This window comes from Colletotrichum abscissum (assembly GCF_030869225.1).
Source record: "Colletotrichum abscissum strain IMI 504890 chromosome Unknown Scaffold_76.1, whole genome shotgun sequence".
Classification (NCBI taxonomy): domain Eukaryota; kingdom Fungi; phylum Ascomycota; class Sordariomycetes; order Glomerellales; family Glomerellaceae; genus Colletotrichum; species Colletotrichum abscissum.
The window spans coordinates 5,758-73,448 of NW_026850521.1; the positions used below are offsets into that span (position 1 = coordinate 5,758).

The window sequence follows — 67,691 nt, forward strand, 5'->3', positions numbered from 1 at the left end:
GGAAGAGAGCATTCGTGCCCCTGAGGATCTCACTGGAAGGTGACGGAAGCGTATGCGTGTCGCTGGGACGAGTGTCCACTACCCGACAAGGCCAACCCCTGGTCAAAGGGACCGACCCAAAGAACGGACAATGATTGGCTTTCAAACTCGGTAGGCGGCACCTACTGGGGCGAGGTGTGTCTCTTCGTCTCATTTGGGGCCCGTCTCTCTTCTCACTCTCAGTCGCCAGTTTCTTTTTTTCTGCCCAGCAAAGACGGTGGCTTGAGATTACCACCGGGCCTTGGAGGAAGCCGTTCTTTGGCTCATTCGGGTGGCAGTCCAGCCCGTGGCGAAAAAGAACCACTTGACAGCAAACTGCAAACGATTGCCAGCTGATAATCGAATGTGTATACAGGAAGAGACGGGGTGTGAAGGTCGGATGTCAGGTCAGCGCATCTTGTGTTGGGCGATGTGCGATGTAGGTGTCTTCCATGCCTTCGCGACTGATGAGGATACCGGGTCAGGCACAGGAATTGACTGCCACTTGTTTTTTCTTCAGATCCCGACGCCCTTCCAGAAGGCGTGAAGAATATAGATAAGCGGTAAACACTACTGCGGTACGGATAGATGCCTTGAGTGCGGCTCTCTCCTTTGCACCAAATTCGCGACATCGGCATGCGTGCCGACGTACGATAACCACGGGGCACCGGTAGTTTGGCCGGGTGTTTTTGATCAGCCTCCATCAAACTCGGGAAACGCGATGTATAGCTGGCCGCCGGCCGCTTTTCTGACAAAGGATTGCACTTTGAGAAACATGATGGGTATTCCCAGAGCCCATAGGTACTCCGTACACGGTACTCATAAGGCCGCCCAGTCTCCGAACAGAGTTGTCTGATGGCCACACATCGTTCGCTGACTGACCACCTGCTCGATACTCTGCCTGATCCGAAGGGACCTGGCATCTGCTCCGTGCAAAAGAAAGGGCAGCTTGTCAAACCCGGGTCCGCGTTGGTCATGGAGTACCCCTGCTCGTTAGTTTTGACCTTGACAGGGGTCTGGGGCGGGTTGCGGGCCAAGCAGAGCGCGGTGGTGGTCGACCGTCGACGTTACTGCAGGACTTTCGGACCTTTGGACTCTGGTAAGGACAGACTGACAGACCAGCCGACTGCAGGTCTCGTGGCTGCGACTTACTCTACAGATAGACTACCGGTACGGCTACGCGACCTATGCCTTGTTGTCTGGGCCTTGGACGGGGACCGAAGGCGTCCTCACAACTCTGCATGAAGAGGGTACTGACACCAAGTTCGCCATACCAACGAAACCACCTAGCAGGCAGCGAAAACTCAGGGTTGCAAGAAGCTGGCTTCGTGCTCTCGTTGGCAGCCAAAGAGGCTAGAGATCTTTGTCTTCATTTTGGTGAGATGAAGATTGAACAAACCCTGGGAGCCCGCACTCTACAACACATGGGTACTGCAATGTGTATCCATACGGATACCAGAGCAGCACCTCTCATATAGACCTAGTACGCCTGGCTTAGGAATGGAGAGGTGGGGATGAGCACAGACAAGCGCCTGCAGGGCATCCCAAAAGGGGACCACGCCAATGAGCTTGGCTCTCCCGACCGGTACGGAGCTCAGAGTGGCCCAAGTCTTTTTGCTCGTAAGTGCTGTGTGTGTGTGGCAGCGTTGGGAAATGGGAGGAAGTGGAGAGAGGGCCGGTGACAGTTTCACCATGTGCTATGAGCCATCTGGTGTTTGCCTGGCAGTGGCAGCCCTCTCTGCCGTCTTCTCGTTGCTGGCCGGCTGTGCTTCTTCTTGAGTGGCAGGGTGGCTTGATCGATTCCTTGTTTCTTCTTGTTTGGAGAAACAGCACCACCACCAGGAGGCACTGAGACATATGGAGAGACGGGGAGAGCGTGTGAGAGATGGACGGGAAGCATAATGGCTTGTTTGATGGATGTCAACTTTGGTGTCCCATCATCCCGTCCATGGTCCTGCGAGGCGCTGCTGGGACAGTCAGTCAGTCTGGCAGTCTGGCTGGCTGTGGCTTGTGTTCAAGGAAATCCCTGGGATCTGCAGAGCCGGGGGGGTAAGGAGGGAGGGGGGTCCAATTCCGTATCTGTCGTGCTGCAACGCCAGGTATCGACATGGTGCATGGGTTTTACAGTCATCGACTTTGCCGCCACTTTGCGCGGGTTCGGGTGCCTTGCCTTGCCTTGCCTTGTCCTTCTTCTTCTTTTTCCCCTTGACCCTGGACTTGGGTGCTTCTGTTTTTTCTTTCCTGCCCTCCCGCCCTTTCTCTTTCTTCTTTCTGCTTCTTGTTACCGAGTATGGAGTAGCGTGCTGCGTACCTAGGCAGAGTCTCCAGCAGTTCTCCCACTTTCCCCCCTCTGTTCCTCGGTGCCCAGGCCAGGGGGCCAAGAACCTTTGGCCTAGGTACGGTTGTTGCTGTAGCCAACCCATTTCATTCTACTGCGTAGTGAAGGGGAGACAGACTGGGGTCCCCATTGTGGGCAGCGGCCCATTGGGGATTCTTTGGTCAAGAGTAGACGAGATAGTGCAGTCTGTCTCCCAGCCGAGCCGAGGTTGGCAGGTAACACACTGCGGATTTTGCGATGGGAGGTGTTTATGCTCAAGAATTATGCTTGTGTATATGTGTGTGTGTGTGTGTGTGTGTGCGTAGGGATACGTGTGTAAGAGGAAAAGATGGAAGACGAGGACATGAGTGAGAAAGAGTAAAGAGAGGGCGCGCGTCGAGTCGCGCACAGAGACCACCACCGAAGCCCTCTGCTCTCTCTCTCCGGCGACGACGCATCGTTTTTGATCCGAATGAAGTACTTACCTACACCAACTTATATCACGGGAGGTTTTTCCTCCTTGGTGGCGTATGCAATCACCACGGAGGCTGTCTGAATAGTTGCTGACATGACCCGACCCGACCGACCCTTTGGCTTTGGCTTTGCCTCTCTCTGCCTTAGCCCAGCCGCGCCAGTACATTAGGTAGACTCGCCTTGCCTTACATATCTACCTACACTACAGACTCACGGGATGGACGGGTAGGTAGTAGGGCGAGATGGGATATGTACAGATACATGATGTCCGCAGTGCGCGAAGCGTGTTGGAGAGCGTCAGTACGTACTTTTGCGTTGCCGGTCTGCGACGGATCATTCCAATCCAAGCAAATGTCTTTGGGGGACCACCACCACTACCACGGCCACCACCCACCGATCTCCCATCAACTGGACCTAACGCTCAGAAGCCGGTGGTGCACATGCTCCACTCTACTGCGTACATGCCTACCTGCCTACGGAGTACCTACCAAACCTAACGCACCTGGGCTGGGTCCCCCCCATTCCTTTTCGGCAGGTGCTGGTGAAGCAGAATAATCCCAGCTTTCGGCGCCGGATCAACGTCGGGTTACCTTTTTGACGACATGCGACCCCCTCGTGACCTATCCTAACAAACTGAACGATTCCACGGAACAGACACTGAGAGAGAAGCACCGTCTATGACATTGTCCTAGTTGTAACTGGACAAGCACTTCCTACCTTTGCTTATCTAGCAACCCCTAAATGCTACCGGCCACGACCTTCTTGTGCCGAGCATCTGCCAGATCAATCAGGAACCCCGCCATCGCAGCCGTCACCGTCACCGTCCTTCGACGACCCCTCCAGACCCGAGCTCGATTCTCAACGTCCACCGGCACAATGGCTCCCCCTGCTGCCGCCCTCGACTTTGTCGACTTTGTCAACGCATCTCCTACTCGTAAGCACCCATTGACATGTTGTTTGCGGCCGTGGACGGTTTCTTTGTCTTCTACCTTTACCCCAGCAACAGCAGCAGCAGCAGCAGCAGAAGCAGCAGCAGAAGCCAGCTAACCGTGCCCCTCGCCCGCAGCCTACCACGCCTGCGCGACCGCCGCCATCCGCCTCGAAAAGGCCGGCTTCACAAAGATCAAGGAGCGCGACTCGTGGAACTCGGCGCTGCGACCGGGAGGGAAATACTACCTCACCCGCAATGGCTCGTCCATCGTCGCCTTCGCCATCGGCAAGAAGTGGAAGCCGGGCAACCCCGTCGCCATGATTGGCGCCCACACCGACTCGCCGACCCTGCGCATCAAGCCCGTCTCCAAGAAGAGCAACGTCGGCTTCATGCAGGTCGGCGTCGAGACCTACGGCGGCGGCATCTGGCACAGCTGGTTTGACCGCGACCTCAGCATCGCGGGGCGCGTCCTCGTCAAGGACGCCGAGGGCAACTTTGTCCAGAAGCTCATCAAGGTCGATAAGCCGCTGCTGCGAATCCCGACGCTCGCTATCCACCTCGACCGGAGTTCTACCTTTGACCCGAACAAGGAGAACGAGCTGTTCCCCATTGCCGGACTGGCTACGGCGGAGCTGAACAAGGGCAGCGCCAAGCCTGAGGGCGACGAGGCCGAGGAGGACTTCAAGCCACTCAAGGCCATGACGGAGCGTCACCACCCTCACATTCTCGACGTCATTGCCTCCCACGCCGAGGTCGAGCCCGAGGCCGTCATCGACTTCGAGCTCGTCCTCTACGACGTGCAAAAGTCCTGCCTCGGTGGCCTCAACGACGAGTTCATCTTCTCGGCCCGCCTCGACAACCTCAACATGACGTACTGCTCCATCGAGGGCCTCATCGCCTCGGTCCGCGCCGCCGACGTGCTCGAAAACGACTCCACCATCCGCCTCGTGACCTGCTTCGACCACGAGGAAATCGGCTCCACCTCGGCCCACGGCGCCAACTCGAACCTCCTCCCCGCGGTCCTGCGCCGCCTCGCCTCCCTCCCGGGCAGCCGCGACACGGCCTCGGACGGGTCGTACGTGGCCGTATCCTCCCACGATGGCGGGGACTACGAGTCAACGGCCTACGAGCAGACGCTCTCGCGGTCCTTCCTGGTGTCGGCCGACATGGCGCACTCGGTGCACCCCAACTACGCGGGCAAGTACGAGTCCTCGCACCAGCCGGCCATGAACGGCGGCACGGTGATCAAGGTCAACGCCAACCAGCGCTACGCGACCAACTCGCCCGGCATCGTGCTGCTGCAGGAGTGCGCGCGCCTCGCGGGCGTTCCTCTGCAGCTGTTCGTCGTGCGCAACGACTCGCCGTGCGGGAGCACCATCGGCCCCATGCTCAGCGCCAAGCTCGGCGTGAGGACGCTGGATCTGGGTAACCCGCAGTTGAGTATGCACTCTATTCGCGAGACGGGCGGTAGCGCGGACGTGGAGCACGCTATTAAGCTGTTTGAGAGCTTTTATGAGCGGTTTGGGGAGTTGGAGGAGAAGATTCTTGTTGATTAAGCAGTCTCCGTTTGGGGGGGACGCCAACTGAGGTCATTTCGGTCATTAGCTTGGCTTTGACGAGGCGGGCGTGGTTGTAGTCGGTTTGTAGTTGTAGTAGCGAGTTGTCTTGGAGTTGTTTGGGTGATTGGAACGAAATACAAATGTTAATTGAGTAAAGATGATCTCATCTCACCGGTGCTACCTTGGGGATTGTGCTCCTTCAAGAGATATGAGAGTGAACATGATGAGTGAAAAATAAGAGATTTCGTATAGTATGGCGTTCTTGCTTTTCGAAAAGGGTGGTTGAGATGAAAGGAGGAAAGAGGTACTTGACTGGCTGGATGACTGGTCGTTCCTTCCTACTCCCATCTTATCTACGGATGGGATCTCTGATGGGATCTCTAATGGGACCCTGACGGCTCCGCTGGCTTTTTTGCTCGCAGCCTCCCTATATTTTTCTCGTCTACTACTTTGTCTTCTCTGCGAGGTCATGCAAGCGTTCACCTTTCAAAATCGCGACCAACCTCGACCTGAATCTTACTCAACAAACCCGACTTCGCCTCGAACGCAGCATATGCTCAACATATGCTCACCCGACTACATCGAACCCAGGCCATCGACTTGAAGTCCTGATTTGAGTTCCAGGGCACCAGAGCATTGTCTTTCTTGGAACAATTCTGGAACGCCTGCTCGCGATTTCGAGATTTCAACTGCGGCAGCGTTGAAGCTCTCACGATACAGTTGAGTTCTCACGAAAGGTTCGTTGGTACTTTTTTTTTTGTGTCTTCTTCTCAGCCCTTCGTTCATCTTCGCTTTCGTCTCTACCTTTCACGATTCGAGATTGAGGCATATTCTCCGCTGGCGACTGTACTGGAAGAATGTCTTCTTCGCACTCTGACGATTTTCCTCGCTCCTAACTCGACTAAACATACCTCATACCTCTCAGAGGACTACAAATACTTTCCTCTTCCTCCTCTCACACCTCCTAACTTTCACCTTCCTCACTCTCACCATCACCACTATATCCTTCCACTGCCTGGTACGATATCCCATAAACTTGACAGAGGACTAGAAATATCTTCCTCTGCCTTCGGGCCTCTTTCTCCAATCCTCTCACCAACCACACCGATTCATTTCGCTGTCTGGTATTACATCTCGTACCTTTCACCTACCTAGACCATCGCCAGGTCATCCCGGACTGCGAATCACTTTCTAGACGCTGACCTCACTCTTATATCAGACCTTCTGGCGACAAAATCAAACATCTTCTCAGGGAAGAGCGTCTGAATCGATTTCTTCAACCGACACCTCTCCTTCGGTGAGCATCAAAACCGCTTTTATTTTCAAGACTTCTGCCACACCTGCCCTAGAACAACACCACTCTACAGAATTTGAGATCCTGGCAGAACTGTCCCTCGCAATACTGAACTTCTTCATGCGATCGACCAGTTCATAGCTGACTTTGATATACCTAGAAAGACAAGCAAAGCTCGAGTTACCCTGCACTGTGGTGAGTTTTTGCTCCGTACTCGCACTTTCCCCGTTCCCTCCCTGAGGTTCCACCTTCACCTTCACTTTCTATATTCCAAGCACCCTCCAAATCCAATCCCGTTTCCCTTCATGTTCACCAACATTTCGTTGATAAGGTGTCCTTTCTTCTCGGCAAAGACTCCTAGCTCCTGACCTATCAGCCTTGCTAAGCACTGCAGTCACGGTCGTCCAAAAGATTCGTCCTCCCCAACACGTGGCTTACAGAACCTTAATATCCAGCTCCAGCTTACCCTACAAAACACCTCACTCACGAGAGCCTGAACAACCCACATTCTAACAGAATCTGAAACGGCAGCTTCCGAAAGGAAATATCGATCTCGCCTTCCATCGATCAGAACTAGAAGCGGAAGAAATCCCGGCACCTTTCTTGACCTTCAACCTCTTCTTGTACACCCACTCCAAGTCAAAGGACAGCTACAATACCTTCGAAATCGCCCTTGGCCTCTTGAAGATAATCACCGGCCCCTCTTAATTCAATACCCTCACTCCTACGGTTGACTGTCTTTTCAAAGGTCCTTTTAAGCTATTCACAGAAGTCGATCTTACGGACCTCACGATACAACCCCCGCTTCCTATCAAAGTCGTAAATTCGATCTTTGACCTAGACAAAGACGATCGCCAATACATCATCACGCATATACCACCATACAACCAAGACTACATTGAAGAAGATCAGGTATGATCCCACATTCGCCCTTGTGCTTTGGAGACAACCACTAACAAGTCATTTGAACCAGTCGTCGCAGCCAAGATGTGCCAGAAGGTCTTCTATACCTATGCGTGCCAGCACGTTGAGTGCGTCACCTATGACTGCAGCAAGAGTCGTGGTACCACAAGGTCTGGCTGCATGAAGCGTGAACCATCCGAGCACACCAATCTCAAGGATCAGATCTGCCACGACTGCAACGAGATAATCCGAAGCATAAGGCAGAATCGCCATGACAATCACCCCGACGGCAGAGGTCGATCGAGACACTGGGAGCATCGGATTCGCCATTACGAGCACCTCATGGACCGTGCTCAGACAATCTTGGATCAACAGCAGGCTTCCCAGGCTGAACAGAGGCAACAGTCGCAGCAGCCACAAACCCGCCCAGACCAGCAGTCTATCTCGCCCAGTGGCAAGACCATTCGCCCTCTGGAATCGAACAAGTTGTCCAACATAAAGCGCGATGAAACCTTTGGCCTTGTCCCCAACACGCTATACCAGCTCCATGTGGCCCAGGACGCCTGGTTTGCGATTCAGCGCAACCGAGATGACCTTTGAGAGAGGCTTGAACTCTCGACAGGATGGGCGTTGGTTTTTTGGAGGGGGCAGAATGGTGCCGCCAACGCGTTGTGCCAGCAAGGATCATTTGCACTTTCATTTGGAGATGAGAAAGGCACGTCTTGCTCAGCGCATCGAGTGATTTATAGAGAAGCTACCAGCGAATGCTTCCATTCATAGACCTATAGATAGAATTACCGACTTTATGGCGATCATAGCAACACAAGAATACGATGGTTGTTGTTCATTTTAAGCTTGAATAAGACATCCTCAATATGAAGGTAGACTGAAAGCTGCGGCAACAAAAGACGGCAGAAAGACATGATTAGGACAAAGTGGTTGATGAAATGAAGTTGTCCATCTTGGCGGCTCCGAGGAGCTGGTTCTGGAGAAAAGATGGGTAGAACTGATCAACACAGCCAATTAAGAAGAAGAAGAAGAAGAGCAGGGGTCTTTGGACCAGCCAACGAACCTCCCCAGTGCTCCCCCAGCTGACGAGAGCTGTGAGGTGACAGCTTTAGGTTGCCTGCCCCGTGCTCCAGCTGAGCTTACTTGCACTAAAACACACGTGGGGAGGTTCCATAGCAGAACCAGAGCTGAGGCAAACTGACGTTGCCCCCCCTAAACTAACTCGGCAAGGCCATCTGGCCAACTCTTTTTTTTCCGCATTCGTTCCGGCGTCATCATTCTCCAACATCACAGCTTCTCCTCCTCCAGCAGACGTTGTGCACCTGAATCTCAGTCGGCCATGGTTCTTTGACGATTGGAACGTGCACTCACCATATTCGAAGCCTCTTCCCTCACATCTCAGACCCATTTTCCAGCCATTTTGCAGGGAACGTCTCCCCACCAAGACCGCCGTCAGATTCGCCAGCCATGGCCTCCCCCTTCGAGACCGCGAAGCTCACCCTCGACTACCTCCCCTACGCCTGCGAATTCGACCCTCAAGATCCGAATCGGCTTCTCATCGGTGGAGGAGGTGGTGCCAACCGCAGCGGTGTCGCCAATAAGATTGTTCGTCAACCCCCAATCGCTCTTTCTCTCCCCCACATTCATCTGCCTTCTCATGCGACTGACCTTTTGCGCCGCAGACAGTAATCGACACCTCAGCCAAAGAAGAACTGCAAATCAGCGGCGAAGCCGACCTCAGCCGCAATGAGGACAGCGTCATGACCCTCGCCGCCGGGCCCAAGAAGGGCAGAACGAGCTACCTCTACGCCGGCATCAACTCGAGCCCCGAAGAAGTCGAAAAGGGCAAGAACGAGCACTTCCGCGCCTTTGGCATCGAGCAGAGCAAGGCGCGCGTCTCGGCTGGCGCAAACGCTCCTAGTGTGAGCCTGGCTGAGCTATCGCGCACCTCCATCTTTGCCCATAACGAGGTCGACAAGGATGCGTACCAGCGCGTCCTCCGGCTGTCTGCGCCGTACGGCGAGAAGCAGCTCGGTGTCGTGGCCACAGGACTGGCTAAGCAGTCACAGATTGCGATTTTTGAGATTGCAGCTGGGAATGCTACCAAGCCTAAGATCCTCGGACAGTTGGACGTCTCCAAGGAGCCCGTGGACGTGGATGTCATTCAGACTGGAGAGGACTCGTACCAAGTCGCGTACTGCGACGAGCGCGAGTTGTTCATCATCAATGTCGTCAAGTCTGAAATTGACGGGCCTCACCACGCCTATGAGATCAAAGAGGACGGTTCTGGCACCTGGCCCAACTTCCGGTCAATCCGGTACCTGTCGAAGGACTTCGTCTTGGCGGGCACTAACATTCCCAAGCGGGCTGGTGCAATCCTTTTGGGAATCAGACTGCCGCTCAAGGAGGACGAACCTGGACGCTTGGCGGCGACGGTCAAGCTGCCCAAGGCAGTGAACCAAATCACAACCATTGCTGCGCGGAACCTCACTCCTCCCTCGGCTCCTGGCGACAAGATTGGCAATGCGCAGTTCCTCGTCGCCGCGGTTGGCCAGGATCGGTCGATATCGCTCTTCACGCTCGAGCATAAGGCGCATTCGAGCATTGACTTGCTCGTCGACTTTGATCTGCTTACGACGTTGAAGGAAGTGCACCCTCTGCAGATCACAAACGTCGCCCTCTCCCACTACGTCCCGCCCAAGACTACCGCCCGCCCTCAGTATATCAAGCTGGCGAGTATCTCGATGAAGAACACCGTCATCGTGCACTCTATCCTTTTGAAGAAGTTCACCGACAGGGACGCCCCTATCCGCAAGGGCGGTCCGCCGCGCCCCCAGCGCTACGCCGTTGCCCTGCAGCCCCGCAAGTGGTCCAAGACCTGGCTCGCAGCGACGACGGTCCTCGTCCTCGTACTCGCTATCCTCTTCCAACTCGGCCTCGAAACCATGGGTGCAGTCCAACCGCGCATCCTTCCCGGCGGCGGCTCCGTCGCGAACATGCCCAACGAGTTCCTCACGTCTCTCATCGGCGACGTCCACGCTCTGCAGGGAGACCCCATCGTCATCCGCGAGGACGTCGTCAGCCCCACGCATATCGAAGAAGACCCCGTCCCTCGGTTCCAGGCCGCCGTGCACGACGAGGAGGTGTACGGTCCCGCCGTGAGCTGGGAGGACCTGGCGCCGCAGCAGAAGAAGCTTTGGAAGGAGAAGCTTTCCAAAGCGGGTCACTGGACGCAGAATATGGGCGAGAGCGTGTTCAAGGGTATCTTGTTTGGGGAGATTGCGGGGGCCGTGGGACGCGCTGTGGGAGGTCAATAAGGTACCCCGGGGCGTATGTCTGATGGGGAGGAGCCTAGGAGGGGCAATGAGGTATATTATAAGATGTGTTTACGGAAATGTCGTTGATATAACTTGTCCGGGAGGGCATGTACGATTTAATCACGAACTTGTACGATTTTATTGGAGAATGATCTTTTGGCAGACGAGAGGTTCCCTGTGTGAGGTTGATCATTTCTCTGAATGTGAGCTGACGTGATGACTCTTATTTAACCTCCCGCCATCAGAGTTTCTAGGGGTGTGTGTATTACCAGCATGACGAATGTTCCGGCTTGCAATGCTTCACTGGCCGTAGAAGATGCCTCGTCGGCGATGGCACGGCTAGATATCGGGTATTCTGCAAGATCCGACAGCTCCGTTCTGTCTATGGAGTTTCGGCTGCTTCTTGAGAGTGGTACTCTTCATGACGCCAACACGCTCTTTTGGACGAGAAGGATGAAAAGCCTCGAGTCCCTCAACTGTGTGCGCTCAGGGTCCGGTCCAGCGTCCATATCGGTAGGTTGCATACCGTTGGAAGATGAGGGTTTGTTAAACGTAGACATCGAATCTGTCTTTCTACTCGATTGATTTACGTTGGTAGTTGCGCTCTTGCAACTCCAACCTCCCTCACTTACCCTGACAAAATACGGGGTCCTTAATAACCTTACAAATGGATGAGTGGGTAAGCAACTATGAAAAGAGGTCATCATAGAATTTTTAGTCCTCTTTTGAGCGAACTAGGAAGAGTCCAAGGAAGCTGTTGATTGTTCCCACTTTAAGATCAGCCGCCTCAACTGCCTCGTTCTATCCAAGGACAATCTTCTGGTCCGATTGAAGCTGTCTACATGCGTTGGAACCCATCCACTCCCCCGGCATGTAATGAATATAAATAGACGTCTGTACATGAGGGCACACCCTCTCGAAAGGCAACCGCGAGTGAAATAAACAGGCGCCCGGCATCATCTTGGTCCTGCACAAACTCGTTCACGTTACTCTCACATGAATAGGAAAAGATCTCTAGCCAAAATTTCTTTCAGGGTTGGCCTGGTGGCTATGTTTCCGAACGAAGCAGCCGCGCGTTAGAGGTGAGAGCAGCAGGGACCGGCACGGCGGGCCTCGGCCCGGGCGCGGGTGCGGGCGCGGTCGCGGCGTTATCAAAAAACTGGTCGGGTTCTACTTTCCATCGCGCCTGCCGTCTCCCGGTCTTGTGTGTGGTTGTGTTCCTGGCTGTATACCCCCGAGAAAGGTTTTGCGAGTTCTTGGGTGGAAGATGGTTGGAAGGTAGGTTCCTTTTTCCCCCCTGAGGTGGTGATTGTAAAGAGATTGGGACACCGCGCCGATGACGTGGTCAGTTGCCTGAGTGCCCCGTGATGATGTACACAAGCATGGCGAACCACCTAATCTGGCTGGCCGGCTTCTGCTGCCGCCTCTGAGGAAAGGATTTCAACTTGCAGGGTAACTGATATCTTTATATACCTATTTCTATTCGAAATCCGGGTTGGTGTAGACTTGGATCTAGTTTAGCAGTGTGAGCTGGAGGAGAGATGGACATACTGCTGGCTGCCGAGACGTCGTGATGTCGGAATTGTGGTGAAGAAGTGAAGAACATGGGACTATGAGGCAGGGATGAGAGATTTCAAAATGGAAGAGACTAAGTTAAAGTAGTAAGAAAGAAAGTCAGTCATAGCAAAGAGCACTGTGCTGTTCAGACCGTCTATCTCGATTGTCGAACAGACTCTGGGTAGGAGCACATCAATTAGTCAAGAATGGTGCCGGAGAGCGCTCATGGTCATCTTTAGCACTCAGCCCCTTCATCGATCATTTGTGAGCTCCCACTACACTAATCTGCCCTCCTCAGAATCAGGCGATGGAATATCAGAAAGACGGCGAGTAAACCTCATACCTCGAATCGGATATGGAAAAATACACTCATCATCAAATGTCAAAGATGTATGGGGCGATGAAGAAGCGCAAGAGCACAAGACAGGACGAGGCTTTTTGGAAGACAGTACAGAAGAACGTATCAAACAAATTGATCGGTAGTCTTGCCGTCCTCTCAAACTCGCCATACTCGCTTTTTGGCTAGATAGGTGAGTGGGTAGATGGTATGTTTTTGGACAATCTTGCTTTGGCTGTACAATTGGATGCTCTGATACTCGAGCCACTTCATCACCATCCACTGTCATTCAATCACGCATGATCTAGAAGGTAGTGGAAGGCACATGGGAAGAGTATTTCATCTACTTTATCCGGTGTACTCAACATCCAGCCTGGCCTGCGAGGACATCATCACCGCCTTTCTTTCGATCGCTTGATGCGCATGACTGAGAGGAGTCTTGTGTTGCAGGACCGTGGCAGCGTCTGAATGGTTCCCATGAGGCCTGGGCGTCTCTCGTCATCCGTTCGGCATGTTAGACGTCGCAGCAACCACAGGTCCTCGTCTTAATCATGTAAACTCCCTCACATTCAAACAACAGCTACTCAGCGAGGCAAAAGGCCAGCAATGCAGTCTGATCTCAGCCATAGACCGAGGCGCGTCGTCGAAAACTTGATATCGAACACACACAAAGATTCGCCCTCAACTTTTCGGCGTCTGGGTTTACCTTTAGTCGGGTAGCAATCGCCAGGCGATAAAGAGACAGACACGGAGATTCTCGGCCGTTTTCCGGGTGGGGTTCCACAAGTCGGGTCACCCCGGCCAAACCCGCATCCCAGGGAACGGGGTCCCAGCTGGCGGACCAAGCCGGGACCAGTAGGGAACCTCGGCAGGTACCGTAGAAAAGGTGGGATCGCATGGAACAACCCTTCCCGAGAACGAGAGGGGGAAAGGTGGGAAGAAGGCGACGACGGGACGGGGGTTGATTGTGAGGTCATCCATCCATTCATACAGCCTCAAGCCTGCGGCCAAGCCTGGGGACAAGGTTGGCCGCCGGTACAGCGCCGGCCGGGCTGTTAGATGACGTGACACGGGTGGGTGCGGGGTAAATCCGGCCATCAGCGAGGACTCCAGTTTTGCCCGATCGTACCTGGTTGAAGTGGTTCAAGGGTGGTGGGGTTTTTCTTTTCTTTTCCCTTTCTCCCGTCTTTCCTGTAATGTAAGGTAGGCTGTCAGGTCAGGTTCTTCCCCGCCCGCGGTCCCGGGGCTTACCGGCATTGGGTCGCCTTGCAGGTACGTCCAGGTGGTGGATCCCGGGTGCCGAGACTGCTGCGATTTTCGGAGAAAATGCAAAGTCATAAACTAAGGCAGCCCCGTAGCTTATCGGGGGTTGGAGGAGGAGGAGGAGGAGGACTGTACTGCGTATACGTTACTGTAGTAGACAGCTTTGGAGGTGCGGGTTGGGTGTCAAAGGTGTGCCCACCTATCATCCTTCTTCCCCCTCCCTCCCCTTGCCTCTCTCCATTGACCAAAAAGCAAAAATCGTGTGCAAGAATTGGGTAAAAGGAAGAAAAAGGGACGGGCCAGAAACAGACAGTTTTGAACCAGTACATGGCGGGGGACGTGCCCCAGTCGGGACGATGTACCTCTACATCGGACCCCTCGAGAGCAAAAAGGGAAGAAGCTGGGAGAAAACCAAGAGTCAGTCGACTAAGACGACCGGGTCCGTGGTTCTCGTCCGAGCAAAGGGGAAAAGTGGAAAGATTGGGGGGAAAGAGAGGGAAGAAGCAAAAAGAAGATGGGAATCAGCAAGGAAAGCATCAGCTCGAATTCTTCAATACACCCTCCCCTCTCTTCCTTCACTCCCCTTTTCCCCTCCTCCCTCTATACCCAAGGTTGCTTGATAGCTGGCTCGTAAGCGTCCCAGGCCTGAGAGGAGGGTAGAGAGAGTGAGATCATGGCTAGTAGGGTAATGGTCTGCCGGTGGCCCAACACTACCCTTCCCACCCAGAGATAGGCTAAAACTTGACGCAATCACTTTGCGTTGACGGCCCGACGAGGGCTGCAACGTCGGCTCCCGCATTGCGCCGGGTCGGTCTATGCAGTTGCTATGTTTTGCCGCCGCCCAGGGGGTATGTTCGTGTGTGCGTATGTATGTATTGCTGGACACATCGTATTCTGGGTTCAACCCGGGTTCTGCCTCGTTCATCGCTTTCGTCAATGATGTCTCGCAGGGCGACCTCGGTCTCGCAGATTCCTCTATTTGCCCTCTTTTTGCCCAGACGGCATCGTGAACAGCCTCTCCCAATCGCATCTTGCCAAAGTGGCCAGCTACTTGCCGGCTGCTTCATCCCTCGTTCCCTGGATATGTGTAAAGGAACGAACTGCCGGTTAATGCTATTTCGTCTGTCCGACAGCTAAGGAAAAACTGGTGACAAGGCCAAGGAAAGTAAATGAAAGCAAATACCCAGGAATAGAAGCGTAGGTAGACGGCAGGAGGGAGATACAAGGCACCAAAACTCAATTAATTGCAAATCATCAGTCTTGAACAAAGTTGTGGTGTCGGCGGCTGATGGCCGGCTCAGCTTTGTGCCCAAAGTCCGTCCGTTCGTCTGGCTTCCATTCGCAAGTTGCGAGCGAGCGCCAGATAAGATACGAAGGTACGAAGGCACGATACGAACGAGGCGTGTGTGTGCAGTACGGCACGGTGCAACAACACTTGGACGAGCCAAGGAAGCAAGTCAAGCCCCAAAAGCTAGGACCTCCTCGATGATGGGCAGAAAAAAGCTTCCAGAACTGCCGTCCAAGTGATGATGGAAGACGGAACGGTGTGGAAGAGAATGGGAAGAGGACAAGCTACAGAAAGTTTGACCTGGGAAGGCAGAGACGAGGGGAAGGGGGTCGCGGGCAACAAACAGAGTTGGCAGGAAACGAACACATGCGTGACATGGGAAAGATGTTTAAGGGGGAAAAAAAAAGGATAGACGAAAATGTCAACGTCGCCGGGGACGCAAGACGATGCAGGGGAGATGCCCGGGGCTGTGAACTTTGTACAGCCGGTCGTCGGGGAATATTGTCTGCTCGGCTGCTCTGTCTCTTCTCAGCTCAAGCTGTGATGCCCAATTTAGGTTCCATTGTGCGCTCGGAGCAGAGCATGGGAGGGAGGGGGCAACTAGTACTTTGATGGCATCTTTGCCCAGAAAAGACAAGACAACAAGATGCAACTGCAGCTGAGAAGCGTCTGCCTGAGAGAGGCTGAGATACCTACTTCGTACATGGCCTGCCCGATTCAGCGAGACACTTGTGCATCGAGGGGGTCTCGATGCGGTAGACCAAGCCATCTTGGGAGACCGATGCCGTGCGCTGTGGTTAGCGGGATGCAAGGTGCACGAAACCCCGAGAGAAGCATGCATCTCGCGCATCATTCATCACTCACATACGCAGCTCGTGCGGCTGGCTGTCCGGTATATGTGTCGAGCTGTCGTCGTGATGCCGTGATTCAAGGTGTATGTATCCGTATGTAGGTGAAAGATGCAAGTCAGCGTCAGCATCGGCATCAGCACCAGCATCAGGGAAACATCAGCATCATCCACACACACATGCACACAGACACACACGCACACAGCCGAAAGTAAGAGTGCCTGCTTTACCCAAATGGAAATGCCAAAGTACCGTACCTAGGTACCTGACCTTACGTACATGACGGGGACGCAAGGCAGGTGTCGTTGTCAAACGTGGCTGCCGTGAAGCCCAAGTACGGCAAGAACGGGGACATGGGACCTGGGACGTGACCCACGGGAAGTGGGGGCCAAAACCCCTCCCCAAAGCTGGGAAGGCACTTACTACGTACACAGCTCAGCGCCAATGGGAAGTGGAAACGCGGCCCCAAAGAAGAAGTCGTGCTTGCCCTTTGCTGTGCCGCTGCCCGCTGCCCGCGTCCGCCCGCCGTTTCCCCGTAACCCGTAACCCCGTTCCCCGTTTCCCGTCTCCCGTCTTCGCAACCACCAACCATCCACCCTACTTTACCCCCTCCATCCTTCCTTCCTCCACTTACTCCCATAAGCGTCCTTCCTTTCCGTCCGTTTGTTCCGACCCTGAACCGTGTCCGAGCTACCACCACCACCGCCAGGGCAGCCCAAGGGCCGGCTCACCTCGCCTCGGTACGTACCTTTGGCTCGGTGAGCTCATTGCCTGATTGGGCAAGAAGCTCTTTTGCCTTTTCGTCTACCTGTCCACCGTCCACACCGTCTGTTATTTTCCTTTTTTTTCCTTTACCCTTTTCTTCAAGCGCACCAACGGGAGGGAAGCAGATAGCTTTGATCGATATATTACATTAGCGTCGTTGACAAGTTTGCTCAACGGCACCGGCGTCGATCAATCTTCTTGAAAGGAATGGAAAAGAAAATACTAGAGGAGGGAAAAGGGGACGAGGAGGGGAGGGGTGTGTGTGAGGGGTTAAAGTCAAGAACACTTAGCCCAAAGTCCAAAAGCTGGCGTCTTGGCTGAACCGAGAAAAGCATTTCCTCTCTTGTATTATTCTTCTCAAATACGCCCCTATGCACGGTAACATTTGTCGGCTAGCGCGACAGATCCCATGAGAAAGGGGGGGCCTTCTGCGCTGGCGCGGACCGAGTATGTCTACAACACTCTTTCGCCATCGCTCCGAGGAAACAAGGGGGGGGGGGGGGTTGTGTGACGTGGCGAGACGACGCTGCCAACGAATTGCTTCCATCTGCGTTCTTTGTCTCTTTCTTTGGCTCTATCTTTGGCTCTATATCTGTCTAGCTTTCTTGGGTATCTTGTCCACCAAGGCGCGCATGAGACATTTCTGTCCTGTCAAGACGGACGTTGGCACATTGAAAAGAGGTGACGACGACGACAACGGCGGCAGCGACGGCGGCCTGGGTTTGTAGTCATTGGCATGGGCCCCTTGGCCTCCCAACCCTCATTCCCAGTCTGAACAAATCGCGCGCCGTTCATGTGGGATGGATGGATGGGATCTGACCTACCGGGTCGATCATAAGCAAGGAGGACGTGGGTGAGTGAGTGAGTGGCAGAAAAAAAAAAGTCCATGTACGAAACGGATTGGGATGACTCGCATCTATGGCATAAGCTGACTTTTTGCCCGGTCAGTGGTCCAGTCAACCGGCCACCTGGAGCCCGGGGCTGCCAAACCACCCTCCGTTTCTCTCGATCATCTTGCGGCTTGTCGCAAATCATCCAGTAAAACTGCTTGGGATCCTTTCTTCTTTTTCCCCCTGACGGTCAAGCTACACACACACACACACACACACACTTTTTACTCGCCTCACTTCGAGTTCTTTTGGGACCACCCCCACCCCCCTAGCCTATCCCCCACGCCCGTGAGTTTCTTCTCGTCATCGGGATTCTGACCAAATCGGCGTTTATTTATCAGATTCAATACGTAACTCAAGGTTGTGGGTTGGGTAGAGGACACAATCTTGCCGAGCCAAAATATCAACACACAATCGATCGTCTATTGTTTGAATTTCTATAGATACCAAATGTTCGGTATGAAAGGATCTCATAATCCGGCCCAAACCCGGTCTCCGTCTCAAACATACGACGCCATCACTGACTAGTCCGGCGTCTAATAAATGAAATATCGAAAGCAAAAATCACACGCAGTCGGCTGTAATGGTGAACAGCCGATGCTCTATCAAATATCCGCTTTGAAAACCCAACTTGATGAACAAGTCCCAGTCCCCTCCGTCCCTTTCACGCCAAAGCTAAAGGAATAAAAGTGCAAAATAAAACAAAACATAAAACCCAGCGCTGTGGAAAAGTTGATTTTGGTCGGACCAAACCATCCCTCGGTAGAGGCAAACATGGCTTTCCTTTCTGTTGTAATGATGACTTTGACTCTTCTTGCTGACACACAACCCTTTTCTTCTCTCTTGCTTCCTTCTCCTTATTCCCATGCAGCCAACTCCCATGTTTACAGCCCATAAGAAATGTTCTGCGTCGGTCGCCCAACTATGCGATTCTCTGAGAGATAAACCCAAAGTATAATAACCCAAATCAAGCAGTCCTCTTTGGGAAACCCCGCAACCTCCCTCCCTCCTATTATAATCTGTATTCGTAGTATAGAGCGAACGAGTTCGAAACAGTGAAACGAAGTGGGTATAAACTTGGTAGCGAGTGTCGATGTAGAGAAATGCGGTCGGTCGATAAAATCCCAAAAGGCCTAAGTAAGAGATGAACACTTTTCTGTCGTACGTTGTTATAGTTCCGTCCTTCTCGGCTTTACCGCGGGCCACCCTCATGGACATGATGGTGATGCCCGTGGTGACCCGGTGGTGGCGGTCCAGCAGATCTGCTCGCGAATCCCGTCTCATGAGGGACACGCGTGTAGCTGGGATACAAGGGACCAGCGGCAGACACGCCTGGCCCCGATTCCTGGCCAGCGTAAGGGCCCTCCATGCCCCGAAGAGGTGGTAGTCGCTCTCCGCCCGGCGCCGTAGACGGGGGTCTCTGCGGCATCATGCCATACGCCGGAGCCTGCATGGGCGGCAGGTTTCCAGCCTGGGGGATCGGAGTGCCATATGAAGGCATCGAGAACTCTGGGGGCGGGGCCGAGTCGGTCCTACGTCTACGCGTCGGTCGTTCCACTGAAGACGCCTCGCTCGATGCGTAGCCCTGAGACTGATGTGGCAGCATCGGAGCTTGCACCATGGGGCTGGTCTCCGCCATAGATCCTCCGCTTCTCGACGACGTTGGGCTCGGAGGTCCGTTTGCCATGTCGCTGAGAGGCGTTCGAAGAACCACATCCCGAAGACGGTTGCGCTCGTCCCGGTAAAAGTCCCTCTCCCGGGTCAACTCCCGCACTCTCACCTCCAGGTCACGTCCACGCTGTTCCAACTTTTGCAGACTGGCAGTCTGTTCCTGGTCTCTCTCCTTCTTCCTCTGTCTGAAGCGTGCCGAAGCCCCGGCATTCCGTTGGCGCTTCTCGTCTGCCTGCTTTGACGCCTGATGTACGTCTACGGGTATGAGAATGCCTCCCTCGTCTCCCGGTAGCCTGACTACCATGCCACCCTCCGCCTTTGTCACATCTGACCGCAGACTTTGGTATAAGGACGTTCCAGCACCAGGTGTGGACCAAACAGGGACGCCTGGTGACTGTGGTGGAGGATAGTTCTGACCCGGAGGTAGCATTGGTTGACCATGGAACTCTGTTGGTCTACCATGAGGATCTCGTGCCATAGGGGGCAGTTGAGGCCGTTCGGGGTTGCCAGGCTGCATGTGTCCAACCATGGGCTGGGACATGGAACGCGGCGGCGTTGTGAGCGGACCCATTCCTGCTGAAGGAGGGCCTAGGGAAGGTGGTCCAGAGAAGGGTAGACCGGATGCTGAACGAACGGGCTCTTGGGGACCCTCCTCGCCAGGGTAAGGGCGCTTCAGTCGCGAAGCGTTGGGCGGTAAAAAGGGAGTTTGTTGTGGTTCGTGGCCTCGCATACCCGTCTGGCTCACGCTGGCTGCGCGTACTTCTCGAGGACTGAGAATCTGCCTTGGAGCACCCATGGGAGGGAAGGGAAACCCACTCTTGGGCGAGTGTTCCGATGGTGTGTGGCCCAAGGGCGTGGTTGTCGGGTGGCCAGCTGGAGTACCGGGCTGAGAACTAGGATGTCCTCGACCTTGGAATGCATACTGGCGATCACTAGATGTGGTATATTGCCCCGGAGGCATGCCATATGGCGAGGTCTGACTGTCAGTTGGCCGAGGCTGTGATGACTCGCCAGTGGAGCTTTCCTGTTGCGCTTCAGACGGGTTAATCAACCCTCTGATGCCCAAGGACCGTGGAGCATTGGAGTGTCTCTCGCCGGCTGCCGAAGGGGTTGTGACAACATCTTGGAACGCTTGACTGTCTCGAGATAGAGTACTCTGCTGGGAAGTAAAGGGAGCTCGAGATGGTGATTGCGTCGTAGAGTGAGGTGCAAGCCCCCTCTGTGACATCGAGACCTTTTCCCCTTCACTCTCCCGGCCGTTTTGGCCCGAACATTGACCGTTCTGGCCAGTACTTGAAGCCGAGGAATAGTCCGAATCTGGCCCGGGAGAAGAAGGTTGCTTGGTAGTGTGTGTGTTGTTTTGTCCAGTATACCGGTCAGTTGTATGCAGACAAGTTGTCTGTGCGTTTTCGCCCTCCTTAGCCTCGCGGCTACGTTGGGGTTGGTGATGTCCAGAGAATCGGACAACCGCTGAGATCGCCAGATTGTCGGCTTTGGTGGGACTAACTGGGTCGAAGCCAATAGTCCCAAGGTCTAGATATCACGAATAGGTCAGGAGGTAAGAAAGACTTGTTCAACGGCCGCAACGGAAGCAGCCCAGTCAAGTCAATCTTCTGATCAAAGAGCTGGCTAAAGCACGATGTGGTAGATGCAGGTCTATCGAGATTGGCGTCGGTGGTCGTAATGATGACTTCCCTATGTGATGGCAGGCTGCTTTGCTTTTATCGACTGAGAGAAGGAGATTTCCAGATGAGACGCAAGTTTCAGTGGACAAAGTACTTGGGTGACCGCAAAAGGCCGTGGAAGAGGTTGGAAAGCTGGCTGAAGGTTGGCAGTGCCGATGGTCAGGATTAAATGTGTTGATGGCGTGGTAAGAGTGCAGGCCGAACGGGCCACTCATGACTCTGGATTCGATCCCGGGCAATGAGTGGCCGAGGAGAACCTCAGGCACTAGGTGATGGCTGGATCGACTCACTGTGAGTAGCCAACGCGTCCTTATTCCTTGCTAGAGCTAGTTGTCTTTCTTGCTGGTCTTTTCATAAACCCAGGGATGATCCAACAGTTTGACGTATTGCAGGTCTGTCCTCTTGAGAAGAAAGAATCGTTGCAGAACGTGAACCACAAGTGATAGTTGTTGCTAGGCTGGATATTCGAAGCAGTGTAGTGCGGTGAGCCGTGTTCCTCGTGTGAACTGAATGTTATTTCGATAACCGGGCAGGGTGGCTTGGTGACCAAGGTCGTATTCGATTTAGATGAGCAAGTGTGATCGAAAGGAGTGGTTAGGATTCTCTTGCAAAGCTGCTATGGTTCCAATGTAACCGCGGGTCATTACACGACAGAGACTATTAGGCAAGGTCGGGAGGACCAGGTCTATTTGATTCTTTTTCTGAATTGCCCTAGCGTACTGTAGTTCTCTTATGGGCGGCATAGCCTTCTTATCGACCGAACCCTAGCAACTTGCTGGGGAACCAACGAGCTTAACGTGCATGGGGGTGTACACGGTGGTGGAGGAGAAGGAGGAGAAGAGGAGGATGAACGGCGACATGGATTTGGATACAAGTTGAAGCTGTTGGGTTGTGGACAGCAAATGTGCTGGCCGGGGTACATGGCATGGGATCAAGGGAAACACCAGGGGGTAGACCCAGTCTCGGCGCCATAGGGTGCTCAGACACTGACAGGGCTTAGTCGACCGGTTGCTCTCGTTCGGGTCGAGAGGTAAGTAACGGTACAAGTCCCCTGCTGACATGACGGTACCGACTTTTCCCTCTCTCTCTGCGCACTTGTCTTGCTTGCGGGCCTTGGCTTTGGCTGGGACCTTGACCTAGGGAACTTTGCCTCTTGTTTTTGCTTCTTGTGACATGCCATGCAGAAATACTTTTTTCCAGGAGGGTTAGCCATGCTTGACGCACGGGGCCAAAATGTTCTCGACTGAAGAGCCATTCCGGAAGGGCAGCGAGAAACTGGGATGGTGCTTGCTTCTGCTGCCTCGGTCTTCCTAGCAATGACGGGCAGCAGTTAGTGATGCTTCGCAGCTAGCTAGCTTGAGCTAGCTGTCCGTACCAATTCACAATGCTCAGCTCAGGCGGCGTCAACTTTCAAGTACGCGAGGAATGACTGCTCGGCCGAGACGTAGCGGGCAGCTTGTCATGAACCCAAGGTGCCGCGAGATGACGATGCGCTGCGCAGCCTTTATTGTGTCGAGGGCAGCTCCGTGACCTGCAAGGATGGTGGCACGTCTACCACTCCACGATGCTCATTGCGTATCTTGCTGTCCCCCTCTCGCACAGATGTGTTCGCGTCTGAGGTGTGTGTGCAGGTAAGGCACTGGGGTCTGTTGTCAGCAGCAGTCAGATATGTCTGGAAGGAGAAGAGGAATACTCTTACGCCCCAGGAACGGCTTCCGCTGCATGATGCAAGAATCGGGGAGCTTCCCCTCTCATCACCGCCCTTCTGACCGACTTTGGCAGGCCGAGGGAGAAGCGCGGGATGTTGGACCTTTCTCTCATCTCAGCCAGTGCAGCGTGGGAGGGAGAAAAATCCAAATCGGCCGGGATTTCGGGGGTCCCTGCGTAGGTCTCCGGGGGGGGGGGAGGGGAGAGAAGCGAGAGAAGTAGAACTGGGGAGTGAAGACGACGTCCTTGGACCAGGCTCATGGAAGCTACTTAGACGCTAGGTAACTAGCCGGCTAGCGTAGTTCGTCGAGCATGGCAAGGTACAGAGGGGAGGTAGACGGTAGCGTGCGGTGTCCCGTAACTGTTCAGAGAATAGTGCGGTGGTAGTGTCCAACGTTCGAGTCCATGGATCCCCGTCGAAGACTTTTCATCCCAAAGTGCCCGCCTGCCCGGTGCGGGTAGGATCCAGCGCGGCGTGGGCGATGCTGGGCAGATCGCCATTGTTGTTGCACATCCATTCGGCTCGGCGTCAGTCTCTTGAATAATATTTCATATCTGTATATCCGTACGGAGTACGAATATTGAGCGGAGTATAGGGTATCCAGGTGATGTATAGTATCCGCAGGCAATGGAGCACCTGGTCACATCCATATCTTGTCAGGACCCGGAGCGTCCGTCGGTTCTGGTTCGCTTTAGTGTATACCCAGATGCGCAGATTGTAGCCCCCGGAATCCAGGTAGTTAGCTAAATCCGCACTCCGTGTGTGGCGGTTTAGCCTTTAGGAAAGTCGATTTGCAAGCCCTTGGGCTAATATCAAATCGGCAAGCCGGATAGTGAAGAATGGGGGCCAGTTGGGTTAGCGCAACGGCGGGCCAAATGAATGTCTATGATTGGAATCCATCTGATCAACGGTGACGTTTGGAATGCCCGTCTAGGGCGGGAATAAAGCTGTACTATTTCGCATGAGTGGCCAAGAAAGGAAGACAGGGAAACTTTGAGCTACAACTCAGCGCCGTTATCTCTTGCAGCAGCGGTTCTGACATCTGTACACCTGACGAGAAGGAGAGCACTCGAGCGCGTGATTGCAGTTCAGGAAAGGTGGGCCTGGGGTTCGAGATGAGATACCCAACCCAGATGTTTGTTTGTGTGGGTGTATGTGTCTGCGTGTTCGAGGTGAACTAGAGGCTGGTCAGTCGATGACTCGTAGTGCAGGTTCTCCCACCGGCGGGATCCGATGGAACACCTGTCGGTGACGGATGCGCGATATTCTACTATTCCGTTGCTTCACAGCGGTGTCCAGGGTGAATCAAGGTTGGGCTGAGAAGAAGAGAAAGAAGCGATCTGTACGGAGTACGTAGGGTCGGTCCATGGCAGCCCACGACGATGTTTGAGTTATCTAGACGTGACTAAGGTACCAACTCATTTTGACAGTACGTATACGGAATACTGAGTAATTACTGCCGCGACTTGGGTTGGACGACATTAAACCACAAGGGGAAAGGACGACGAAACCAGAGCTAGGCAAGATTCAAGAAGAAACAATAGCGGAGCTGGACCAGGAGATGGGTAGCAGCCGGTACGGCAGATGCGGAATGATGTAAGTCACGGCCCTCTTCTTTTGGGCGTACCGGTACATGAGCCGTGGTTCCTGACCAAGTTCCTCCGCCTAGCGCACCCTGAGGCTTGCGCACCCATCGGCATGTTTCTGCGAGTTGCAGGGGAGACACGAACGGTGCCAGGCACTTGGAGTGCACATTCCAAGGGCATGGTGCTCAATTTACTCTAGGCTCTGGCAATCTACGCAGTAGTGTGCCAGTAGCTACTCTCAGGTCTGGACGGATACGGTTCATCGTGACCCAACTCACCTGAATGTCCTGAACAGAAGTGGGCTGCTTTAGACCTCGTTGTCGAGACATGTCTCCTTCCCCCGGACATGTCTCTACCTTATCCATACAGATACTTCAAAGCATTAGCACGGTAGGTAGCGTAGTGCCCACCGGCAGCACGATGCTACTTCCGAGGCGAGATCCGGCTTGCTGCCGATGGCGACAACCCTCCGGTGCTTTAGAGTTCGGTAGGCAGCGTATCGTTCGGAATCTGGGGCAAGCCGCAACGCGGGAAAGGGGAGGCTGGAGCTTGGAAGAACGGTGTGTATCTGGAACTTGTGTGCCAGACTCTCAGCAGAGTCTAATTGCAAGGAACTCAACTTGTGTATCGTACTTGATTGACCTCGCTCTCGATTGGATGTCATGCGTTCTTGGACCCTGACCTTCCGACGGCTTGGGCAGACAGGCGACATACTCCGCTCCTGGGCCGAGCTTTAGGAGGGGAGGGGACGGCTCAGGTGGTGTCGACGAGTGTTTGTGTCCTTTCTTGCGCAAGATGGATAATGAGGAGCTGCTAGCCGTGGGTAAGGAAGTCTATTTGATGACGGAATTTCCTTGCGAGGGACCACTAGGCAAACATGCAAGCATCACGGCATAGGACAAGCTGGGATGAAGGTGGTAATTGGAATTGGGGGCGGGAGGTAAGGGAACGGACGACATTCATCGCTTCATTGTGCAAAGCACGAATCGAATCGCAGCAGCGTGATAGTAATGAGATAATCGAGACTCGAGATTGAGCCAAAGCCTGAGCATGAGCCTGGCTGTTGAGTCTTGACAGTCGGTCAAGTGCCGCACCGTTTACTCATCGTCGATGCCAACCAAAATTGGCTTTTCATCTTTTCATTTCGTTTCTTCCTCTGGTTCTCTCCCTTTCGTTCTCTGTCTAGTTCCCTTCTTCCCCGCTCATTAATCACATCACTCTCATCTCTTTTTTCCACCCCGCCCGCTTGTGTTGCAACTAGCTCCCAGGTCTCGACTCCTCTCATGTCTCCCCAAAAGGCATTCACACCCACTCTGAGTTTCTCCGAGTATCTGAGCCCTAGACAAAAGAAGCTGCGAGTCTATCGTTGAATGTCTCAAGCTTCACTCGTCTTGTCTCAAAACGGCATCCGATGCTTGCCTACTCAACTGACTGCTGACAATTGCCCTACGGTGATTATGAGTCTAAGAGTCTAAGAGTCTAAGAGTCCGACCATCTGAGACGATTCTGAGTTGTTCAACACCACCTTTGACAACCCTTCATTGCAAGACGACCCAAGCCAGCCCAGTCATGCACTGCGTGATGTGACGCGATGCACAGCACAGCACAATAAAGCAAGCAAGCAAACCACATCGCACTTGCACTTGAACCATCTGGATATTGGGCACCCATGACGCATCCACATTCCTCCTTATCCCCTGTTCCCTGACACATCACGCCTGTACAACCACAACCATCCTCACCCTGGGGCTTTCCTGGTCCGCGCTTGCTAAAGGTATCCTCAACGGAACCACTTCCTCGCCATCGTTCTTGTCTGCCTTTCCTCTCCACCGCTGGAGTAGGTTTTCCTAGGCCCTGGGCAGCTGGGCTGGCATGCCTACCGCTTATCCCTGCCCTCCCAGCCCACGCCATCCCAGCTGCACCTTGGACACGTTTTGGCTCCTCATTTTCTCTCGCGGAAGACGGAATCTAGCCCTGGCTTGCTCTAACGTCACCGTCACCGTCTTTTCGAGAAGACGACAAGGACTCATCAAAAACGATCTCGTCTCATCCATTCCTCCCGCAGCCAGCGGACGGACACAACTCCCAGACGCTATGGATACTTGTTCTCTCCGGCCCACTGCGGCGATCTTGATCCGGAAGGCCCTTCTGTCTCACGCTCATCGAATTTCGACCTGTCATATTCACGTCCAGGCCGGCTCTACGATTCGAGCACTATGGAAACATACGTGTACGAACTACAGAGTACGGTGTATGTCTGTCTATGCCATACACAATCCGTCAAAGAAACCATGACCGCTTTCTGTCTCATGCACCGACAGCTCTTCCATGACAGCACAGCAATGCAGTCGGCGCTTGAACGGATACAAACACGCTTCTGCCTCTGCTTCGCTCTCACTTATCCAACTTGTCGTTCACTGCTGCCCGACACGCCCGCAGCGTCTTATTCCCGCCGTGTCTCATTGAAACATTGCGCAGACTGCAAGAAGACGACCAATGGTCCGTCCCGAAGGCTGGTAGTACCTACAGAGTTCCATAGTCACTGGACTTTTGTCTGGCTTCTGGAGCTTCTCAAAGCAGGGACCTGAGTCGCACATCTCGTGTATCTGCCCCTCTCGAGGTGAATCCGGCAAGCTCCAGAGACCTCCCCAACTGATGATTGCATGCTAGCCCTACAGATACAGGCAAATCCATTCCACGCTCGTAGAAGGCGGTCAGTTGACGTGCAAAGTTTAACCCCCATAACATGCAAGCTAGCAGACCGATGGTCTGTTTAGATCCACACTAGGACGCATGGTGCATCCGCTTCGTGGAAACATATTGCGCGCATCACATCGAGTGTCGGGTGGGTTGAATAGATGAACTTCCTGGCACTCCTGGCACTCCTGGCAGGTTGACCGTGGCCATGGATGCGATGCTCACCACCTTCTTCTGATCCCGCCCGCTGCATCTTAGGATCCTCGTCCAGGCCATGCCGTGCCATGCCATGCAAGCCCTGCCTCCCGGCCTCCTGGAACACCATTCACGGGCGGCCACGGTCGCTGCTTCTGGATCGATGCCGGACAAAAAACCTCGTTGGGACATGGCAGCGAACATACGCCACAGGAGCGGGTCGCCAGCAGACATGGCCACATCTTGCGTGCATCTCAGCCCACTGTGAACGGGATGCTTCCATTGGTAACGTATCACCGGCGACCTCATCATGGCTAAACAAATCTGCAACGAGTCCGAAGGGGGGTGGCCGGTGATCCAACTTCAGCAGCTGGCCTGTTCCGTTGTTTAATGTTGGAGGATGGACGACACATGCATAGTTCCAAAGAGGCTACAATCATCGCTCCAGAATCTGATCCTATCTCTCCCTCGCACTCTTTCTCAGCATTCCATTGAGCATTCATTGTCAAACCTGCCTCCATTGTTTCGTTTGCTTCTTCGCTGCAAGAAAAAGCTTCCCCACACCACTATCGATTTCGATGTAATATCCCCTGCAGGCAACCCTACGAACTGAAATAACCAACCATCCTTGACGGCAAGGCTCCCCCCCTCGCATGCTCCCACGCTCCCAAGATGGCCCCAGTGAGCCGACACCGACTATGACCGGCCACCGGGCACAGGCTTCTGCTTCTGCTCCAGCTGCCCGTCACACGGTCACTTGCGGCGACATGGGGAGCGGAGGACTATGTAGGGAAGAGGATCCTAGCTGGGGAATTGAGATTCTCTGGGAAGACCCTCCATCTCACCCTCCATTTGTTCTCTCTCCACACTTAATGGTCTCCCACCCACGCCCTTCCACCGTGTCTCATTTCTTCTTCGTATTATCGTTTAATTTTCTCTCTGGGGAGGAACTCATTCTTCACGTCGGCTTTTCTTTTTGGTTTCTTCTGAGCGGCCCACTGCCAGGCTTTCTCCTCTGGCAGCCAGGCCAAATGCGCCTTAGGTGCCGAGTTCATAGACACTGAGAGGATCCAGCAGCTTTCGAAGCTGAACGGAGACTGTTATTGGTTGTCTTCCAGCGTGGTCGGCGCAAGTCAGTCATTATATCACGCCCGCGGCTGCCAACCCTACCAACGCGACGTGTGATATCAGATCCTTGGCCCCCAGCGACGCACAGCACCACCCGCGGGACGTGTCGTTGTACATGCACCGTGGCCACCTGCATAAGCTCTATGTAAGGCCCCAGAAGGAAGGAAGTGCGACCTGCGGCCCAATATGCGGCCCCTGACACCTCTGTCTATCGCCTACGGTAAGGTGTTCAGGGACAGGCCGAGTACAGAGGTACCTTGGTCTCGTTCCAGATGAGACGAGACGACACTCACATAGCGTCACGAATACTTGACCTAACGGTTCACAGCCTACGAATACCTCAGAGGCTTAGACACCAGGATAGACTAGCAGAGCGACGTAGCTGACGAGCAAGAGCCCAGCCAGCCCGCGACAAGAGTACCATGGTGCTTGGTGCGAATCATCGCAGAGAGGCGGTTGCCTCCCGCCGCCAGCAAAGTCACTAACCCGCCTCACCAAATGAGTCGTTCCAAACGAGTGGATAGCCGCAATAATACCACACTGTCTTAGCCCTTCCGGGATATTTCGCGCTTCCGCGAAAAACAACGATGCTGTGCTGGTACGCAATCCGGCATGTTCGTTCGGCTCTGCCCTTCTGATCCCAGCTTCTGGAATCTGGCACGCGATGCACCCCTACCAGCCTACCAGTAACCTAGTCGTGGAACACGGGTGTGTGTGCGCGCGCGCGCGAGATCACCTCGCCAGACGAAATCACGTTCGCGAGGGACCTGACTTATGCAGACTGAGTGTACGGAGTACGGAGTACAGATAGTTGGTTTGAGTTACAGAAGTTGCAGCACACGTCCGATGAACTGGGGTTATTGCGACAACGAGACCAGCTCAAACCTGTTTCCGGTCTTACCGCGAGCTACGCGCGCGTATCTTACCGCGAAGCTCCCCGAGCTTTCCGTGACGAGAGTGAGTATCGAATGTCCAGAGCCAACCACGACCTGTGTGATGCGTCACACCAAACTTACATCGGTGATTTGGCGACAGCGGCTTCTGTGACTGGAATGAGATGATGAATGAGAGGCAGTGCAGTACTTCGTACAGTGCAATATGGAGACAGCGCAGGCGCATATCAGGGCTAAAGAGGAACCCTACCCTGTCTCGCCGCAAGATTGGCTTCACACCCCGTTGCGAGGCTCAAATTTGATCAACTTCGGAAATGTTACGTCTCGAGACCGCGGGCATGGATATCCCTTCAAAGAGCTTTCAGCCCGCAATGTGCCAGAGCCAAGGGAAGCAACGTCGGGACTGGAATAGCGTACCTCCTTGATTCGAGACGAACGGGCAACGCTCATCTCATCGGACCTTGTTCGCGACATTCGCAGGGAGTATGAACTCGACCGGATGTAACGTCGAGCTGGGAACATGGCCATGCTATCTGGAGGCATTCCCCTGGTTTTCAAGCTTTCATTTACTCGTCGCTTCCAGAGCCGACGCGCGAAACAAGCACCGTGCTGGGCAGGTAGGTTGCGGCATAGTTGCAGGCTCTGGGCAAAAAAGAGGGGATAGAGTCTATTGTTATGCCCTTGATAAGATGGCATCGCCAGCACGCCTTTACGAATACTACTAATGTACATCACCGACCCAAAGCTCCGTTATTCGGAGTGGATGCGATGATGATGATGGTGTTTGACGGCAAGCAAATCTATCCAATTGGTACCAAGACACTTGCCCCCCAGCAGACCTCCAAGGTTTATCAAGGCCCCTCTGTACCAACCAACCGCTTTGGAATAGCTAAGACAGAAAAGTTTGGCGGTCTTTGACGGCGCTACGTTTCGTTCCGTGTTAGTCGTCACAAAGTTTCGACCAATTCGGGGTCCTGGGCTAAAAGAGCCTAAGAGAGGGGCCGGCGAATGTGGGAGACGCAATAATATCAATCACGCGCCCAAATTCTAACATTGCGTCGTGGGAAGTTGCGAGATGAACCCCCACCGAAGGGCCGAAGTTCACGGTTGATAATGATGAGACAAGTGAGACATCTGCAACGACGACAGGAATGGGGGTATCGTTAATTACGATGATCAACTGCCGTCAACGCCTGAACCCAGCCAGGCCAGAGCGCATGTAAGGTGGGATATTGTTTGGGTTGCTGGGCAGATATTACACTGGCATGCTGTTGGTAGCCGAAAGCTGCATTCCGCCACCATTCAGAGTTTCCAAGCGGCATGTAAGTGTGTTGCTGAATGCTTCAGAACACGAACAAGTTCGGTGCTCTACAAGACCAACTCCAGAGCTTGGTAGCCCTCGTCGCTTTGCCAGGTTTTACCCCTTCGTCCAAGCCACCAAAAGCATATATGATGGTAAGATTTCGTTCGACATCGACAGGTCACATCTAATAACACACAGCGCGCGTTCAGAGAGAGAGACAGAGAGGATTGAATGCCTGTTCCCTGCCCGTCTTCACTGTCCGGCCCGTCCCTAGTAATTTGGCTTCCAAACTAGTCAGCAGCAGCGCACATCCAATAGAACCGAACCGCCCACTGGCATGAATTGGCGCGGTATCGTTAGTGCTGTGACGGCTCTACTTCTTCTTTGGTTCCCTGACAGGCCGCAGACGCACGCACGAAAAGAAGGAAGAAGAAATTTGAAAGGTGATACTTTTGGAGTGCGCCGACGATCGTGTGGATGGTGCTTCCCTGGCCAAAGACGATCGATGTCGTCTCAAATCTCGCCAACTGGCAAATGAGTTGAGGGGACAGCTACACACGCATCTAATCCTCTTTCTCTTCAGTCATTCTTTCATCCACCCCCTTAGCAAACAAGGGTAGAGGGCCAAAAAGAGAGAGAATGCTACCCTGACGAAGCAGGTTAGGTATGTGATGGCACAAGGCAGGGCGGGTAGGCACGGCGAAGTAAGGTAGGGGAGGGAGGGGGAGCGGAAGCGGATAGCGGATAATACGTGATGTGAGGATGGCATGCATCTTGCAGCTGCAACTAATAAACGGTTGCTTCACACGGGCCGTGGTTCATGCGCCCAACCCTCTCTCTCACAGAGTCTCAACCGACTTCGACCTCTTCCTGCCCCGTACTCCGTTACCCCCTGCCTGGCTGGCTTTGCTGGACAGACCAGACCAAGCTCGGAAACGAAGTTGTCGATAGGTAACGGGAGAGAGAAAGAGGAGAGGCACAGACGCGCGTGATGATCAATGACACGGGCTTTTTTTTTGGCCAGCGGGTGACCCGTGTGCCCGCCTCGTGCAGGTTGCTGCTCGTTATGCAGCAAGCCGTTTGGGGAGAGAAAAGAGGCAAGGTGCTTGCTTGGGTTTGCTTGAAGCCTACCTGGTTTGGGGGCTGCCTGGCTGGATGAGTGATGCGCGCCTAATAAGAGCTTCGCCATTTCATTAACATTGGCAGCTCCAACGCCAACGTTACTGTCACTGGTGAGTAGCTTGCGACGTCAGGGCGACGGAGCTCTTAACCGATACGACTCTGGAGGCATTCGTGACGAGGAACACCCTTTCTCTCGCACGATGCTCATCACTCCCGGAGCCAGCGCGCCAATCAACCTCTCACTCCAAGGTCAGGCGATTGTATGGACAGCAAACAAAGTATCTTGACAACAAGATGCGCGCAGTTACTGTTTTCGTAAGGCTACATATACATGTCATCGATGGTTCTTTTTTGGTTACTCCCGCCTGAACCCGCATCCGCACCCGAATGAACAGCTGCACGATTCATGAGAGCGCGAAATCCCTCCCCATGAACCGTGAACGAGCCCTCGTTACAACCCCACCCCTCGTTCGGGAAATTTGCAAGAAGGAGACGCTGCTAACTCCCCCCGGGTTGCGGGCGATCATTGATGTCTGATCACCCCCTAAAAAGCCCTTGATGATGATGAAAACATTTCAATCGGGGAGGGGGCCGCACTGCATAGCATACTTACCTACATGAACGGCTACCCCATGAATGATGGAAACTTGTTGGCCTGGACTGGCCCATGAACTACTCACCTCAAGGCTCAAGGTCCCTCCTCGGCCCTCCTGGGTGCGGTACCATTGGATTGATACGAAAACCTGGACAATGTCCATCCATTCCCCTCCCGTTTCTTCGTATTCAAATACATCTAGAGCGGGTCATCCTTTTTTGTTTCGGTCCCTCTCGCGTTGGTCATCTTCCATTTGTTCCTCCAATCTTCGATGAGCGTAGCGGGTTTCGCTTGACAGACGTGACAGCTACAAGCTGCTTTGACCCCCTTCTGGAGGGGTTCGCAACGGAGCCAAGGTGAGGTTAGAGGCTCGTAGCCAAGCCCGAGGAAGTAAAGAATAAGGGGAAACCGTTACGCGCAGGCCAGTTTCGGCACGTGAATTGAACGGCTTGTTTGCAAACACTTCTTGGGACCAACGTTCGGATGAAAAAAAAAATGGCGAGAGACATCACTTGCACAAGTGACGAAACCGCGTTTGGGGGCGCGGCCAGACAGGCGGCCCTCGGCTCACTTACTCACTCACAGGCACACAGCTCACTCACTCATTCGCACAAGGTCTCATTCACTCACTCACTCACTCAACTTTCGGCCGCGACGGGCCAGGGTCACGGGGGCGCGGACGATCTGGCACATCTCACTCACCACAAGTTTGTTTCCGCGGCACCGCCGTCCCGGAACATGCACCCAATGCTTCCCCGGGCCCCCGGAACTGGGTGTTGGGGGGCCTGCAAGCAAACATTTCGTCTTGCATCAACAACAACCTCTTAGCCTTGCGAATTCAACACCAGTCACAACTCTGTTGGTGCAAGGGTTTCTTCTTCTTTTTTTTTTGCTAATGAATCTCATTGTGTTGGTCGATCATGAACTTACGCTATGTACGAAATCACAAAGTTACAACGACATGATACAAAGTTTCCAAACCAACGAGATCGCCCTCGGCGGGCAACGATCATCCATCCGGAACCGAACAAACTACAGATACAGGGTTGACAAGCGTCGCTCGCTCCTTGGCTTTTTTGTGTTTGTTTTCTGCCCACTTGGCAATGATGAGCTGCATCAGGAGATTTTCTGCTGAGATCTGCCGGTCAAATTTTCTTTGAAGTTTTATTGAAACATCTTCTTACCCTTGTCCGCTTTTTGCATCTTATTTCTTTTGGCCTGTTTTCTCTCCTTACGGAAATTTCCTAGGTCACTTTAGGCTACCAATTTCTTCCACACGGGATATTCCGTCTCCCATTTTCAGTTATCATGGGAGGCCTCGAGATGGGCAAGTCTGTCGACCTGTGTGGTTTTCCATTCTTCGATGCAAATGTGTGCGTGTGTTGTATGCGTGTGCACTTGTGGACTTTGATCAATCTTGTGTTCGTTCCTCAAGACACAAAATCGCGGGACTGAGGCTAAGCGGCCCGTCTTCCGCGTATTTACTCGACTATTCGGGTAATACGAACGCCTGGCTCCGTGGTTCTTCTCGGGGTGGGCAAGATGCTTCATCCCAGGGGAAAAGGCCAGATAACAAAATTCCAAGCGGAACGGCGGGATATCCCCAGCGAGTTGTCATTGATAAAAGCTGGCTCTTTACAGAGTTGGTAATAGAATGACTCCGCTGACGCTGTCGTGACGTCTGCCTCTCTTATTACTTCTCCAAAAAGACGCTTTCTTCTCACCCGGGCGGAGTGTCTGCGGAGTGACGAACCGAACCGAGAAAAAAACGTGGTGCGGTCGGGTTTCCTTCGGGTAAATGTTGAGCGAAACGACTCGTTTACGCAGACAGCATTCCCGGGTTTACTATCTGTACAAGGATATAGCTAAACCTCCCCATCGCGAAATCCCTCACTCTTGAATCTCCAGTAGTATCAAGTATAGGACAGAGTGACAATCCGACCAAAACAACGTTTCTTTGGATCGAGTTTGCCGGGCGATATTACACAAAAGTTCACTCTGTACAACCAAACAGAATGGCACCTCTTCAGACATGGACGGTCGATAAGCCGTACCTCAACATCCACTGCGGCCTGGGCGAAGGACCATACTACGAAAGGGCGGCCAACATCCTCCGCTTCGTCGACATCAAGAAGAAGAGGGTCCACTTTGTCAACCTCGAGCAAGGGCCCGAGTCCCTGCGGACGGTGCAGCTCGACGTGCCCGTCGGCGTGACGGCCGACGTCGAGGGGGTCGACCCGGCCGACAAGATCCTGGTCGGCCTCAAGTACGGCATCGCCGTGCTCGACGTCCGGTCGGGCGAGTACGAGTACGTCGCCAAGCTGCACGACCGGCACAATGAGAGGCTGCGGTCCAACGACGGCGCCGTCGACCCGAACGGACGGTTTTGGCTTGGTACCATGACGGATTTCGGGCTGGGTGATTTCCAGGTTGAAGGTATGTTACGAATACTCTCTCATTCGGCGGGGGACGTGACATGAACCCTTGTCACACCGCATCTCTCACTCACCTCACAGCCCCCGTCGTCATGACAACACAAACCTCTTCACCGCAAGCACACTCCCGAAAAAACCAACATGCACCAGAAGAAACCTTGTAAGAAGAACATGAACTCACTCATCGGGGTCACCGACCCCCTCCCCCCTTAGGCGCACTGCACCGCTTCGACGGAAAGTCGGGCAACGAGCAAGTCCTCCAGGATATCCTGATCCCCAACTCGGTGGGATGGTCCCCGGACAACAAGACAATGTACTTTACGCACTCCACCGACCGTAAAGTCTACGCGTGGGACTACTCTGTCGCCGACGGCGGCGCGCTCTCCAACAAGCGCGTCTTCTACAGCCACGACGGTAAAGGCGAGCCCGACGGCTTCCGCGTCGACACGGAGGGCAACCTGTGGCACGCCGTCTACGGCGAGGGTCGCGTGCTCAAGATCTCGCCCCAGGGTCGGCTCCTTGGCGAGGTGCGCGTGCCGACGCTGGCGACGAGCTGCGTGCAGTTTGTCGGGACCGAGCTCTTCATCACGACGGCGCAGCTTGGCGAGGACGAGGGGACCGAGGAGCAGAGGGAGCTTGGGGGCGCGTTGTTCCGCGTCGATGTTGGCGCCAGGGGTCTGGAGCCGTTTGAGTTTAAGCTCTGATGGAGGGGGTTCCCGGGGAGGGGGAGATGGATCCGGGCTTTGGATTGAGGGTTCAACGTGAGTTTGGGGTAAAGTAGCGCGTATCGTGGTTGAGGTCGTGGTCTCGTTTCATGGGTTCATGGCCGCGATTCCCACGGATGGGGTCTGATGAGCATGGGGGCATGTGTCACGTAGCTGCATCAGATACGAAGCGCGTCCTTCACGATACCCTCACAATGGAACACGAGCTATGGTACTTCGGGGGGGCCTGGAAAAATGAATGGCTAGGGTTTCTGAGTCCAGACTCCAAAGGAAACTAGGTAGGCAAGAGGGTGATAGTGGGATGCGTTGATGACGGCAATGAAGCATACGACACCGCTCTTTCTCTCCCGGCCTCCCTCTCTTCGTCGCCGTGCTTACCCGCGTCTCGCTATCGATTGCTAAAGACTCATGCTACCTTGATATCGTGACATTTCAATGGCCAGGTTTCTCACGGACGTGGACGACGATAGCTTGCTTCATTAGGACTGGAAGCAGAATGCGTTGTCGATGGCACCGGGTCCGAGGCCTAAACACCCTGTCTAACCTGCGCTTCTTGCGCTTCACGATAATATCTTTTGGCGGTTTGCCTAGGAAAGAGCCCTTTGACTCATGTTTGTTGCCAATTGAGTTGGTGATATGCACTCCGTATTGTATATAGAACTGCAGCATGCAGCAGGTTCGCCTCACTTTTACACCGTTCAGGTCCATTCATATACGGAGGGTGGGAAGAAGCAGGGGAGATGCAACTGGCTTTTTTCTTTTTGCTTTTGGGCACCAATGCTTCTCGCAAAGTCTCAGCTCCTTGCTGCGTTTGCACTGCATGCCCAACTGGTCATACCCCATTGCATTCCATCGCGGGACGTATGGCAGCGGCGAAGGGAAGAGGTGCAGCTAGTGACGTCCGACATCGCTAGTGTATATGCAGAAAGGCAAAGGCCATGTATGTAGCCCGCGGAGGGGGAACATGGCCCAGCCTAACCCAACGAACCTGGCGGTCTTGTATACGCCCACCACACCCACACCTGTCGTCCGTCGTCGCCTATCTGCTGCATCTGCAACATCGACGTGGCAGGCTGGTCGCGGGTCATGTACACATACATACAAGACCCGTGCGGACCAGGTACCGCCGTCCGGCCGGGTGTTTCTCCCTCTCTTACGCTCTTGCTTTCTCGCAGTCCCGGTTTTCTGAGATCGGAGAATTAAAGTGGCTCCCCAAAGGAACGAACGACCGGGGGCTGCCGCATCGTGCAGTAGATCGGAGCCCGAGCCGCCATGTCATCCCATTCCCATGCTAGACTGCCAGGGGAAGGGAAAAATCGAATTGCGGGATTGTGTCTCTTGGGTTTAACCTGGGCCTAGTCTAGCCCTTCCAGCCGGCCCCCAGGACCCCTGGTCTCCCGGCGATGAGCCCCGGATCCATGGTTTGCCGCCGCCGCCGCCGCCGCCGTCGCCGTGCCGTCCCACCGCTGGTTTTTCCAGCCCGCTACTTGAGTGCATACATGCGTACCGGGAATAGATCCTTGGGAAAGCCGTTCTGCAGCTCCGTCTTGACAAGGCGCAGACCCGCTTGCTGAAAGAGGGCGCGGAACTTGTCATCCACCCTGTTTTGCGTTTGCCATGCGTCAGTGTCCTGTGTATGTATGTGTATGTACATGTATTATGCAGGTGTCTTGCATGCGCCGCAGACCATCCAGTTACGTGGGCCATTGAGAGTAAACTGATGACCGCTACTGAGGCAAGGTTTCCAACAACATGACGGGCTGTGGTGGGAGAGCTTGGCGACAATAGACCAGGGTAGGAAGTCGGGGAGGAAGATGATAGGTTTGAAGGCGAACTCACCTCGTCACACTGCTGTCAACATCGTCGAATAGATCGACACCGCTAGTGCTCAAGTTTTCCTTGACGACGATGAGACCATCATTGGGGGCAACAACGGCCTTACAACGGCGCATGTAGACTACAAGCTGGTCGTCGGTGAGGTGGCCGAGACACCACTGGTTCCAAATGAGGTCGTAGGCGGTGCCATCAAGTGGCTTCCACTCCTCGAGACCAATGTTGAAGACGGATCCCACGCCAGACTTTTCCTGTAGAGCGGCGGTGAACTTCGCAATGGGTTCGACGATGTCAACTTGTTCAGCTACATCGAGAAGGAAACCCTCTGTGATGCGGCCGATGCTGGGGGTTGGGGGTTAGCAAGGGTCTGCATGACACGGAGACTTGAACCGGGGAGACAGGGATGTTGCAGCAAGTATCCGTACACCACGGTGAGAGGTTCCGACATGAGATGCAAAAAGTAAGACAAGGGTTGAAGAAACGGGTCAGGAGAGGCAAATCATTAGCTCGGCCCGCTCGTGCAGTGTTGCGGTTGCGGTGGGTAAGGGTAGACAGAGAGTGAAAGTGAGACAGAGTATGGAGTAAATTGAGCATGAGCAACTGCAGAAGGAGGCAAAGAAAGAAAGAAAAAAAAAAGGTTGGGAGGCGGTGAGTTGAGATAGCGGTGAGGGACGCCAGGGGGCGTGTACGGATATGAAGTTTGCGAGGTCGACTTTTGAAAATCAAACGCAAGCCATGTCCAATGTACGGGTACACCGGACGGAAGAGAAGAAAGTCGCAAGAAAAACTCACCCGGCCCCGCCTTCCAGAGCGCGGCTCACCGTCCGCAGACCGCTCTTCGAGCCAATGCCCAGTTTGGCGAGAAAGTTGCGCGAGCCCTGCAGGTCGACCTTGCTGATGTAGGGGAAACCGCCCAGCATACCGTTCACGTCGGCATCGATGCCCTGCCAGTAAGAACGGCCATCGGCGGCGCTGATCTTGGCGTCTGGCGGCGGTGTGGCTGTATGTTCTGCTGTTCCTGTTCCTGCTGGTGCTGAAGCTGCGGCAGCTTCTTCGTCACCGGGCATTGTGATGCAACGCGGGCAGCGACACGCAACCTCACTTGCTCGTCTTCAGCAGGTGTGTGTATGTGTGGTTGATGATGTGTGTGGCTCGTTGGCAGACAGCGTGGTAGTGAAGAAACGATCGGAGGTTGCTTGGCTGTGTCACATTGTTGAAGAATATGTGCACTGCATCACAGCAACAATGGTTGACGTGGATGCGAAGATGGAGATGACTCGGGTTTGTGCATCTTTACTGGATTAGAAAGAGTGACGTGCGTCTAGATGCATATAGACAGCTAATAGTACGCTAAAGCACAAGTATTGTTTAAACACACTTGAGAAAGCTCCTACCATGTGAGATAAGATAAGAGAGCACCGATAAGCCGATTAGATTGGGAGAGACATGGAAGTCTGGGCAGGCAGATAAGGAACCTAGAAAGTCGTCATCAATCACGCGAAAAGAAGCTCTCCAATCTAAGGTTAACCTCCCAACTCTATCATGACGGACTGCACCGGGCCCTTCGTTGCCCACTGCGCGCAATTAAGTTGCCATGAGAATGCTTGCCGGAATTTCTGCACTAGAAGAGTTTCTTTTGCCTTATGGTTCTTATATCCATCTGAACCTCCAGCCAACTTAAGTTAATCTCAGCTCCTGCAGCTGTCAGCCTCTCCCGGAACCCTACGGAACACCAGCGCGGAGCATAATCTCACTTCGATATCACGACGTGCCAAAATGACGACCTCGTCTGATGGCCCGTCGATTGCCAGGTCAGCCAGTGCTGTCTGGAAGACTCACTTCCCTTTCATATTCAGTCTGCATTGTGGCACCGCCTGCGCCCGAACGCACACCTCTATGTGAACGACACTTTGCAGGATCGTTCGGCCGTTATGCGCATCAATTTCCAGGCAGCGGGACGTTGGAGGATTCGAAGGGACGATTTCGACTACATATTCCAGACGGTCTCTGTCTTCTCAACTCCTGGAACCAGTCAGGTGACTGTGCTTTTCCATTCGGAAATAATTGCGACGAAGCGGGAACTGTTTTGCCTATTAGCCGGCCACCGACAGCAAAAGTCGCCGTACTCAGCCACACAAGTCCATGCCGTCCTCGTTCTCAATTGCCTCATGGGCGTTGTCAAACTGACTGGCTTCATCAACGGACGAGGTGGTTTTCCTGAAATGGACTCTCGAATGAAAATAGTTTGTCGTCCCGGTGGGATCGATGGGATTTCCTGTTGGGATTCGGCTGCGACGATGCTCACCTCGTCTCCCAGAGTCCCCACGACTCCGGCAAAACTTGTCTCTGAAGTGAGCGGCTCATGTCTAAAACTTCCAAAATCGGAACCCGAGGGACCGCAGTGTGGCCTGTGTCTCGAGTTGCAAACGATTATTTCCAAATACCTACCAACTGATCTGCGATGGAACCAGGAATCCGGGGATGCCAAGAGTTGTAACCAATATGCAACCGATATCAGGCGCGAGAAAGATTATGGAACAAAGGATCTGCAGATTCCTTGGAGGACATCGTTTCCTCAACCTCCAAGGCCTCACCCTGGACGCCTCGGCCATGGCCGGTGCCTTTGTCGACCTCTCTTGACCTGTCGACATTGACATCATGTGATACTCCAAGAAAACACAGCCCAGTCGAGGTTGTGCGTGGTGCGGTCCAGGCTTTTTTGAGGCAAGGGGCCTTTCTGGGCTGAACGCAAAGCCCAGCCGTAACCAGGCACGCCAGGTTTCTCCTACACACTACCACGCTTCTGATACTAGCCCGGGGCCCGAACGTCCAAGATTGGATCCCCTTTTCTTCCCCGCGGGGGCGGAACCTGCGGATCGCGTGAGGCGACGTTCGATTGCCTGTCTAGATCACTGGTTCGGTATTTCGGCAGCCTTGTGGCTGCATCTACTCGTTGAAGCTGTACGGCTCTTCGGCTTTTAAGCGCCGTGTCAAAAAGCTTGACTGACAACGGCCACCGACGACGGCATACTGCACCCGCGCCGCGTAAGTCTATTCCCTCGCATCACGGGTTTCCTTGAATTTTTCCTCGGTGAACACGATATCCGGAGCTGAACCAAAGTTCAAGGACAAGGGGCTGTCAGATTTACAGTTCTATGCTTCTTTCTTATTCCGTCACCAGGCCCTAGTCATTTGTCAATTGCGCATATCAGCAGTTCTCGAGAACGTCAAGAAATGCGCGCAATCCCCCCCTGGGACGTTTAATCCGCCAGCCTATCGAATCTTGTCGTTTTCGGATTGAGTCGTGGGCAACCATGCAACGAATGGTGTCGAGAAGACGACGAGCAGGGTGGGACGAAGCGAAGCGGTTTGAGGCGGTTTGACCTTGCTGTGTTCTGCAGCGACGGCCCAACCACAGCATCTTTCAACCACCAAAAGGGGATCAGGGGGATTGAACAAAGTTTGCTGCCTTCAAACATGAAAAAACGCGAAGAGAGGATCAGAAGAGGGGCACGAGCCAGGCAGATCACCCGTGGTCGTGGTTAATCGTGTGGATGTCTCTCCGGATCCCCAATGCTTATTCCTGAGACTGGCCAGGGGCGACCTTTGAGTTCCGAATCAAGCATGAATAACCTTACAAAGTCTGTGGGTGGCCCTGGTTCGCGCTGCATGATACGAAAAGGGTGTGGGACTGAAGACTTCGGACGAGGGAACAGAGTTTCGGTTGCCTCGAGCACCTTACCCTTTCTGAAGGTCTGGATGTAAAGGACTTGGGACGACGATGGACCGAGTCCCGAAACGACTCTCTGCGGTTGGCCTGACTCAACGGCTGTTGCTATTCTCATTACGATGCAGATGAGGATATCGACAAATCGTCTCTTGATCCATGAGTGGTGGCTCAGCGCCCAGCACATTGACATCTGTCCTGCTAGAGTGGTTTCAGGCACCCTCGGTCACAATGTCTCGACATGTTCCGCCTCACGCCACTCACAGTCGTATTGGGGCCACCTGATTTGGGACGAAGGACGAGTGAGTACATAAAGATCTGACCAGTTCCGCGTCGTTTGAATTTTCTTTTGATTTGGTTCGACGGCAGGCCTCACAGTATCAAATTTAATACAGACATTCCCTTGGAAACAGTTGCTTCGGTTCAACATTCATCACAGAATCATCTAATATTTCATCAACTTCGGTTCACTTCAGTCCATCAAAATGAAGTTCCTTACATTCGGATTCCTTCTCGCCTCGACGATCGTTAGCGTCAGCAGTGCTCCCACAGATATCGATAGCAGGGCTGTCAGGTAGGTCCAGGAGCATCACTCGTGTTGTATCGAGAAAGCCGACTAACAACACTTTCAGTTATCAAAACAACTATGACCAACACTTGGAGGACCGCGAGGAGCGCAAGGAGGCTCGCGACATCTCCATTCCCTCGTTCGCCGGCGTCGAGACCACCAGCGGTGTGGTCGCCGACATCGAGGTTGAGGAGAACGCCGTCCCTCTGAGGGCCCGCCAGCTTCTCAAGAAGAAGAAGGGCAAGAAGGGCAAGAAGGCTAAGAAGGCCAAGAAGGCGAAGAAGGCCGCGAAGAAGGCAAAGGCTGCTGCCCCCGCGAAGGCCAAGGGCAAGGCCGCGACCCCCGCCGCCGGTGCTGCGAAGAAGAAGGCCGCTACTCCTGCTGCTCCCGCCGCCGGTGGTGCTGCTGCCAAGGGCAAAGGCGCTGCTGCTCCTGCTGCTCCCGCCGGTGGTGCTGCTGCTAAGGGCAAGGGCAACGCTCCCCCCGCGGCTGCTCCTCCTGCTGCTGCTCCTCCTGCCGCTGCTCCTCCTGCCGCTGCTCCCAAGGCTCCCGCGGCTGCACCTCCCGCCGCTGCCCCCAAGCCTCCTGCTGCCGCGCCCGCCGCCAACCCTCCGGCCGCTGCTCCCAACGGCGCCGCGAAGCCCATCACTCCCGCTCAGCCGGCTGCCGTTGCACCTGCCCCTGTCGCTCCTGCGATCCCCGCGGGCAAGAACAACGGCAACTGAGTTACGTCTCAGCAGATGGTTGTGGAGGTTGGAGGTTAATGGATAGAGAAAATCAGCACTGGTGCTGGTTGCTTGATTCGGTTCACGAGGTTTACGACAATGCGCAGTTATGGCGATTTCACAAGGCCAAACAGATGTGGTGACAAAAGAGTTTAGCCGCATAGGACGTGGGCAAATCTCCTTCCCTTTGGAACCCTTCCTCCATCTCAGTGGTGGTCGAGTCCGTGGGCTTTCGTCCCTGACGGCCTCAAGAAGGCAGCCTAGGAGCTGTCATTGAGACGTCTGGATGAGTTAGGGGTTTGAGACCGGAGTGCGGAAGTACATACATAGCCACAACGAGCAATCCAAGCGTCAGACGTTTATTCCCATCTTCGTGTTTGTCTCTGTCCCTTAGTCGCAGTGAGTTGCGAGTGTTCGCCGCTCTCTACACAGTGATCTCGGATAGGTCGATGCGTATACATTTGTGAGACGAGATAACTTGGCGCTATGATGTCCGCGGCCTCCTCTTCACCAAGGAATCCCTTTTCTCGTTTCATGAATTGGACCCATGGAAACATGTTTCACTCTGGTCCCTGCCAACCACCACACCAACTTCTTCAAACCCACAGACATGCAGGTCATGTTATACCCATGTGCACGCTGTGGCCGTCTCAACTTCTCTCCTGCTTGCTTCCCCCTCCTCCCCCCTCCCCCCCTTCGGTTCGTTACATCTTTACTTACCAGTGTCACCATCCAAGGCCAAGTTTACGAGCGACGGGACCCGATCTCTCCGGCGACCTGATCAACAGATTGAATGCAACCCTCTCTCATGAGATTTTCCGAGTGGCTGAACCGAGATGTGTTAATGTAGCTCTGCACGATTCTTTACCCTCCTTTGGCAGCTACCTCGCCATCTGTGTAGAATTAGTCGAATATCTTAGCCAACACTCCCGACTCAAGTCCGAGAGCTCCGGCCGCTCCATCCGGTCGCACCGGACACCGACGACCAATAAAGATCTCACTCCCACGATTCGGGCTTTACGTCAAATGAAGCTTTCCCTGTCTGAGTCCACAGCCCCTCGAGGCAAGCCCACTTTTTCCTTCCTTTGTTGCGCTCTTCTCTCTTTCGTTCTTTTTTCCCCCTATCCCCACCGAATTAGCTATTTGCGTCCCCGTTTTGCCGCACGCACATTGAGGAAAATTTCAACGACCTAATCCACCATAAAGCCCACAACAACCCTCGCATGAAAGGAATAAGAGCAGATTCTGCTTGTGACCCTCCCATCAACGGGTATCCATCCCTTCGACTCCATCGAGTCGTTAAATGGCCGGTTGGCCCAATGGCAAGGCGTCTGACTACGATTCTGTAACAAGAACGTGTAATCAGGAGATTCTGGGTTCGACCCCCAGGCTGGTCAAATCTTTTGCCTCTGGGCGTATTCTACACATCAGCAGCCTAGTTGGTGATTTTTCCTTTTGTTTCCCTTCCATTTTGGCCGAATATGCCGAGTGTGTCTCTTCTTGCACACTCGAACGCCACCTACTTAGTCAGGTGAGCGGCAACTGAGCTCCGGTTGGGTGGCCGTGTAACGTGAAACAAGTCCCGAGTCTGTCGTAGGCAAGCAGAAACCCGGTCGCACTTACTGGCAACCTGTCTCTCCGTCGAGGGATTCGTTGACAGTGGAAAGGTGATCAATTTGATGATTGCAATCATTCGCAACGAACCGTAGGACGTTGACGAAAAACTCTCTGCCCACGAATGCAAAGATTTAGGGATAAGCTTAAACTGGGTGACAGAACTCAAGCGTGACGCGAACGAGAAGTTTGTTGTGGCGATGCTTTTAGCTACTGAGGGCCCTCGTCCCCTGTAGAAGCTCAGGCTTTTGCTCTGCAGTTTGTCAATCTGAGCTTGTTCAGAGAGGAAGACGTCATGATCATGAGTCGTCACCGGATCACGCGATAGAGTCGTTTTGAGTTTGTGCTTTTTGAGTTCGTTGTCGTCATCAGTAGGGACTTGGCTTCGTCGAAGATTGCTCAGGAGGCGAGAGAGTCTCTCAGAATCGCGGTCAACGATGTATTCTCAAAAGAATATGGTCTGCTTTCAACTCCATCCCTTCAATCGTATCATGCACACCTCTTGCCGTAAGGCATCGCCGCTCTCCTAAAGATTCCATGAACCTATGGCTCTTGGGCCATGTCGGAAGACTTCTCTTGCTTCTCCCCTCTATCAGGGATCCCTCGACGACTTGCAAAAGCTTATTCGCAACGGGCGTTGTGGCAAATTCTCCCTCCCCAATTACAGAGTCACACTTGGAATACAATCTGGCTCATGTGTCTGTTTGTTCATTAATCATGACTTGCGTTCGAAGTCTTGTAGAACAGACGAGCCGTCATCGAATAGCCTTTCCATTAGCCCAACTGTCAAGTTTCTCGAGGTTAGGTTTTCTCTGCTTCTTCTGCACACTGTCAGTCAATATGTCTTTTAGGATTAGTTGAGCACGTATTGTCTTGAGATCACAAACCCCGAAGGACCATGGCCCCCTTCTATGCAATTTAGTCAGCCCTTTGCCCGTGTAGTCGGTGGAGGAAGGAGAGCCTCATTATTCGACATTACATATCGATGCCTCTCCTTTGCATGATTTGTTAAACTCAAGATATCAGAAGAGATTAGCCAGGTGGAGAAAAATCGACTAATCAATCGATCCCATCCACATCAATCAACTCTAGGCTTCATTTACACACCAACGATCAAGCAAACACACTGTATGTAATAAGGCGTGATGCACCAAGACATACTATTGGATCGCCCCACTGGGTTCCGACTAGGCTTGGAAATGCATGTGTAGTCGGCATGTATGCAATCAGTGGCACATACATTAAGAAGGAAGTTATCCGTCAGGTGTTGATGGATTCATTGTTAAGCTGATGGGTCAAATGCTTCGGAGCAAAAAGGTTGCTCCTGGTGAGGATCGAACTCACGACCTCCGCATTTCTCACATTGATGATGTAATTATAAGAACGGCGCCTTCACCACTTGGCTACAGGGGCTTTCTTAACTTCCGACAAAATCTGGCTTATGTACTCTTGCTCAACCCCCGAAGCTCGGTCCGGCACCACGCGACGGTGCGGCGCAGCAACTGCCCATACATCCACATACACAAAGCACAGCCCGCAAAAGCATCCAATGCAACTCCGATTTTCATCACAAAGAGCGCTGTCCTCGAATTCGTCGATATGCTCTGTTCCAACGCGGCAATGTGCACTGTTAGTGCAGTACATTGCTGCAGTGCACCACATCTATTAGAGACTTTGATTGGGTGATGTGGTCTTTTGGTGGGGTCCGGATGACAGGTTGCTGGTGAGGGGGAGAACAGATCGGAGATTGGGAGTCAGATACCTTTAAAGTGCCCTGCAGTCGTTCCGCCCTCTTCTCAATGGGACACAAAATATGTCCGCGGCGCCAGGCTCAAATGCTCCAGCAAGTGCAAGACGAGTTGAGCGCGAGACGACCGGCAAAATTCGAAGCGGATGCATGTATTGAGATGGATATTTACTCTGAGCCTCTCCCTCAATTATTTGGCTTTCTTCTGAGAACATGTTCCATTGCACCTCTGCATTCTGACTGGCATACATATAGAAAGGATCAAACAAGGCGAAAGGCAGCTGTGAGGCACCTTGGTCCTTCAATACTGCTACCGTCGCCGCGAGCGCCGTCCCGGCAAGTGGGGCGCCCGGAGTCCGGAGGACGCTAAGTATTACCGGAGGCGAGCGATCCCGATGACTCTGGCCGGGACATCAGCACGTACCCGCTGGAGAGTCTAAGGGTAGATAACTCAGCGCCGTAATGTTTCTCCCGTCTTCCTATTTGGATGCATCGTCATATAGCTGATTTTCTCAACCTTTGAACGCCTGCGACTGCGAGCAAATTTCCCCGTTCACCTAGTACCTCATCCTCGTCAGCAAGCTTCTTCTATGAGACCCATCCTTCTTCCTATCCTCCGCTCTGTGCCCGCCTAGAACAGATACTTTCAAACACCCTCTTTTATTCTCCTAGACCTGCTTCTGATTAGCAGCTGACTCCATGATCTTGATGATTAGGCCCAAATCATCGCCAGCAGTTCGGACATAGATTGGACTAAATAAGAACGACTTCTGAGAGATCTCAGGCACAAGGCGACAGAGTAAAGACAAATTGTGGAACGGAATCTTTCAATCGTATCAGCAGATAACTAGGAAAATTCTTGAGAAATAATAAATCCAGAATTCCATCAAGCCAGACATCAGCCAGACAAAACCAGGAAACATGGGAACCCAGCAACAGGAATGCTTACATACATCGAGAGGCGTGAGTTGAGCCTTTATACGTTCAAACACGACACCGCATATGATTGTGCGATTGAATTCATCAGAGGTCGCCTGTGAATATAATCTAGGTCTTTCTACCTTACCGTACATGCCGCTAGAGATATCCCACCTTGAATCCAGTCTTCATCCGCTTACTCCGAATCAGACGAAAGGAGACGAGGAAATGGTCGATACCACAAAATTTAAGTCGTTTTTGGACCCCAAATTGCAGAGAAAGATTGAATTTTCAACGTACCGTCTCTGGGAATCGCCCACTGGACCTTTCGAACATATCAACTGCAGCTTTATATAGGTACACAGGGCAATACAACATGAAGCAAGAAAAAAGCAAGAAAAAAGCAAGAAAAAAGCAAAGGCTACCAAGATCGAGGGGCAAAAGGGGGCAGGCTGAGATGAAGAAAATTAAAGCCAAGTGCCTACTGGAAGCATAAGCCAGTCTAGTAAAATTGCCGATTGCCTTGTTCGAAATCACTTTCACCTCGTCTCCCCCAACGTCACACTCCAGCCTCACACGCTTCGTCCTCACTACTTCACATCTCGTACCCACCTTTTCACGTTTATCAACAGCCTCACTTCATACCTCAACACGTGACTTGGGATCATTAAGCCTAATCGTGTATATTCCGACTCACCTCTTCACAATAGCTGTTGACCATGATTTGTTCTTATAGAAATTCAACCTCTGGCTGTGTTCACCAGCCCTAACCTACCCATCGCTCCTTCCTCAGAAGAGATTGACAGACTCACGGCAGGTTCGACCTTTCCCCCCCACTGTCCCCCGAGCAACCTCTCTTCTTCCTCTTGACAACTTTCCCCAGAGCGGTCGATGATCTTTTCCACACGCTTACCTCTCTCTCCCCTCGCCATTCACTAGGCAATATCGTCAAAAGAAGCCATTGGCTTCACGTCTTGGCCTCTGAATCAGGTATATATACTCACTCATGCAAGTCAGTGAAGAGCCGTACATCTAACTCAGCACCAGGCTTACAATAGAATCTCATTGTTCATGACCTAGCTTCAGCAATCTTCTTTGACAGTCTTTGCTCATTTTCACTGAGCAGACTCGCCTACCCTTCGCAAGCACAATACCAGCAGCAGACAAAGCAGTCACAATGGATCACTTCGCCGAAGAGGAGAAGTTTGTTGATATCATCGACTACAAGAAGATGATAGTCAATCGCATTCCCGCGACCGTCTCGGACACTTACCGCAGCACACTCATCAAGACTATCGATTATTTCATCGACACTCCCGACCCTTCCAACTGCACTCTCTTTTGGAAGGTCAATGCGGAATATGTCTCTAATGTTGAGCCTCCCTCGCACTTCGTCATTGCACTCTGTCTCGCTTCGCCCTCGCTTGCTCTCGAGGGTCAAGCTCTTGAGTTCCAGAAGGACTTCTACGCCAAAAACCCCGATGTGGCTCACCACTTGAATGATTGGACCGTCCAAGGCCTCATCAATCACCACAACAAGAAGATCCTCTCTGGAGACATCACTGGCGATTATGTCCACAACATTGACGGCACCCCTTGGAACCCCGAGGCTATTGTCGTCAGCCACCCTAGCCACAAGCGCCCAGCCTCTGCCGTCGAGGATATGGTGCCTGGTCCATCGTCCAAGAGAAGACACTTGGCTCAGGAGGCGACCACGTCGCTCCCCTTCTTTGAGAACAAGGACACTCCCCGTCTCAACTTCCTTGCCCAGGCACAAGAGGTCCCTAAGGACTTGCGTCCCATCCTCCCTCCCATGCCCGAAGCCCCCAGAAGCCCGTCCATCGGTGATCTTTTGGAACTCCCCCTTCCGGATCGCCCTATCTCGCCCAATATCTTCCTCAACCCTATCCCGGGTATGAAGGGGGATGAGGAGCGCCTCGACAACGGCTCTCTCTTCAATAATCCTGCCAGAGTCACTGATATGCCCATGCCAGGCATGAGTGAGGACAACGAGCACCTTGGCAACGTCTCTCTCTATGGCAACCCAGCCAACTTCCCTATTGTGAACTATCGCAACCCTTTCAGTCCTACTCGCGAGCCTTCCACCTTCCTCGCCAACGACGACTATGGTTACGGAGACTATGGCATGGCCTCAGCTGGCTACAACCCCGGCGGCCCTGCTGGCTTCTGCAACGACCAGGAGGCTTCCTTGCCTGTCGGCTTATCTGATGGCCCCTCTGACAACGACAACAATCCTGTCGCCTATGGCGCTCCTGAGGCTCCCATGACCATCTACAGTACTCCCTCCGCCGCCAACCTGCCGACCGATGCGCCCATCCCCGCGCCCCTGGCTGACATTCAGGAATCCACTGTTCATGAGAACGGTGATCAGGCCTCTGCTGTTCAGGATTCCGCCGCTCAAGCTTCCACAGCTCAAGCCCCTCCCATCAACCCCTGGATCGCAGCAGAGCAAGCCTCCGCCTCGCGCATCGCCCGCCTCACCACCCTCATCGCCCAGAAGCAAGCCGAGGCCCAGGACAAGATGAAGCACGCCGACGCCCTCCGCGCCGAGCACGCCGGCCTGGTCAGTCCCTTGCCCCTCATCACCGACGCGCCCCGCGGCGCCTACGTCACCTCCGCCGAAGGCGACGCCCTCCGCAAGTTCGTCATGGAGGCCCACGACTTTGAGGCCCGCGCCCAAAAGTTCTATAGCGAGGCCATTTCGGCCATGTTTGAGGCTTCCCGTCTCGAGAAGGAGCGCTACGAGGAGAGCGTCAACGCCGGCAACAAGCGTGTTGAGCGCATGCAGACGCTTGTCTACAAGATGGCTGGCTTCGCTAGAGATGCGCAGGGCCTGGCGCTTGGTGCCCGTCCCGGCGAGGCACCTCAACTTCCGGGTGGAGTCAAGGACGTTGGCGATATCGTCAGTCGGATGGCGCAGCTGAAGCAGGCCTCGGAGTATCTCGTTCAGCAGATTCATCTCGTCGAGAAGGATTTCCGGCAGTACCAGGAGTACCGCCAGTTCATGCGACAGATGCAGTAATCGTACATGCTTCCAGGGTATCGGGTTCTGGGGGTTTGCTATACCCGTTGAACCGGGACATATTGGTGGCCACTTCTTTCTTCTTTGCTGACCGACCGCATTTCTCATACTGAGTGCATCCACGATGAACGACAATGAGAGATGAAGAAGGTTTTGGCTTTCAGGAGTTAACGGAGGGTTTTGGGTGATGGAACCCTTGAGATGCCCCCTATGCTTTGGCTTCTTTGCTCTGGCTTGTTTGTAACCAAGATACCCATCAGGAAATGCCCAAGAATCTCGGAGGAATGAGCAAGGATGCAAATCCATGTGAACAATGGCTTTGAGTTTGAGCTCACGAGAACAAGGACATCAAAATACACATTGAGAACAATAAAACCATGAATCAAACTGAAGAACCCCCAAAGTGAATGAAGGTGGCCACCCAGAACAATCAGGATCACTAATTAAGATGAAATGACTCTCTAAGTGACGGTAGAAGTCATAATAACAGGAGTTGGTCAAAGCAATGGGAGACTTCAGGTGATGGTCAATTGCCATTCTGTATTATGGTATAATCAATGATGGTAGGTAGTAAGTACCTCAGGGTGAGTAGTATCGATCGCTCTATCAATATCGATGGTGTAAGCTCCCAGTAATCCTCAACGCCTCTTTGGTGAAAAAGTCCAAATAAATGAGAGACCATGTTTAAAAAACAAAAGTCAAACCAGAAACGAGTAATTCCAACTTTTAAATCTCCCCCCTCCTCTCAGTAAACGCTTCGCTCCCCATTGTATTATGCATTACACACGTTGTTTAAGCACAACTGCTACTCCAACTCGTCTGGCAACCCACAGCGGCATAACAAGCCGGGTTCGTGACAAACAGGAGCTTACTGCTAGCGCAGACGTTGAGCACCGTACAGCAGAAGCCGTCACCACATTTGGCATTGGCAGCCGAACCACAGGCCGCGCCGATGGTGCTGACCGTCTTGACGGTGGATGCTGCCGCGGATGTGGCCGCGGGGGTTGCGGCGGTAGTACCGGACCCGGAAGAGGTATCTGTGAAAATTTAACCTAATTAGCCAAAAACAAATTCGTATTAGCAAGGTCATATAAGCCAAAATATGTAATTCTACTCACCACAGGTACCGTATCCAGACTGGCATCCCGTGCCGCAGAAAGCAGACGTGCTACCGCAGTATCCGTACGCCGAGCAGCAGTTGCCAAACGTCGAGCCCGCGCATGTCGACCCGCCGTTCGTGGAGCCGCAGTTGCCGTTGAGCGAGACGGCGACGTTGGCGCCCGTGCCGGAGCACTTGCCGAAGCCGGACTGGCAGCCCGTGTCGCAGTGAGCGGTGGTGTTACCGCAGTAGTTGTAGGGGGAGCAGCAGTCGCCAAAGTTGGAGCCGAGGCAGTTGTAGCCGTTTGTGCCGGCGCACTCGCCGTTCTTGGAGATGTTTGTGTTTGTCGCGGCGGCGGCGTTGGCGGTCGTGCTGCCGCCTGCGACACCGGAGGAGGCCGGGGTCGCTGCGGAGGAGGAGCCTGCGGCGGCGCCTGAGCTCGAAGCGGCGGTCGTGCCGTTGCAGGAGCCGTAGCCTGGTTGGCAGCCCGTGCCGCAGTGGGCATCGGTGGTACCGCAGTAGTTGTAGACGGAGCAGCATGTGCCGAAGGTGCTTCCCGTGCAGGACTTGCCGGCCGCGGCACCGCATGAGCCGTCGGTGGAGACGAGCGAGGTGCTGGGGAGGACGGCGGAGGCGGAGGACGTGCCGCTAGCGGAGGCTGAGCCGGAGCTGCTGGCCGCACCGGAAGAGCTGGCGCCGCTCGAAGAGGAGCTGCCGGAAGCGGATGATGTGCTGTTGCAGGTGCCGAAGGCGGACTGGCAGCCTGTTCCGCAGTGTGCGGCGGTGCTACCGCAGTAGTTGTAGACGGAGCAGCAGTTACCGAAGGTCGAGCCGAAGCACTGCTTTCCGCTGGCGGCGCCGCAGTCGCCGCCGGTGGAAACGGGAAGCGTCGAGGTGGACGAGGCGGCGGAGCTGGAGGCGGACGCTGTGCCGGTGCCTGAGGAAGAACCTGAGGACGAGCGAGTGTTAGACGACGATGATGATCCGCTGCGAGTGGACGAGCTGGAGGTGCCGGTACGAGATGAACTGCTGCTAGTACCCGTGCGAGACGAGCTGCTGCTGGTACCAGTGCGAGAGCTGGAGCTCGACGTGCCGGTGCGAGAAGAGCTGCCGCTGCTGCTGGTGCCGCTGCGGGTGGACGAGGAAGAGGTCCTACCTGATGAGGTGCCACTGCTCGAAGAAGAAGTAGTGTTGGATGCTGAGCTTCCGCAGGTGCCGTACTTGGACTGGCAGCTCGTGCCGCAATAGACGGAGGTGGAACCGCACCATCCGGCGCCGGAGCAGCAGTTACCGTAGGCGGAGCCCTGGCAGGTGAAGCCGACAGTGGAACCGCACTGGCCGTTGGTGGAGACGGCTGTCGAAGTGGAGGTCGCGGACGAGGTGCGGGTGGACGAAGATGTCTTGGTCGAGCTGGACGAGCTGGAGGTGCTGGAGCAGACCTTTGAGCTGACCGGGGTGATCTTGAAGTTGTAGGCCGGGACGGCGCCGCGGTACCAGTTCTCTGGGGGGTCGCCGAGGCAGGTGCCGACGGTGACGGCGTTCCAGCCGTTGGCGACGACGGAGTCGAGGATGTGGTTCGTCAGGGTCGTGGCGATGTACTGGTGGATGTCGTGCTCGATGTGTAGGTAGCTGCCGTTGCAAGGCGTGCGGGCCAGCATGGCCTGGTCCCAGAGGTTCACGCTGAATTGAATCTGGTCGGCGGGGGTGTGGAGGTAACCCTGGGTGTCGAGATCGAAGTAGGTGATGTGGTAGCCCAGGTCGGCCATCTGTCCCTGGCACTCGGCTCCGCAGATGGAGTAAGGCGGGCGCATGTAGGTAGGGAAGAAGCCGAGGATGTCCATGAAGGCGATCTCATTGTAGACCATCTGGTTCTTGCGCTGGGCAAGCGTCATCTGATCCAGGTTCTCGTGGGACCATGTGTGGCTAGCAACCTGATGACCATCTGCAATCATTCGCTGAAAGAGGTCAGAATAGGTGAATCATGAAAAAATTAAGCTGAGAGGCTTACTGTGATGACATCGCGGTAGTTGACATTGATCATGCCCTTACCAATATTGTTACCCGTGATGAACCAAGTAGCGACGGCACCATGAGCCTTGAAGGCATCCAACATGGCAGCGGTGTAGATGTAAGGGCCATCATCATATGTGATGGCGACATCACCCTGGTTGACGCATGCGTAGATGCCAACGCCACCATAGGGAACATCACCGTTCTTTGGCCTTGCGTAGTTTGAAGTATCCGGACCATTAGGCTTCTCGTTGCCGTCACATGCAGGACCATAGTTGATCTGGCAATCCGGGGACGCGCAGTACTCCTCAGACTGACCACACCATCTAGTTGCGTTGTTAGTCAAGAACCAAAAGTGAGGCAGTTGCAACATACCCAGATGCGGAACAGCAGTATCCATCCGCACACCTGCCATATGTTCCTCCACACTGCGAGTTGTCTCCCAACGGAATTGATGACGTCTGGCGAGGGCTGAGTTTCACGCGGTCCGCGCGTGGCTTGTTGGCTACCGTCGGCGGGTTCCAGGGCTCAAAAGCATTCCGTCTCTGTCTCAACTCATCTACATCGCGAAGACGAGGCAATACCATGTTGGGGTGAGGAACTTCATCCTCATCGTGAGCATGAGCTGCTTGTAGCCCTGCAAGGGTAGCTAGTACAACAGGAGTCCAACGCATGATGACTCAAGTTGTTACTGAAAAAATGGAAAAGAAAGATATTACTAAGAGACCCGGTGATTTAGGTTGATGTAAGTCGTAAGAGTCGACTGCTCTTCAAAAGATTGTCTTCAAGGAAAACAAACAAACTCGGAGAAAACAACCTAAGAGATAAATGAGTGCTCTTAGGCTTTCTTTATTAGGATACTGAAGCACCTTGATAGAGGGATACCGAGAAAGAATAAACATCATGAGGAACCCGTGCGGTACCCAGTGTTATATACAGGGGAGACGAAAGACCGGGGGGAGGCGTTCATGTTCGATGTCGCAGTAGAAAACGGCAGCAGTGACATTCTCCATGAGAGACTTCTCGCATAGCCCAGATTTGGCGATGACCGCAAAAAGACACACACCAACACCACTTACACGCCCGCGCCCCACACCCCTCCCATCCCCAATCCCCATCCGACGGGGAGGACCGAGCAATACCACAATGGAAATTGGAGGATCGCGAGGGCTAGCTTGGGAGCAGGTCTACCGGGTACGGGAAAGTTAGCGTGGCGTCGAAAGGGACCCTCCCCTCCAAGCTCGCGCCGTCCGGGACGGGTAGCAAAGAGAACCACATCATGGATTCAATGGAATCGGTAAGAATGGGCAAAGAAAGAGAGATAGAGAACGGCAATGACGCGCGCTTGTTCCTCGATTCACTCCGCACATCGTCCCACACATTTCTTCCTTGCCTAGCTATACAGAAAAGTCCATCTGGCGCCAAGATGGCACCAGTTCGGGGCCGATAAAAAAGATTTGATGGGCAAGATTGTTAGGGTGAGACCATGCCGAAGACAGCGAAGAAAACCGACAAGAAGGACAAACGGATAGAGGTCATGATCGAACCGACGTAAAGGTACGGATAAACGAGAGAGAGAGAGGCGAGATGGGCGGAAAGGTCGAAGGCGAGACCACAAGTCACAGCCAGCACACCCCACGAGAGCAACGCGGTCATGGCGGGGCTAGCAGACGGAACAAGCCACCGGTTGCGACTTTGACGGACCGTCGAGCAGATGTGGGACGCCGTAGCAACGCCAAGTGGCTTGACGGAGACGCACCGACGGGAATACCTATACCTCACTCTCTCGCTCCATCACCCATGGGGTTTCTGCCTCGAGTTGTGTGATGGTCCGATGGATTATGGGACAGAATGCCACGCTGCGGGCAAACATCTTTGGATCACAGATCCGAGGACCACAGCCTAACCCAGATCTCGCCGGGCGAAGAAAGAAAGTCAGCCAGGACCGGTACGGATAAGAACAGAGACAAGCCCTGCCGCTCCTGGGAAAGCCGGGGTGGCGCTTTTCTTTCGCTTCAGAGAACCGATCTCGTGCGTGCGTGTGCGTGCTTGTCGTATATATGCGTGTGGACTTTGGCTGGTTTGTGTGAACGAAATCGAGAAAAAGTTAGATGCAAGACAAGCACCCGCTCCAATTCCACGCCCATTCCATCCCATGATTTCAGGGTCGAGAACGTCCACACGCTGTGGGAAGAGGCATGGCTAGCAGGGGGGTTCTAGTTCGAAGACGGTCTTGGTGCCTGACAGTAGCGTCTTCGGACGAACTGGGCCAAGACAAGAAACTTTGGTTCTTCGCTCTCACAAGATCGGAGAGGAAAATAGAAATTTTGGACGGATGCGGACGGGGCAGGGCGGGTTCCCGGCCGATCCCATCTTTCATTCCTTCCATAGCCTCTATGCTGAGCCTCTCCCTCACCCTCCACTCTCTTCTTTCTCTCCTAGCGTAAGGTAGTACTCATCTACTCTTTCGGTCTCTGCGAATAGTAGACAAGTCTACGCTCGTAAAACCCTTGGCTTCTCCGAGGAGAGAGAGAGAGAGAGGGTGAGGGTGAGAGCACTGCAACGTGGGGAAACCTAGACCCTTGGCATTGCTGCACCACCGCAGGTGAGCCCGTCCCCCCTGACACACGACCATCTTGACCATTTTGGTAACTTCTTGGCCAGGCCTTTGCCAGGTTTTGGTGGAGTTTTCTCCTTGTAATCTAGTATCTAGCCCATCTGGCCCCAAAGTGTGTCCCATTGTTTGGTTCAAGCTCCTTTCACTGACACTCTGACCTCGAGGCCATGTGCTCTTGGCATTGACAGCTTGCCCCCCCTAAACACATTAGCAGCTCGAAGAATGAGCGTGGTAGTACTTAAAGCAGAGCACGGAAGCATGGAAGCATAGAATACTAGAGTAGAGTACTACCTAGGTAGGTAAGCCATGTACTTTAGGTCAGAACAGACGCATAGAGACGATCCGGCAGCTTGGTATCACAAGCAAAGCTTTGACAATCATGGACAATTGTAGATGAAGAAACTTTGAACATCATCTAAACTCGACGCCGCCGGACGGAAGCGAACAAAGCCTTGCAGATGCAGCATGCAGGAAGATCAAGTCAATCGTGCACATCCCCACCACAAGACATCGTACATCGTCACTGGACCAGATCGATCCGAACCCAAAAGTTTGCTTCCAAGTTAATCCCCAGAATCGGGAACCAGCGGTGCCAGCCGAGCCCAGGTGAACCACGGGCGTGGGACTGGGTAAAGTAGAATAGTCATCGGCTGGTGCGTTTGTGTAGCATATCACGGAGACACTGCTTCTCGGATCGTGTGATGGTCCACTCGCAAGCAGATTTGTTGTGCTAATGAAATATCATTTGATTGCTGTCTTGTACCCAACAGCATTCCACATCAGCTTCATGATCTGCGCTGACTGACGTGCCGACATTCCGGCTGCGACTTTGTTGGATAAGGTTGGGCTGTTCATAACTCCAGTACGCCCCGACGCCACACCCCTCCCCCTCCGGAATTGGTATACCTATCAAGTCCATTATCGGACCATTCGTTGTTCTTACAGGTGACGTCGTTGGAAAAGGCAAGTACGTCTTCTCCGCATGGCTGTTTGCGGTATTCTCGGTCATTGCCAAACGCCACAACCCTACGATACGGGCTGTCCTCCGTTCATCTGGCCATGGACTTTGCCTTCAACTCGCTCTTCGCCACAACAGCTCGAACGCCCTCTTCTCAGCATTGCTTGTTATCGTACCGAACTAGATGCTCAACGTCCTCAAACTATGAGGCTCGGCACGCCAAGAGCCGAGAGTTGATTGTCAGTTCAGGTTGCCGAGACCCGTTAGGAACCCGGACACGCTTTTGGTGGTGTACACCAGTCTTCTCATCGGTCGACTATTAGGCTTAGGCGTTCTGAGCCTTCTCGGCGGCCTTTGCTTGCGCTGCAGCAGCCATCGCCTTGGCCTTTGCGTCGGCATCATCGGCATTTGCTGAGCTGGACCCTGAGGCGCCACTGCCGCCAGCACCGTAGTCGAGTTTGAGCATGTCGTCTTCGCTGAGGAGCTCATCGATATCTGCCTTGGTGACTCCTGCGCCCTGCTCAGCTTTCTTGCGCTCTTCTTCGGCTTGTCTTTGCTTCTCTTCTTCGCCTTCCTTTTTCCGGCGCTCTTCCTCTTCTTCCTGCTTCTTGGCAGCTTCTTCGGCTTGCTTCTTGGCCTCTTCAGCGGCTTTTTCTTTCTCTTCGTCCGTTGGGCCGATGCTGCCTTCTTTGTTGTCGCCCTCGCAGCGCTCGCGCTCCAACTTCATATCCATGATCAAGCTGAGCTCAGGGCAGTAGTCGAAAATCTTTTTCCGTTGCGTGGGATTCTTCCACACCTTGTCGGAAATTCCCTGACCCCCATCCTTGACGTGATATCCCATGGGCTTCTCCATGTAGACGTCTTCCACAGCCAGAACACCCTTTCTGCCGTGGGCTACCTTTTCGCCCTGCATGACCCAGAGTCGCTTCCCGTACCATTCGTCCTCGGCTTCCGTGTCATTGTATCTCTCCTGAAATTGCAACACTCTTTTGATGGACGAGACTCGTCGAAGAGAGAGTCCGCCATTGCCGGAGAAGCGATCATCAGGGGTCCTGCGAGCGGGGGTTAGCAAGGGATGAGGGCCGCGAGGGAGAACTTTCGAGGGGGACCTACTTGGGTGCGCCAGCCCAACTCCAGTCGAGCCACTCGTTGAGACTGGTCGGTGAGTTGGAGCAGAGGATACTGTCGGATTCGAACTTGAGGATCCATTCCACACCGGGGAGGAATTCTTCGTAAAAGCGAATGTCGGTCAACAGGCGAAAGACGTGTTCTTTGGTGTCAATCTCCCACGGCTCAGGGAGGACCATCAAGTCGAGCTTCCCAATAACCTGCTGGTGCTTGATGCCGTAGCTTCGGGCGACGCTGACAACGCTCTTGTTGGAGCCGATGAATAGGAATCTCCAATCGGGAGGCACCACCGAGGTCATGTGCAATAGCTGGGGTACGAGATGCGGAATAGGGCGCGGCTCGATGATCAATGCTAACTTGGATGCATTGTAGTTGGATCTCGGGTCTTTGCTCAGGTCGGGTTTCCAGTCAACCTTGATCTTGGGCATCTTCTGACGAGCCTCATCCAATCTCGACTTGAACTCGGCCTTGATCATAGGCTTGTAGCTCGGCAAGAGATGAGCAAACCACCATCTGCAAACGTGGTCAGCATGGCATTCGCCAGTGAGTCTTCAGGTAAGTTTGCGACGGGAAAGACGAACGTAATGGCCAGCGACGCAACTAGCAAAAGTCGTGTCTTTGTGATGGCGAATACGCCGGAAGAACCGTTCGTGGCCCCCATGTCGCTGAAATGTGAACGTCCAGGAACGGCGCAGCAAGAGCAGGGCGCAAACGAGAGAATGGGACGGCGTCAGGGACGGTGTCGCAGTGATGGATTAGAATCGGTTGTAGAAAAGAATCGAGGCAATCGGAAGCTGGAAATTCGAGAATTCTCTGACTTGACTGAAAGTTGCTGGTTAGAGGCGCGTCATGTCGACCACGTGTTGAAACCGCCGAGACTGAATGCCAATATGGACTTGGTTTCGTGTGTTGCGGCCGTTGTGGACAGGCGGAACTCTTGGTAGTGATTCAGCTTTCCAAGGGCGCTGGCGAGGAATTCTCAGGGACTCGAGACTCGGCCGGTGCGGTTGGTCTTGGAGTTGAGGTGCAGTGCAGTAAGCAGCAGCAAGAAGAGACAAGTGTCTTCCGTGGTCCAAGGGAGAGAAGAGAGGCTGCGAGGGAAAAACGAAAAACGAAATACAAGGGGTTCGCGGGCCGCTCGATAGTCCAGAGATAGAGAGGACGGCGAAGTTTGTTAGATGACGAATCGCGTCTGCAGGCTTGCGGAACGGCGCTCACTGGTGGCAGTGGGTGGTGGTTCACTACTATGTACATAGAGCAAGAGTCGAATGTCACCGAAATCCCACTCTTTCTACTAGGTGACTAGGTGACTAGGTGCAGGGTCCTGGAATGGATGCCGGGAAAGAGGGGGGAAACCTGGCTTCAATCAACCGATCCCAATGTCGATAGACGGTCGACCGCCCGCTGGAAGCAGAGGCTGGAAGCAGAAGCTGGAGCCAAAAGTGAGAGAGTTAGAGAGACGCTTGGCGGAAGATGTGGGAGGAAGTGGGGGCCTTACCTTACGCAGTAGCCTGTAGGTATCCGTACGGGTAGACTGAGGTGATAGAATTCGACGAGAGGTCAAGCCTGAGGTTCAAGTTACCTTGCCGCAGTCTGCAAGGCAAGCCCACACTGGAACAGCCAGCACATGGGCGCAGGGAGACGACGGAAGGTACAAGTGACGGGCAGGTACTCGGATGTACCGTCTTCTACACGTCGACCTCCACTTCCATTTCCCATTTCCTTCTTCTTTGGGTGGTGGCATGCAGCCAGTGGAGGCAGGGAAGGGCTCCTCCCGCTAGACCCACATTGCCTGGGTTCCTCCCTTCCATTTGCACAGGAAGTCTGAAGTCCCGAAGTCAACCACACGATCTGGGAGAGACTGCACAGCTCCTTCCTCCTTTCTTCTTCACTGGCAACTGCAAGCTGCCATTCGGTCTCGTCTTCCGGCCGAGATGCTCGTCGTCTCGAACACGACAAGGTTCAAAGTGCATTACCGCCACCAACCCAACATATACGCAGTAGGTATCAACCTTGACTGCATCCATCCTACCATTGGGTTCTTTCGCCATCAAGGAGAGCTTCATCTCGTGTTGCACCTGTTCGCCAATCCTACCACCTATCGCCCAAACTTCTGCCGTGCTGAGAACCATCACTACTCGACTACACTGCATACCTAAACAACTAACCCCCATCTTCTGGCGCACGGCTCTCTGATAACTCCAGATGACGTACGGATACAGACGGCATGCCCGTCAGCGACAAGATCATTTCCGAGCACGCTGTCAGTCTTTGATTACTTGCAAAGAACGACCATGCTGTCACCCAGCCCAACGTACAATTTGATTACCAGATTGCGCAGGTTTATTATTTCCGCGATGTGGGGAAAAGGAACGCCGTGGTCAGCACTCGGGAGTGAGAGCGATATTTCTTCTTCTCGAGAGAACTGAGTCTCTTTTTTAATGAGTCGCCTCGTCCAAGACTCATTTGCGCCCGCCCCGCCCCTCGCGTTCCTCGCGTGCGACAACAAGAATGCGACCGCACAAGACAACTGTGTCAGGTGTAATATGAAAGTTGAACCTTGAAAACGAAGCCTATTTCATTCTCTTCGTTCTTGCTTGGACAAGGCTAGCCCCAAGTCCAAGTAAGCCCTGAGGATGCTCAGCAGGGACCATGGACCGAGCCCTGCATTGGGCTGTGCCGCTACAGACTTGAGAAAGCTTCCATGTTTGTCGGCAATAGGCAATCATACGGATACTGCTTACAGGCTGACAGGGCATCGTACATGCATGCGTGCGGCGAAGCGGCGGAAAGCAGCACAGTCGCTCGCTTATCCACAACCTCTCGTCTCTAGTCTCTCACAGAATGTCACTGGTCCCAGTCCGATTGTCGTGCATGTGAGGAACAAGTTGACTGTGGCGGGTTAAGCTGACTGCCACCAGTACTATTGTAGGTATCACGGTGCATCCGTACGAGCACTGTACGCCGTTCCAACCGTCAACATGCTTTCGTTGCAGCAAAGTTTAAGTGGAAGTCAGTCGTCGTATCGATGCTTTTCGAAACTTGAGACATGGGGCTTGCGCGGTCTCCCTTGTGCGCCCTTACATAATATTCTCCGTGGCGAGGAGTTGAGATTAAATCGACGTTGGACGGTTGAATTCGGAAAGAGACTATCACGGAATCCACTGTTTAACTCCATCGTTTTGCATTACTAAAGGATTACCGCAGTATATATAGACGCTACCCTGCCCTCGAATTCCGTACTGTTCAACCTTAACCCTTTTTTTACTTATCCTTTCCTCTATTCTACCCTCTCCCTTATTAAAAAATCGCTAAAATCGTAGTTTTAATAGCTTATTAATAAACTAATATTACTATTTAAAAATAAATAACTTATTCTTATATATAAGTATTAAAAGTCTTATTATTATAAAAATAATAATAAATATATTAGAGTATTTAAAAAAGCTTTTTAATAAACTTTTAATATTATTTAAAATAATTATTTTCGAGTTATAAAAAGAAACCGAGGTACTATATTAATACGGCCCTATCCGTTTTATTAGTATTAATAATACCCTTTTTAATATAAGATATATTAATAATACTTTATAACTATATTATTATATTTTATAAATTATACTTATTATTAATAAAGATTTTAACGTTATTTACTAAGTATTTTATTAAAGTCGTTATTATAAAATTAGTTTAGTTATTAGTATTTTAGTAAGTATTTTAATTTAATTTAAAAGCTTTTATAGCTCTTAATTAAAGGTTTTTAAAAAACTTATAATTAGACTTTTTATTTATTATAAGTAAAATTATTATAATTAAAGCTATAATACTACTTATAGACTTCGATAATAAATAATTAGTAATATAGTTATTTTTTTTATAATAAGCTTAAAAAAGTATTTTAATTTAAGTACTAAGTAAGTACTATACTATTTTATTAAAACTATATTCTTGTACTTATGACTTAGAAAGAATTAACTTTCTTCGATAATAAGGTACTCAGACTATTACGGAATCACTACTTGGTGCGAGGCTGCCCCTTTGCGACAGTTCGCTTGGCCATGAACTGGTTATTCACTAGCAACTGATCCGAAGCTGGCCTGCCTGCCTGCTTGGGTGCTACGGTATACTCTACAACGTACCGACTACCGTCCCATTGGGCGCCTTGGGTCCAACCCTGGTCTTTAATGCAGCCGGATTATGGGTGTCACGGCCGGCGATACCGAGAGACCGGCTCGGGGTGGTGATTGTTGGTTGCGCTGCACGAAATGGCTGGGCATGGTACCCCCTAGGTTGGGGTCGCTTTGTTCGGGCATGGGGAACTCTTGGCTGGGATGAGGCTGTAAATATCCTCGAGCTCGGTTCTTGAATCAGGGCATCCGTAACATCATGGGACGAAAGTGCCCGTTTGTCCCGATTTCCTCATGGGTATGGAGTTCAGACTATAGTTTAGCCGCTTCATTCTCGTGAGGGAAAGCTGACGCTGACTTGCAACTTGCTGTGGCGCTTCGTGTCCAAGTATCGTCCTCGCTGTTACATGCAGGTCAGAATGGGAGGGAGGGACGATGGTGGCGTGACGTTCCGTGTCCGTCCCTCCAGATTGCCTCTTGGGATGGAGAAAAGAGGGATGTATCGGTATATGTGTACTCATGGCCGGGCGAGCGCCTGATGGTGTGGCCTGGAGACAGACAGACTGACAGCTGGACGATCAGGCTCCCTGATTGCTTGCCAGGATTACCAGTCGCCATCGCTATCGCACCCGACCATCGAATCGAACGTGCCCGGTGGAGGTGAGAGAAGGGAAAAGGTACTTGGAGGTACATGCCGGATACTCGACCCAAATTAGACACTGCAACAGTGGCTGGCTGCATTGCGCGGTTTGACAAGGGCTGGGCTACGGACGGCGACGTGGGCAGCAAGGGAAGCCGGCAAGATTCATCGACGCGGCCACCGGGGGGGGCTCCAATGTTGCTTTTGGAGACGCTGGCCCCAAAGCAGCTCACTAGAACACCTCATTGGCTTCCCTTTGCTTGAAACTTCCACGACCCAGGGCCTGGCCTGTTGATTGGAATCCGCTGCCACATCTCTCCCAGAGGTCTCCAGTTTCTCGCGCTGGTCTTTTTTTCCCCGTCCGGCCCCGGGCTGGCGTGGACACCTGCCAAGGAAAGGGGGGGGGGGAAGGGTCCGGAGGAGTGGAGGGAAAGTGAATGAGCATGGAAGCAGCAGGCTACCTTACACTATAGTCTACACTAGAGCAGCAAGCAGCCTTCGCCCTGGGAATTGAAGGCAAAGGCAAGGGGCGTCCTGTCTTTTCATCAGATAATTCCATCCGTCCCTCGTTGCGTCCTTAGTCGCTGTCGAGGGAGGAGCTGCCACACACCATATCATTATTCGTACCTTCCTCAGGGTAGTGGTGCATGTGCAAATCGTACCTTCCCATAGTTCCCCATCACTCCTTCCCTTCATCCTCTTGTCTTTTTCTTGTTTCCTCCCTCTCTCTCCTCTCCCCTTCACTTCTGAACCTCACATCTTCTGTTCATCGCACGCACCGAATTCACCATTCGGGCTACGACCAGTCGACCGCGCGAGTAGCTCGTCTATTCGACAAGAGTCAGCTGCTGTCGTCGTCGTCACCAGCCGCAGGACCGGACATGCCTTAATTCCCCTGCAACGCTACCGACGCATCCACGCCATCGACACTTGCGTAATCTCTGTGGACCGGACGGATCTGCGACTCGCGAGTAAACGCCCGCTCTCGAAGCCGCTCCAGGCTTGAGTAGCCTCTGCGACTTGAAATCTCCCTGAAATCGCTTTTCACTACAACCGCTCTCTGTCTCCATCTTCAACGCCCACCTAGGCCTTTTCTGCCATTTCGTGGCCTTCTCGTCCCAACCATGGCCTCGCTACCGCGGCCTGCTGTCAGCGGCGAGAAGAGCATGACAGACGTCTGGCAGCATACCAAGGCCCTGCTTCTCTCGGTTTGGGCCTTGACGAGCCGCCGCATGAGAGTCTTTGGCGCTTTCGTCCTCTTCCTGTAAGCCAATGACCCCAGAAACTCCTGCTTGGCTCCTTGTAATGTTGGCTCGTACTGACCGTATCGTATTAGTGGTTTCTCAATATGGCTATCGCTGCCCACCCTCAAGACGATGACCGTACCGCAAATCTCCCTTGAATACGCACATTCACCCTATAACCATTCCAAAGTCGCTCTTCTCGTCGAGAACCGCGCCAACCCGATTCTTGCGCCATTGATGCTGCACTTCATTTCCGTAGTGCCTCCCGACTGGCGCTTTCGCTTCATGGGCTCTGTTGAGTCCGTCAAGTCTATCAACTCGTCCGTTGCGATTCGTGAACAAGTCGCCGCCGGCAAGCTCGACCTGACGTACATTCCCTCCAACATGAGCACGGCTGGTCAGGAGATGATTAGTCGGTTCTTGACCAACCTGTGGCTGTACGAGACCGTCCTGCAGCCTGCCGAGTGGCTCCTCGTATTCCAGACCGACAGCATTCTCTGCGCCAACAGTAAGCAGAACATCAACGACTACCTCGAGTATGATTGGATTGGAGCCCCTTGGAACCCTGGCGGCAGGTGGGGTGGCAACGGTGGCCTCTCCATCCGTCGTGTCAGCGCCATGATTGATATCCTCCGAAACCAGAAGCGTGTTGACGGATCTGAACCTGAGGACGTCTGGCTCGCTGAGCGCCTTGCTCACCGACCTGGAAGCAAGGTCGCTAACGGAACTGTATCATTGACGTTCAGCGGTGAGATGCACTCGGGCGAAGGCACAAAGATCAACAAAGGAGGAGCGAACGCGACACTCGAGGCTGCGGCAGAGGGTGAACTTGTCTCAGGCATTGACGATTACCGCGAGGGCTTTTACGAGCCCATGGGCTATCACACCGGTGGTAGTGGTATCTGGCTGCACAGCGCCATCTGGGGTACTCCAGCTCTACGAAAACACATTTGGGATTACTGTCCCGAGGTCAAGCTTACGCTGGCTATGGACGCAGCCAAATACGTTCCCGGTAATTGTAAGGCCAAGTGGAAGAGAGGTCTTGATGGTGTTGAGGAGCTTGAGACAGAAAGCGATGGCGGAGAGAATGAAGAAGGCGCGACGGATCCGCAATACCCATTTGGCTCAGAGACCATTGATGGAAAGGAGTACCCGAACTTGCCGCCTAGCCTGATGGCATGGTGATAGCTCTCCAGCTGTCAAGAAGCCCTCTCATCGCAGCATCAATGCATCGCGATGGATCTGGGACGACATAACGGCACTGCCGTAAAGTCTGTTACATTACAGGAACTTGGTAGCATAGGATTTGGCTTGGCGTTTGGAGGTCACCTTGGTCCTGCAGGGAAATGGAACCAGATAGCTCAAGAAATGAGTCATGTAAGGCATAGGTCATTAACTTTGAACGAACCGTTGAGACAACTACAACCGTGCGGTGGACAAGTGAATTCCGAAGTGTGCCGCCTGCCGGAGCATAGTTGCGTTAATTATCGATACTCATTGCTTCCTAGGCCTTGAGTCTGTCAAATGACCCCCACGTCTGAAGCTTTGTGGCAAGGCACTCTACTTGAATTATGAGAGACGCAGTTTCAAACTTTCTTTTGAGGTACGATCCCTGCAGGATGCGACTGCTCACTGCAATTAGACAAATGCAGTAAATACGCTGTGCGGCTTCCGCACAGAGTAGGGAAACGAGTAAGACGACGGATCATTACGGATATACATTGGTCTACTAATTATGTCGAAACTTTTGGATGTGAGAATGTTCATTCGAGTTTGATCAAATTCGTTATCCACACGCCATCTCGAGTCTGTCTCGGGCAGTGAGACGCCTACTCGAATGGAATACTGTGTTCCCGTCTCTTCGAGTTCACCTTGAGCCTTTTCACGCTTTGAGTTTTTCGAGCTTTTCCGGGGCGTTTTCCCAGGGCTGCGGAGAAGTGGTTACGGCAAGCCACACACGCACATACATATATATACACATTACGGGAGTCCCTACAGATGAGAGTTCGCAGGTGGCCCACGCGCGTGGCACGGCCCGCATGCCGGTCCTGCAAGCCACCTCAAGACAGACAGACGCCTCTGGAATGCTTCTGTAAAGGTATGGACAGAGTCAGAGGACGACCCGACTTGTTGACTTTGTTATCTTATTTGTTTGCTTGAATAAGCGTAAACCCGGCTATTCTACCGTCCAGGAAAAGCGATGGACGGGAGGGTCTGGGGGTCCTCGTTCTTCTACTAGGCAGGAACAGAGTGTGACATGTGAGGATTGGAAGGATGACCTGGTGCACCTAGTTGACGTGGAGAAGAGCGGCAGCGGTTGAGAAGCTCGAGCAGGACGGTTCGTTTGTACGTATTCGTAACTGTGCCACGAAGATATCGACTCTAGTGTCGGGAGATAGTTTTGGGAGACATCACAATTACCCGTCAGGTTTGACTCGACAATGATAGGTACCAAGCCGACGGCAATCAAATTCACAAAAAAAGACCCAGGCCAGGATAGAAATGTAGTTATATAATTATTACTCAGAGCACGTAACCACCGCTTCCGAGACATTGCCACTCGCGCACGCCGGTGCTCTCCTCCAGCTCGACGCACCACCACAGCACCTCCTTTGCCTTGTCCACCTGCCCGCTCTCCTCGTGAGCCCGGGCCAGTGCGAACCAGGCCTCTGCGTTATTCCACGCGCTGCCGAGCTTCGTCAGGGAAGACAGGAGACCGTACGCGCGGTCTCGAGCGGCGAGGCGGTCAATGGTCGGCACCGAGGTCGCCTTGTACGGCGCCGGCAGCTTGTCGTCCGACTCGGACCTCTCTACCGACTTGACCGACGATGCCGTCGTCGCGGATTGGTGACCGCTTGTCTTGCCGGCGGGGCCTACGCCCAACCCGCCGGAGCCCAGACCCAGTGGTTCTGACGGGAGACCGTGCTGGGGGACAGCAATCTTTGGGAGATTGGGTGGCGGCAGCGAAAGGCTAGAGACGTTCTCCGGCACACTGAGTGTGGGAATGGCCGGCGGTGGCAGGACTTTCTCGCTGTAAATGTCGAGCAAAATATCGGACAGGCCGACGATGGCTGCTGGGTGATTGGGGTAATGGGTGAGTGCCATCTCGAAGTCTGACCGGGCCAAGTAGGGTGCGCCCTTTGCCAAAGAAAGATAGCCGAGCTATACAAGTTGTCAGTTGAGTCAATTTGCACATGATCAAGCCTATAGCTCACCTCCGCCCAAACGTCTCCGAGCAGCTCGTCGACGCCCTTCTTCTCGGCCCAGCTGTTGCCCCTCATTGACAGAGAGCCCGTAGGATCCTTGGCTACTTCAGCCTCGAGTATCCCTACAAGCTTCTGCGCTTCTGAGATGGCTCCCTTGCTGTCCTCAAACATGTTGGCTCGACGATAGAATCCCGCAATCATTAACCACACCTTGACCAGCAGCACAGCTCTTTGCCTCCGCTCCATGTCCTGGGGGAAGTGGATCAGCGGCAACGGGTTTGATATGGTGTAAGTGCCACTGGCAGAGATTTCGGAGAAATTTGTTGATCGTGATTTCTGGGAGGTGTAAGACTCCAAGTGATGGAGTGAACGTCCTCGTGAAACAGAAGATGCCATTGAAGCCTGACGGTTGCCTGTGAGAGGGAAGAACTCGGACTGCTGCAGTTCGTCGGCTGGGGTGAAGAAGACCTCTCCGTCAACCACCGTCGGTCCGTGTGGATTGGTGCCTGCGCTGCTGACACTTGCTGTCCTCTTGCGACCGCTGCTGCTATCTCGCTTGCGCAAGCTGTGTCTTTTGCCCGATTCACTTCTCGATCGGCGCGTCAGACTGGAAAGACGCCGCGTTCGCGTCTCTGTTGGTGATCCGTTTTCTTGGGTGACTTGTATTGTCGGGGCTGCAACGCTGGCTTGTGTTTGTGAGGTCTGGGGGCGGGAAGGCGTGACTGTTTTCTCCGTTTCGGCTATACTGGGTTGCCGCGTTCGTGTAGAGCCGAAGAAGCTTCCCTTTATACTTCTCAGCGTGCCAGCCGAGCTCTTTGGCACCTGTATTGTGTCAACAGCCTTGGGTGGTTGCAAAGTTGGCTTGGCCTCGAGGCTTCCGAATAGCCTTGTGAAGAGAGACAGTAGCTCAGGGCAGGCGTTAACGGCAATGTCTGGTCCTTCAAGCAACTCAATGATGGCGATTTGTGTCATCT

The 67,691-nt window shown here is 53.4% G+C and overlaps 17 protein-coding genes across 17 annotated transcripts in view; 9 read left to right on the forward strand and 8 right to left on the reverse strand.

Annotated features, from left to right (window-relative positions):
- Positions 1-302: 302 nt before the first annotated feature.
- Positions 303-995, reverse strand: CABS01_15884 (uncharacterized protein; the record flags this gene model as incomplete). The annotated part of the gene is made up of 1 exon (XM_060549217.1): positions 303-995. The coding sequence occupies one exon, from the start codon at positions 993-995 to the stop codon at positions 303-305; it is 693 nt and encodes a 230-aa protein (XP_060390829.1).
- A 2,555-nt stretch (positions 996-3,550) lies between these two features.
- Positions 3,551-5,296, forward strand: CABS01_15885 (aminopeptidase I zinc metalloprotease; the record flags this gene model as incomplete). Its single annotated transcript, XM_060549218.1, has 2 exons — positions 3,551-3,743; positions 3,876-5,296. The coding sequence occupies 2 exons, from the start codon at positions 3,551-3,553 to the stop codon at positions 5,294-5,296; spliced, it is 1,614 nt and encodes a 537-aa protein (XP_060390830.1).
- Positions 5,297-7,580: 2,284 nt separating this feature from the next.
- CABS01_15886 (uncharacterized protein) lies at positions 7,581-8,096 on the forward strand (the record flags this gene model as incomplete). The annotated part of the gene is made up of 1 exon (XM_060549219.1): positions 7,581-8,096. The coding sequence occupies one exon, from the start codon at positions 7,581-7,583 to the stop codon at positions 8,094-8,096; it is 516 nt and encodes a 171-aa protein (XP_060390831.1).
- An 876-nt stretch (positions 8,097-8,972) lies between these two features.
- Positions 8,973-10,822, forward strand: CABS01_15887 (uncharacterized protein; the record flags this gene model as incomplete). Its single annotated transcript, XM_060549220.1, has 2 exons — positions 8,973-9,110; positions 9,188-10,822. The coding sequence occupies 2 exons, from the start codon at positions 8,973-8,975 to the stop codon at positions 10,820-10,822; spliced, it is 1,773 nt and encodes a 590-aa protein (XP_060390832.1).
- A 2,879-nt stretch (positions 10,823-13,701) lies between these two features.
- CABS01_15888 (uncharacterized protein) lies at positions 13,702-14,054 on the reverse strand (the record flags this gene model as incomplete). The annotated part of the gene is made up of 2 exons (XM_060549221.1): positions 13,702-13,912; positions 13,945-14,054. The coding sequence occupies 2 exons, from the start codon at positions 14,052-14,054 to the stop codon at positions 13,702-13,704; spliced, it is 321 nt and encodes a 106-aa protein (XP_060390833.1).
- Positions 14,055-18,962: 4,908 nt separating this feature from the next.
- On the reverse strand, positions 18,963-20,669 carry CABS01_15889 (uncharacterized protein; the record flags this gene model as incomplete). Its single annotated transcript, XM_060549222.1, has 1 exon — positions 18,963-20,669. The coding sequence occupies one exon, from the start codon at positions 20,667-20,669 to the stop codon at positions 18,963-18,965; it is 1,707 nt and encodes a 568-aa protein (XP_060390834.1).
- A 6,524-nt stretch (positions 20,670-27,193) lies between these two features.
- On the reverse strand, positions 27,194-27,442 carry CABS01_15890 (uncharacterized protein; the record flags this gene model as incomplete). The annotated part of the gene is made up of 1 exon (XM_060549223.1): positions 27,194-27,442. One exon carries the CDS (start codon positions 27,440-27,442, stop codon positions 27,194-27,196), a length of 249 nt encoding a protein of 82 aa, XP_060390835.1.
- Positions 27,443-34,368: 6,926 nt separating this feature from the next.
- On the forward strand, positions 34,369-35,492 carry CABS01_15891 (SMP-30/Gluconolaconase/LRE-like region; the record flags this gene model as incomplete). The annotated part of the gene is made up of 2 exons (XM_060549224.1): positions 34,369-34,789; positions 35,002-35,492. 2 exons carry the CDS (start codon positions 34,369-34,371, stop codon positions 35,490-35,492), a joined length of 912 nt encoding a protein of 303 aa, XP_060390836.1.
- A 959-nt stretch (positions 35,493-36,451) lies between these two features.
- On the forward strand, positions 36,452-36,808 carry CABS01_15892 (uncharacterized protein; the record flags this gene model as incomplete). Its single annotated transcript, XM_060549225.1, has 1 exon — positions 36,452-36,808. The coding sequence occupies one exon, from the start codon at positions 36,452-36,454 to the stop codon at positions 36,806-36,808; it is 357 nt and encodes a 118-aa protein (XP_060390837.1).
- A 188-nt stretch (positions 36,809-36,996) lies between these two features.
- CABS01_15893 (uncharacterized protein) lies at positions 36,997-38,413 on the reverse strand (the record flags this gene model as incomplete). Its single annotated transcript, XM_060549226.1, has 3 exons — positions 36,997-37,114; positions 37,353-37,688; positions 38,139-38,413. 3 exons carry the CDS (start codon positions 38,411-38,413, stop codon positions 36,997-36,999), a joined length of 729 nt encoding a protein of 242 aa, XP_060390838.1.
- A 3,145-nt stretch (positions 38,414-41,558) lies between these two features.
- On the forward strand, positions 41,559-42,366 carry CABS01_15894 (uncharacterized protein; the record flags this gene model as incomplete). The annotated part of the gene is made up of 2 exons (XM_060549227.1): positions 41,559-41,647; positions 41,706-42,366. 2 exons carry the CDS (start codon positions 41,559-41,561, stop codon positions 42,364-42,366), a joined length of 750 nt encoding a protein of 249 aa, XP_060390839.1.
- Positions 42,367-42,996: 630 nt separating this feature from the next.
- CABS01_15895 (uncharacterized protein) lies at positions 42,997-43,560 on the forward strand (the record flags this gene model as incomplete). Its single annotated transcript, XM_060549228.1, has 1 exon — positions 42,997-43,560. The coding sequence occupies one exon, from the start codon at positions 42,997-42,999 to the stop codon at positions 43,558-43,560; it is 564 nt and encodes a 187-aa protein (XP_060390840.1).
- A 4,262-nt stretch (positions 43,561-47,822) lies between these two features.
- Positions 47,823-49,688, forward strand: CABS01_15896 (uncharacterized protein; the record flags this gene model as incomplete). The annotated part of the gene is made up of 1 exon (XM_060549229.1): positions 47,823-49,688. The coding sequence occupies one exon, from the start codon at positions 47,823-47,825 to the stop codon at positions 49,686-49,688; it is 1,866 nt and encodes a 621-aa protein (XP_060390841.1).
- A 792-nt stretch (positions 49,689-50,480) lies between these two features.
- Positions 50,481-53,471, reverse strand: CABS01_15897 (chitin recognition protein; the record flags this gene model as incomplete). Its single annotated transcript, XM_060549230.1, has 4 exons — positions 50,481-50,725; positions 50,807-52,742; positions 52,796-53,123; positions 53,173-53,471. 4 exons carry the CDS (start codon positions 53,469-53,471, stop codon positions 50,481-50,483), a joined length of 2,808 nt encoding a protein of 935 aa, XP_060390842.1.
- Positions 53,472-56,697: 3,226 nt separating this feature from the next.
- On the reverse strand, positions 56,698-58,161 carry CABS01_15898 (uncharacterized protein; the record flags this gene model as incomplete). The annotated part of the gene is made up of 3 exons (XM_060549231.1): positions 56,698-57,424; positions 57,486-58,013; positions 58,082-58,161. 3 exons carry the CDS (start codon positions 58,159-58,161, stop codon positions 56,698-56,700), a joined length of 1,335 nt encoding a protein of 444 aa, XP_060390843.1.
- A 5,230-nt stretch (positions 58,162-63,391) lies between these two features.
- On the forward strand, positions 63,392-64,696 carry CABS01_15899 (uncharacterized protein; the record flags this gene model as incomplete). The annotated part of the gene is made up of 2 exons (XM_060549232.1): positions 63,392-63,531; positions 63,604-64,696. The coding sequence occupies 2 exons, from the start codon at positions 63,392-63,394 to the stop codon at positions 64,694-64,696; spliced, it is 1,233 nt and encodes a 410-aa protein (XP_060390844.1).
- Positions 64,697-66,034: 1,338 nt separating this feature from the next.
- CABS01_15900 (filamentation protein) overlaps positions 66,035-67,691 on the reverse strand; it is a gene marked incomplete at both ends in the record, with an annotated part of 3,866 nt that continues 2,209 nt past the window's right edge. The window contains 2 exons of the mRNA XM_060549233.1: positions 66,035-66,673; positions 66,727-67,691. The exon at positions 66,727-67,691 is cut by the window's right edge and continues 1,890 nt beyond it. Coding sequence (XP_060390845.1) covers positions 66,035-66,673; positions 66,727-67,691 — 1,604 coding nt within the window. The remainder of the gene's footprint in view (positions 66,674-66,726) is intronic.